The sequence below is a fragment of the Saccopteryx leptura genome, unplaced genomic scaffold, assembly GCF_036850995.1.
Source record: "Saccopteryx leptura isolate mSacLep1 unplaced genomic scaffold, mSacLep1_pri_phased_curated manual_scaffold_45, whole genome shotgun sequence".
In the NCBI taxonomy this organism is placed as follows: domain Eukaryota; kingdom Metazoa; phylum Chordata; class Mammalia; order Chiroptera; family Emballonuridae; genus Saccopteryx; species Saccopteryx leptura.
In genome coordinates this window covers 306,332-378,420 of record NW_027095727.1, presented here as the reverse complement: position 1 = coordinate 378,420, position 72,089 = coordinate 306,332, and the positions used below count along the sequence as shown (strand labels likewise).

Here is a 72,089-nt window from a genome sequence, read left to right as displayed (position 1 = left end):
GCTTTACCATCTATTGTTAACAGATACTTCATTTCAGGTTGTCGCTTAAAAAATCACTAAGAGTATCAAACAGTTCCATAAATCTTTTCAAACAGTTTCCTTTAGATAGCCATCTTACTTCAGTATGAAGTAAAAGTCTCACATGGTCTTCATTTTGTTCTTCACAAAATAGCTTGAAAAGATGCTCTCATTTGGCACTAGCTTTAATAGCATTAACACACTTTATTACTGTATGTAATACTTCATTCAGAACAGGCGAGATGTTTTTAGCTACCAAGTTTTCCCTATGAATAACACAATGCACAAGAATTATTTCTGGATTCGCATCTTTGATCAATTTTAAGCAGCCATTTTTCTTGCCCATCATATTGGGAGCACCATCTGCAGCACAAGATATTATATTTTTCATTGGTATATCATTGACATCTAAGTAGTTTTTTAGCTTATTATATATATCTTTGGAGGTAGTGGTGCTTTCTAATCTTTTACAAAATAACATTTCTTCAGCAAAATGTCCTTTATCAATATCTCTTACGTAAGTTATCAATACTGCCTCACTGTCTCTCAAAGTTGATTCATCCATTTGCAAGGAGAATTTTCTTGTTTTCAGCTTTTCAATAAGTTGTTTTTCAATATCCTCACTCATTTTGACTATTCTTCTGCTAACAGAATTGTTACTGAGTGGCATAGCTTTTACATCTTTGTCATCTTTTTCAAGAACCGTTTTAAGAAATGCTGATATTGATGGTTTTATTAAATTCTCTCCTATAGTGTGATTTTCTCCAGTTTTAGCGATGAATAAAGAAATTTGGTAACTAGCCTCAAGAACACGATTATCAGTTGAAGTAGGAGCAGCAAATCGAGACTTAAATGTTGTTCTTTTTTCAAAAATTTTCTTTAAAGTTTTAAAGTAACTCAAATCTGAATTAATATGAGCACTATGTTGCGCCTTCAAATGTGCCTCAAGATGACCTCGTTTCATTGATTCCTTGGTGAAGCATTGCTGGCATAAAAGACAAAAAGGAATCCGCTCATCGTGAACAGCGGGTATGAACCGAAATTTTAAATATTCCACCGAATATTGACGAGTTTTTTTCTTGCTTGCACCACTCAATTTACTATGGGCTATAATAAAAATAAGATCAATTAAAAACTAATATTAAAATATGTGTTAAAATATATTCAATGTGACATAGAGTAAACGTATACTAAAAATTCATATTTATTTAAATGTATATAACACATTTACTACACTACCACCGCAAATCAAAAGGTATCTATATTTTTTCCACTTGACAAAATTTTCTGGAAAGTTATGCTTCTAAAATTAAAATTGTCATGCATGCACTATTATAGCCCCAATAATATTTATAAAATATTAGTGCTTTCTAGCCCCGATGCAAGAAGTACTTAATAAAGAGTTTAATATTGATAAAAATAAAATCAAATACTTACCAATTATATCTATACAATATACATATGTATATTTATTAAAACAACGAGCTTTTACAACAGTTTTGACTGACACTTATTTCAAATTAACACCAACTGAATGATGTGAAACACTACAGAAGTTGCGATGGGCCAATTAGGTGAGAATAACTGCGTTGTTTAGCGAGTTTTTAAAACGGCCGGGGTTCCCCGCGGCAGATGGCACGCTCCGTGGTGAACCCAGGACGAAGTTTACTTGACGACGCCAATCACACAGTTGATATTTTGGTTTCGTCAAATGAAATTATACTTAATAATTATTTATCGCAATTATTTAAGAATTGCCTTTTTTGTTAAATTTGGCACCGATATCTAGCATTGCATTTAAATGGCCCGGGGCGAAAGAGTTAGAGTCGTGTCGAGTCCATTTTCAAATTGCCCCCCTTAACTATGAAATTGCCCCCCTGTGGGGCATGGGCCCCACATTGGGAAACACTGCTCTATGGCCTCTGCCTCAGGTGCTAGAATGGCTCTGGTTGCAACAGAGCAACACCTGGCATGGGCAGAGCATCGCACCCCGGTGGGCATGCCTGGTGGATCCCAATCAGGCGCATGCAGGAGTCTGTCTGACTGCCTCCCCGTTTCCAACTTCAGAAAAATACAAAAAAAACCCACAACAAATAAAACAAACAGCAGAGATGAAGTGACTTCGATAGCTTTTGGCTAGAGTCACTGCTGTGCCTTACTGGAGAATCTTTTGATGACTACAGTGATGATGATGTATGTGGAGCTGTTGTTAATGTTACAGCTAAAGGTGATAAGATAGCAATATGGACTACTGAATGTGAAAACAGAGAAGCTGTTGAACATATAGGAGGGTATACAAGGAAAGGTAAGGACTTCCTCCAAAGACAGTGATTGGTTATCAGTCCCACACTGTCCCCATCAGATTCAGAACACACCTTGCTCACTTCATAGTAGCCACCTGAGGCAGAAAATTATTGTGCAGATAAATAGAGTAATATAAAAAGAATATGATAATAAAGTATAAAGAGTTACATATTGATACTTACTAGCTATTTTTAAGTAATAGCATTTATAAAAGAAAATGTATGTGGATTTGACTCTCCACATTAAGAAAATGAAACTAAATGTAGTTTACCTGACTTCCCTCTGCTCCCCTGCCCATCTTTCCATGGTCGGTGTGCTCAGACTCCTGACCTCATCAGTGTCGGTTGCTATAAGTGGCTGCATTTACAGTGTGTGTCACTGGAAGCTCCATCCATCCTACTTGAGATTCCATCTGCACATGGGGCTGGAACTCCCAAACTGCACCCAAAAAGGATGCCGGCTCTCGGTTCTGCCCCCTTGTCTTCACATCCCCTGCCTAGTACTTGCTCAGGACCCCATCTTCCTGCTCTGGGTCCCGCACAGCCTTCTTCAATCTGTCCTTCGCTGTTTCTCCCTTTTCCACAACTGTCCTCATGAGAAATCCAAACACCCTTCCGCAGTTGGTTGGTGGCTCCTGGTTTAGAGGCTGCGGCCATCACTCCAGCCTCCACTCTTGCTGCTCCCTGCTGAGATCGGACCTGGGGCTGGAAAAGGGCCCAGGGCATGCTCTCTCAGCTACAGGACCCTGCCAGGGTGGCTGCCCCTCCTGGCGCCACCACCTGCTCCAACTGAACTCTGCTTCTCCCTCCCGCAGAAATAACCAGGTCATTGTGTACTCGCCTGTTATATTCCCACCTCCCTGGGAAGCTCAATATATATGTGTGGGCACTGAGTCTTGTGCCTAATTCCAGTTTCTGGTACACGGTACTCAGCAAATAGCTGCTGAGAAAACTCACCGTGTGGCTTTGGGTATGGTCAAAAGAAGGTCCTAGATTGACTGCAGGCTTTGCAGCAAGTGGTGTCTTGGCTGTGAAGTTTGAAAAACATGTTCCTTTTTGTTTTTGATAGTTCGGATGTAAGTTTATAGATTAAGGTGAAAGTATGTGTGTCACTAGACTAGAAAAGATTTGAGTATCAGCTCTTTTATAACCTAAAATTTTCAAAACAAATATTTTCAATTTCAAATAAGACCCTGATTAAGTTGGTTTATATGTTGTAAAAGGTAACATCACAGTACATTTCGCTTCTGGCACACATTAATAGTTGAAGTAATATACATATATAGATATTTAGGCATTATCCAATGTTGATTGATCAAATGATTTACTGTTTCCTTTATTGTTTCTGTAAATCATTACAGGTTTATTGTAAGAAAACAATGCAGATAATTCAAATAAACAAAACTTAGTGATATACCGCCATTCAGAGATAATTTTCACATCTCTCTATGTATAGACGACTTTACATAAATATTTTTGTTTAATAAGTTGTTGAAATTCACTTATTTATATAGAAAAAAATACACTCAGTTTACTCTGTATATTAAGAAATACGTGGCCCTGACTGGTTTGCTCAGTGGTAGAGCGTCGGCCTTGCGTGCCGAATTCCCGTGTTCGATTTCCGGCCAGGTAACACCGGAGAAACGCCCATCTGCTTTTCCACCCCTACCCGTCTCCTTCCTCTCTGTTTCTCTCTTTCCCTCTCGCAGCTGAGGGTCCATTGGAGCAAAGATGGCCTGGGCGTTTGGGATGGCACCTTGGCCTCTGCCTCAGTCACTAGAGTGGCTCTGGTCGCAACAGAGCGACGCCCCGGATGGGCAGAGCTTCGCCCACTGGTGGGCGTGCCGGGTGGATCCTGGTCGAGCGCATTCAGGAGTCGGTCTGTGTCTCCCCATTTCCAACTTCAGAAAAAAAAATAAAAAAAAATAGACAAAATAAAAAAGAAATATGTCTCCTGGTGTGAAAGAAGAAATGGTCTCCTACTCTCTTCTGCCCTTAAATTCATTACCATCAGGATCAGGTTTTACCAGTAAATTGAAATTGTCCAATCAAAAGTTATTTCATGAGCATTTAGTGGAGATAGAAAGAGGGAAGTAAAGCATGCCCTCCAAGTGAGTGCGAGGATTGCTGTGATATTTGGAAAGACGGGCACCCACAGAGAATTGGTGAAGACGTGTATGTATCAGACTGTGTTCGTCCTGTGCCCAGTGGGTCAGGAGTCTCCCCTCGGAGAAGGATAACTGGAACCACGGCCAGGTGCAGGCACCTTGGTCCTGTCCGCCCCTTAGGGTTGCATGTGGCTTTGACCATTTCTCCCTTTATTCGAATCCCTACAATATCTTCTCTTTCGATACGACCTGGTCAAAGGGCACCAAAATGCAAGAGAACTAGCAGGACCAGTATTATTTAAACTGAAGTAATAAGATACGTTAATACTTACAAGGAATTTCTTGATAGCCATTTTCTAATGCACGAAAATAGTTCACGAATTGTAGAGTGGGAATTTTACATATTTCCGATAAACCAGTATTTTAAAATAAGGTATACATAACCTAACAAAAGTAAAAATTTCTTACTCAAGCATTTCCTGTGTTTCTCTGTGTTACATTTCTTATACTTGGCATTCAGAAACAAAAACGCACCATGACTGCACATTAATTGAAGTGTGCACACTGTGCACAGGGCTTTCCACGTTTGTGCCATTTTGTTTGGAGGACCTGGTCAGAGGGTAGCACATTCAACCTCACATTCCACATCTCTCTATTCCCTAGGGCAGTGGTCCCCAACCACCGGCCGCGGAACTATACCGGTCCATGGACCATTTGGTAGCGGTCTGCAGAGAAAGAATACCTTACATTATTTCTATTTTATGTATATTTAAGTCTGAACGATGTTTTATTTTTTTTAAATGACCAGATTCCCTCTGTTACATCCGCTTAAGACTCACTCTTGACGCTGGTCTCAGTCACGTAATATATTTATCCATCCCACCCTAAACGCCTGTCTGTGAAAATATTTTCGGACATAAAAACTGTCCGTGGTCCAAAAAAGCCTGGGGACCACTGCCCTAGGGGACAGAGCAACAGCACCACAGAGTTATGTTGTTTTGTCATTAGTGTTCTGTTTCATTTTATCCTCCCCAGATCATAGCAACTTTCTACAAGCAAGTGTGTGACTATTTAAGCCAGGAGGTCAAGGTTCGAGGTGAGCATAATTCCTGCCTGATCCCTCCATATTTGGGTCAAATGCATTTACTGAATCTAATCAGTGGGGAGCGTTTATTATGGGGAAAATCTTAAAGCTTCAGTTGCAGGGGTTTGCAGTTTAAAAAGTTAAATCAAACCCTTGGTAAATTCTGGAGAGAGAACTCATGTGCAATGAGGCTCACCCTGCTGAGCTGTGTCCCTGGTGTGAGCTCCAGTGCTGATGCACTGTTACTTACTCTCTGTCTCAGCGGGTGGCACCTACCGTGCCCAGGGATCCTCTCTGATGTCAGCCTTGGTTCCCTCTCTCTCCCATTCAAATCCAATCACCTGTGACTGCGTCTCCTAAATTCTTCCTGGCTCATTTTCCTTTTCCTTCTTCCTGCAACCACTGGCTCAGCTAAATTGTACTTGGTGTTGTTGGTTTCCCGGTGACCCATGCGTCTCCCATGCTCAGTGTTCGAAAGGCTTCTGTCCTATGGAACAATATACCTAGAGGTCACTGCATTCTGAGTTCTATGCAGCTAGGATACTAGGATGCAAACACTCATCTGAAACTGGCTTCTTCAGTGGATGATGTGACTCTCTCTGGCTCGACTTAGTAACAGGGACTTCCTTAACTGGAACCAGGATTCCCACTTCCTACACTTGGGGGCATGAAGGTCAATCTTTCTCTTGCTGGAGTGGATCGCAAGCCTCATTATAAAATTTTTCTTCAATGTACTTCTATAGGGAGTGCCAAGAACTTACCCCGTTGTTTTTCTCCTGTGTCTAATTTGAATATCTCTGTCCCAGGTATCTGCTCATCCCTGGCCAGGCACAAAATTGAAAGGAGCCTCTTAGTTTCTCCCCAAAATCCAGTCTCACAAATATATTCATAAAAACTTTAGAAGTTTTTCTTTACAAAAAAGTTAGGGGTTCTTATACATCAATGTCACTCCATTAAATTTAATCCCAAAAAAAAAAAGGAGCAGCAAAAGAAGGACATGGGAGAAAGGTCTGAGGACTGCAGCTTCTTTCCTGCAGGGCAAAGCTGACTCCTTACTGTCATCCCCCCATGTGCTTTGAGGGGCCCAGAGTGCCACCGGGTCCATCCCTATGTGTCACAGAGTCTGACGTCCATATCAGACTTATTTCCTATTATTTTCTCTCTTGCTATAGATCTATTCAGATTTTGTATTCTTTCTTAAATCAATTTCCTTAGATCATTTTTCTCTATGTAGAATTTGTCCATTTTATCTAGGTTATTAAAGTTGTTGAATAGCATGCAACTGTTCATGAAATTCCCTTATATTCCTTTTTGCTTCTATAAGGTCAATAATAATGTTCTCACTTTCATTTCTTTTCTGTTTCTTTTTGAAGATTTTATGTATTGATTTTATATAGAGAGGAGGATGGTGGAGCAAGAGGTATTAACTCATAGTTGCTTCACTTTACTTGTTCATTGATTGCTTGTCTACGTGCATTTCCTGGGCAAGCCCCGGGTTTCGAACCAGTGACCTTAGCATTCCAAGTCTATGCGTTATCCACTGCACCACCACAGGCTAGGCCCCCTCTTTCATTTCTGATATTATTTGTATCTCTCCTTTTTTCTTAATCTTGCTAAAAGTTTGTCAATGTCCATTTTTTCAAAGAACCAGCTTTCATGTTCACTGATTCTTCCTACTGTTTTTATTTTTATTTATTTATTTTTGAGAGAGAGAGAGGCAAGGAGACAGAGACAGGAACATGGAGCTGCTCTTGTATGTGCCCTGACTATGGATCAAACCTGCATCCTTCTTGTTTTGTGGTGATGCTCTTTCCATTTTTTTCAACTTTATTGAAGAATAATCGATAAATACATATAATTGTTTATATTTAAAGTGCACAATGTGATGTTGATATACATGGGATGATTACCAAGAACAAGATAACTAAGGTACTAATTTAAAATGAGCTGACTAATTACTGGAGAGGGAACTTGGAACTGAGAGGCAAAGTTTGATTTTAGAATTCCAATTACAAGACCTGGCCGGTTGGCTAAATTGTAGAGCGTCGGCCTGGCATGCAGGAGTCCCGGGTTTGATTCCCGGCTAGGGCACACAGGAGAAGCACCCATCTGCTTCTCCACCTCTCCCCCTCTCCTTCCTGTCTGTCCGTCTCTTACCTTCCCGCAGTCAAGGCTCCATTGGAGCAATGTTGGCCCGAGCCTTGAGGATGGCTCTGCCTCAGGTGCTAGAATGGCTCTGGTTGTAACAGAGCAACGTTCCAGATGGGCAGAGCATCGCCCCCTTGTGAGCATGCCTGGTGGATCCCATTCAGGCGCAAGCAGGAGTCTGTCTAACTGCCTCCCCGTTTGCAACTTCAGAAAAATAGAAAAAACAACAACAAATAAAAACAAACAGCAAAGATGAAGTGACCTCGATAGATTTTGTCTAGAGACACTGCTGTGCCTTACTGGAGAATCTTTTGATGACTACAGTGATGATGATGTATTTGGAACTGTTGTTAATGTTAAAGCTAAAGGTGATAAGATAGCAATATGGACTACTGACTGTGAAAACAGAGAAGCTGATGAACATATAGGGAGGGTATACAAGGAAAGGTTAGGACTTCCTCCAAAGACAGTGATTGGTTATCAGTCCCACACAGTGTCCATAAGCTTCAGAACACACCTTGCTCACTTCATAGTATCCTCCTAGGCAGTAAGTATTGTGTAGATAGAGTAATATCAAAAGAATAAGATAATAAAGTATAAAGAGTTAAATATTAATACTTACTAGCTATTTTTAAGTAATAAGCATTTATAAAAGAAAATCTATGTGGATTTGACTCTCCACATTAAGAAAATGAAACTAAATGGAGTTTACCTGACTTCCCTCTGCTCCCCTGTCCATCTTTCCATGGTAGGTGTGCTCAGACTCCTGAGCTCATCAGTGTGGGTTGCTATAAGTGGCTGCATTTACAGTGTGTGTCACTAGCCGCTCCAGCCCTCCCTCTTGAGCCTCCAGCTGCACGTGAGGCTGGGACTCCCACTCTGCACCCAACAAGGATGCCGGCTATCGGTCCTGCCGCCTTGTCTTCACACCCCCTGGCCTGGCACTTGCTCAGGACCCCATCTTCCCGCTCTGGGTCCTGCACAGCCTTCTTCCATCTGTCCTGTGCTGTTTCTCCCTTTTCCACAACTGTCCTCATGAGAAATCCAAACACCATTCCGCAGTTGGCCGGTGGCTCCTGGTTTAGCGGCTGCGGCCATCACTCCAGCCTCCACTCTTGCTGCTCCTCGCTGAGATGGACCTGGGCCTGGAAAAGGGCCCAGCGCATGCTCTCTCAGCTCCAGGATCCTGAGTGTGGCTGCCCCTCCTGGGGCCACCACCTGCCCCAATTTCTGCGTCTCCCTTCCACAGAAATAACCAGGTCATTGTGTACTCGCCTGTTATATTCCCATCTCCCTGGGAAGCTCAATATATATGTGTGGGCACTGAGTCTTGTGCCTAATTCCAGTTTCTGGTACACGGTACTCAGCAAATAGCTGCTGAGAAAACTCACCGTGTGGTTTTTGGTATGGGTAAAAGAAGGTCATAGACTGACTGCAGGCTTTGCAGCAAGGGGTGTCTTGGCTGTGAATTTTGAAAAACATGTTTCTTTTTGTTTTAGGTAGTTCTGATGTGAGTGTATAGAGTAAGGTAAAAGTATGTATGTCACTAGTATAGAAAAGATTTGAGTATCAACTCTTTTATAACCAAAAATTTTCAAAACAAATATCTTCAATTTTAAATAAGATCCTGATTAAGTGGGTTTATATGTTGTAAAATGTAACTTCACAGTATATTTTGCTTCTGGCACACATTAATAGTTGAAGTAATATACACATATAGATATATAGGTTTTATCCAATGTTGATTGATTAAATGATTTACTGTTTCCTTTATTGTTTCTGTAAATCATTACAGGTTTATTGTAAGAAAACAATGCAGAAAATTCAAATAAACAAAACTTAGTGATATACCGCCATTCAGAGATAATTTTCAAAACATCTCTCTATGCATAGATGATTTTACATGAATACTTTTGTCTCAAAAATGTTGAAATCAACTTATCAGTATAGAAAAACATACCCTCAGTTTACTCTATATATCAAGAAATATGTCACCTGGTGTGAAAGAAGAAATGGTCTCCTACTCTCTTCTTTCCTTAAATTCCTTACCGTCAGGACCAGCTTTTACCAATAAATTGAAATTTTCCAATCAAAAGGTATTTCATGAACATTTAGTGGGGATAGAAAGAGGGAAGTAAAGCATGCCCTCCACGCGAGTGCGAGGATTTACTGTGACTCTTGGAAATACGGGCACCCACAGAGAGTTGGTGAAGAAGTGTATGTATCCGACTGTGTTCGTCCTCTGCCCAGTTGGTCAGGAGGCTCCCCTCCGAGAAGGAGAACTGGAACCATGGCCAGGTTCAGGCAGCTTTGTCCTTTCTGTCCCTTGGTGTTGCATGTGGTTTTGACCCTCTCTCCCTTTATTCAAATCCCTACAATATCTTTTTTTTCGATACGACCTGGTCAAAGTGCACCAAAATGCAAGTCAACTAGCAAAACAAGTATTATTTGTACAGAAATAATAAGATATGTTAATACTTACAAGGAATTTCTTGATAGCCATTTTCTAATGCACGAAAATAGTTCACGAATTGTACAGTGGGAAATGTACATATTTCCGATACACCTGTATTTGAAAATAACCTATACATAACCTAACAAAAGTTACAATTTCTTACTCAAGCATTTCCTGTGTTTCTCTGTGTTACATTTCTTATACTTGGCATTCAGAAACAAGAATGCACCATGACTTCACATTAATTGAGGTGTGCACACTATGCACAGGGCTTTCCCCGTTTGTGCCATTTTGTTTGAAGACCTGGTCAGACGGTAGCACATTCAACCTCACATTCCCACATCTCTCTATTCCCTAGGGCAGTGGTCCCCAACCCCCGGCCACGGACTGGTACCAGTCCTGGGGCCTTTTGGTACCGTTCCACAGAGAGAGAATAAATAACTTAAATTATTTCCGTTTTATTTATACCTAAGTCTGAACGATGTTTTATTCTTAAAAAATGACCAGATTCCCTCTGTTACATCCGTCTAAGACTCACTCTTGATGCTTGTCTCGGTCACGTGATCCATTTATCCGTCCCTCCATAAAGGCCGGTCCATGAAAATGTTGTCTGACATTTAACCGGTCAGTGGTGACCACTGCCCTAGGGGACAGAGCAACATCACCTCAGAGCTATGTTGTTTTTTCATTAGTGTCCTGTTTCATTTTATCCTCCTCAGATCATAGCAACATTGTACAAGCAAGTGTGTCTATTTAAGCCAGGAGGTCACTTCAAGGTTGCCATGTGAGCATAATTCCTGCCTGATCTCACCGTCTTTGGGTCAAGTGCATGTACTGAATCTAAGTCAGAAGGGTGTGTTTATTATGGGGAAAATCGTAAAGCCTCAGTTGCAGGGGTTTGCAGTTTAAAAAGTTAAATCAAACCTTTGAGAGCCCTTGGTAAATTCTGGAGAGAGAACTCATGTACAGTGAGGCTCACCCTGCTGAGCTGTGTCCCTGGTGTGAGCTCCAGTGCTGAGGCACTGTTACTTACTCTCTGTCTCAGCGGATGGCACCTACCGTGCCCAGGGATCCTCTCTGATGTCAGCCTTGGTTCCCTCTCTCTCCCATTCAAATCCAATCACCTGTGACTGCGTCTCCTAAATTCTTTCTTCTCATTTTCCTTTTCCTTCTTCCTGCAACCACTTGCTCTGCTAAATTTTACTTGCTGTGGTTGGTTTCCCGGTGACCCATGAGTCTCCCGTGCTCAGTGTTCCAAAGGCTTCTGTCCTATGGAACAACAAACCTAGAGGTCACTGCATTCTGAGTTCTATGCAGCTAGGATACTAGGATGCAAACACTCATCTGAAACTGGCTTCTTCAGTGGATGGTGGGACTCTCTCTGGCTCGACCTAGTAACAGGGACTTCCTTAACTGGTACCAGGATCCCCGCTTCCTACACTTGGGGGCATGAAGGTAAGTCTTTCTCTTGCTGGAGTGGATCCCAAGCCTCATTTTAAAATTTTTCTTCAATGTACTTCTATAGGAAATGCGAAGAACTTACCCCATTGTTTTTCTCCTGTGTCTAATTTGAATATCTCAGTCCCAGGTGTCTGCTCATCCATGGCCAGCTCCAAAATTGAAAAGAGCCTCTTAGTTTCTCCCCAAAATCCAGTCCCACAAGTATATTCATAAAAACTTTAGAAGTTTTCTTCACATAAAAGACAGGGGTTCTTATGCATCAGTGTCACTTCATTAAATTTAATTCCTAAAAAAAAAATAAGAAGGAGATACTTGAGTGTGCGGGGAGGTCAACAAATGAGTCGATGATTTTAAATAGTGGGTGGGATTTATGGATGTTGGTCATTATTCTTATAGTTGAAATACAACAGTGATTTTTCATGTCATAAGTCATGGGTAGAGGCCATGTAGGAATTATGATGACATATATTGCGTTTATTTTAAGCATTATTTTTGTAGTTAGGTTTTTGGGTTTTTTTTTCTAAACCTTCACCAATTTACAGAGAATTGCGGCTGATTGTGATTGGAGGGGTGGGTTGTGGTACTGTGATTAGTTTTGATGGGCCATTTTTAGGTCTCATGGTGTTTTTGATTTATTTAGGGGGAATGTTGGTGGTTTTTGGTTATACTATGGCTACAGCAACTGAGCAGTATCTGGAGGAATTGGTATCTAATAAAATGGTCTTAGGTTCTCTTATTGCAGGTTTACTTATAGAGGCGGGGTTAGTTGTTAGTGTAATTGAGAATGAGGGTGTTGAGTTGGAGGTAAGTTTAATGACATAGGGGATTGGGTGATTTATGATACGGGCAATGCTGGGTTTTTTCGTAAAGAGATTATAGGTGTTGTGGGGTTGTATAGCTATGGGACTTGGTTAGTAGTAGTTACAGGGTGATCCTTGCTTATTGGGGTTGTAGTAATTATGGAGATTACTCATGGAAATTAAATATGAGTATAGTAAGGGCTAGGGTGATGAGGAAAGAGAGGAAATATAGTTTGACTAGGCCTTTTTGGTTAGATACCGTAGTAGAAGATTTTATATGTATATTTGAGATTGATTTTGGTAGGAGTATTTCTAGTCAGATTTGGTCTAATAGAAGGGAGGCGGATTTCTGGCTTGTTGTAAGGCTTATTAGTGGTTGGAGGCGGTGTATGATGGTGGGAAAATAGCCTAAGAGGTTTGAGAATTTAATCATGCTTGAGGGCTTTTTGAACTTTAGGTTGTAGGTGACTTGGTTTAGTTCTAGGGCTATTATAAATCCTGTTAGGGTTACTCCTAGGGCTATAAGTTTTAGGTAGTGAGGTATTGTTATTTGTGGGGTAGTGGTTGGGGGGATGCTGTTCGATAGTAGGAATCCTGCGAAAATGCTTCCAATTAACAGGCGCTTGATAGAATTAATTAGGAGTGGGTTGTTCTCGTTAATTAGGATAAGGGTGGGAAATCGTGGTTGTCCTAGAAGTGCAAAGAAAATAATTTGCGTGCTGTAAACAGCTGTGAGGGAAGTGGCTAGGAGGGTTAGTAGTAGGGCTCAGGCGTTGGTATATGAGATACTGGCTGCTTCGATAATAAAGTCTTTAGAATAAAAGCCCGTTAGGAAGGGGGTGCCTGTTAGGGCAAGGCTTCTGATGACTAAGGCGGTGGTGGTGAAGGGTAGGGTCTTGAATAGGCCCCCAATTTTTTGGATGTCTTATTCATCTGCAAGGCCATATCATCATCCGATGAGTAAAAAAGATATAATTCCTACCCCTTCCCAGCCGACGAAAAGCTGAAACAGGTTGTTGGCTGTTACTAGAATTATTATTGTAATTATAAATATTAGTAGATACTTAAAGAAGCGGTTGATATTTGGGTCTGAGTGTATATATCATATTGAGAATTCTATAATAGACCAGGTGACAAATAGTCCTACTGGTATAAATAATATAGAGAAGTAGTCGAATTTGAAGCTGAGGGTTAGTTTGATTGTTTGGATTGTAATTCAGTGTCAGTTCGAGATTACTATTTCTTGGTGGGAGCTGATAAATAATAGGGGTCGGGATTAGGCTGGCCGTGAAGGAATATGAGACTATAGTCTTGATGTAGTTTGGGTAATTTGGCTTTTTATCTAGATTGAGGGCTGTTGCTATAATAGGTATAGTTAGTAGAAGTAGTGCTAGTACAATAGATATATTAAATAGGTTTATTACTTTTATTTGGAGTTGCACCAATTTTTTGGCTCCTAAAACCAACGGATAACTACTATCCTTTAAATGTTTGAGAAAGCCGCGGTTTTAGGTGCGGTAGCATGAGTTAGCAGTTCTTGCATTCTTCTTCGGTAAATAAGGGGGTTTAGACCCTATTACTAGATTCACAATCTAGGGTTTTTTTAAACTATATTTACAGTATAATGTACCCAGAATGATTTTTGGATTAATTGATAGGAGGAGGGGTATTAGGTGTATTGCTATTAGTGTATTTTCTCGTGTGTAGTTGGGCTTGATAATATTAATGTGATGAGTATGTTTACCTCGTTGAGTTATGATTAGTATATACAAGGAGTAAAGAGCGGTGATAATAATGTTTAGTCCTATAAGGATAATAGACATATTTGATCAGGAGAATGTTGCTATGACTACAAATAGTTCTCCAATTAAATTAATAGTAGGGGGAAGGGCTAGGTTGGTGAGGCTTGCTAAAAGTCATCAGGAGGCTATAAGGGGTAAAATAGTTGTAGGCCGCGTGCTAGGATTATAGTTTGACTATGGATTCGCCTGTAATTGGAATTGGCCAGGCAGAATAGTATAGAGGAGGTTAGTAGCTCCTATATAGCTTCATGGGGACTGGATGAGAATGGCTACAATCACCAGGGCCATATGACTTACCGATGAGTAGGCAATTAGTGATTTTAGGTCTGTTTGATGTAAGCAGATTGAGCTTGTTATGATTATGCCCCATAGTGAAAGCATTATAAATGGGTATGCCATATTGCTTGTGAGTGGGTTGAGAAGGGTTGTAATTCGTAGCATTCCGTAGCCCCCTAGTTTTTGTAGTACTGCGGCAAGAACTATAGATCCTGCAATAGGGGCTTCTACGTGTGCTTTGGGGAGTCAGAGGTGGAGTCCGTAGAGGGGTATTTTTACTATAAATGCCAGCATGCAGGCCAGTCATAAAAGAGACTTGCCTCAGGAGTTTTGTAGGGGGTTGGCCCAATATTATAGTAATAAGAAATTTAATGATCCTGTGGTGTTTTGGATGAATGTGAGTGCTACTAACAGGGGGAGGGAGCCTACTAGAGTATAAAACAAAAAATAGAGTCCAGCATTGAGACGCTCTGCCTGTCTGCCTCAGCGGGTGATAATGATGAGGGTTGGTACTAGGGTAGCCTCAAATAGAATATAAAATAGAATTAGTTCTGTGGCAGTGAAAGTTATGATTAAGAATGTTTGTAATAGGATGAGTATAGTAATATATAATTTTTTCCGTGTTGCAGACTCTTTTGTCAAGTGAAACTGGCTGGCAATAATTATCAGGGGTAGAAGTCATGTTGTTAGGAGGAGGAGGGGTATTGACAGGGAGTCAGAGAAGAATATTAGGGATAGGTTTAGGGTATTATCGCTGAATTGATTAATCAGAGGTAGGCACAATAGGCTAATTAACAGGCTGTGTATTGTAGTATTAATTCATACTCTATTAGTTTTGGACAACCATGTGAGGGGGATGAGTATAACTGTTGGTATAATAATTTTTAGCATTGTAATAAGTTTAGGTTCTGTACGTGATCAACGCCATAGGTGTTGGATACTATAACTAGTAGAGATAGTCCCAGGGCTGCTTCGCAGGCAGCAAATACCAGAAGAATAATAGGTAGTATGCTGGCGAGGGTTAGGTGGGAGTTTAGAATTGTTATAGCGATTATTGCAAATAGTGATAATATTATACCTTCTAGACATAATAGTGAAGATATTATGTGGGAGCGTTATATTAACAGGCCAACTAGGGAAATTGTAAAGGCTAATATTGTGTTTACATAGGTCAAGGACATTTAATATTTATGGGTAAGGCCATAGTTTAGTGAGTTGAAATCACTTGTTTTGCTTTAAACTAACTATCATTATTTGGCTCATTCTAATCCTTCTTGTGATCACTCATAGGCTAGGCTAATGGCTAAGAGGGAAATGAGAAATAGAGACATAATGAGTATGGTGGGGAGATAGTTGGTTTGAGTGGCTCAGGGGAGGGGTAAGAGAAGGGCAATTTCTAGGTCAAATAGTAAGAAGGTGATGGCCACTAGGAAAATTTTATAGAGAAAGGAAGCCGTACGGACCCCATGGGGTCAAACCCGCATTCATAGGGGCTAGATTTTTCTGCATATGTATTAATCTGGGGAAGTCAGAATGCAATAACTACTAGGAGGGTTGCTAGCAGGGTGTTAATGGAGATAGAAATTACTACGTTTATTACTCTTTTTCGGACTTATTACCGAATCTAACTGATTGGAAGTCAGTTGTACTAATTAATACTAAAAGAGTATGAACCTCATCAGTAGATAGAGATGTACAGGAATAGTCAAACTACGTCAACAAAATGTCAATATCAAGCTGCGGCTTCGAATCCGAAATGATGAGTTGATGTGAAGTGGAATTTTAGTTGTCGTAATAAGCATACGATTAAGAATGTAGAGCCAATAATTACGTGCAGTCCGTGGAATCCGGTGGCTATAAAGAATGTAGAACCATAAACACCATCGGAGATGGTGAAAGAAGTTTCGTAGTATTCAGTGGCTTGAAGTAGTGTGAAATACAGGCCTAGGCAGATTGTGATAAATAGGCTTTGGATTATATGTTTGCGATTGCCTTCTATTAGACTATGGTGGGCTCAGGTGATTGACACGCCAGAGGCCAGTAGAACAGATGTATTTAGTAGGGGGACGTCTAAGGGGTTTAGAGGGGTGATGCCTGCGGGAGGTCAATATCCACCCAATTCTGGGGTGGGGGCTAGGCTTGAGTGATAAAAGGCTCAAAAGAAACCTGCGAAGAAAAATACTTCTGAGACAATAAACAGGATTATTCCATAGCGAAGTCCTTTTTGAACAACGGGCGTATGGTGGCCTTGGAACGTTCCTTCTCGGACAATGTTGCACCATCATTGGTATATTGTTAGGAGATTAGTTGTTAGGCCCAATAGTAGAAGGGACATTGAGTTAAAATGGAATCATATAATTAGTCCTGAGGTAAGTAGTAATGCAGACAGGGCTCCTGTAAGAGGTCAGGGGCTGGGGTTTCCTATGTGATATGCATGGGTTTGGTGGGTCATTAGGCATTATCATGTAAGTACAGGCTAACTAGGAGTGTGAAGACATAGGCCTGGATAAGGGCTACAGCAAACTCCAGGATAGTTAATAAAATAAGAGTGATGAATGTGATTAATGCAGTTGCAGTGCTAATGCTTATGAGCGCTAGAGTTGCACCTCCAATGAGGTGAATTAAAAGGTGTCCTGCGGTAATATTCACTGTTAGCCGAACGGCTAAGGCTATGGGTTGAATAAATAGGCTGATTGTTTCGATAATAACTAGTATGGGGATAAGGGGGATGGGGATACCTTGTGGGAGGAAATGCGCAAGGGAGGCTTTGGTTTTGTGCCGAAAACCATGAATTACTGTACCTGCTCATAATGGGATAGCCATTCCGAGGTTTATTGATAATTGGGTAGTGGGTGTGAAAGAATGGGGTAGAAAGCCGAGGAGGTTTGTAGACCCGATGAATAGAATTAGTGATATTAGCATAAGGGTTCAGGTTTGTCCTTTTTGACTGTGGATTATTATCATTTGTTTTGATGTTAAGTGAAGGAGTCATCGCTGTATTACAATTAATCAATTTGCAATTAGTCGACTGGAGGAAGGAAATAGGACGGTGGGGAATATAATGATTAAAACAACAACAGGCAGTCCTATTATTGTAGGGGTAATGGAAGAGGCGAATAGATTTTTGTTCATTTTGTTTCTCAGGGGGTTGTATGCTTTAGTGATTTGGCTAAGGAAGGCTCAGGGGCTGAATAGTCTGAGTGTTTGGAGACCTTTAATTGTATAATAATAAACAGTGTGATAATTATTGATAAAGTTGTGATAAATCATGTGGAAGTGTCTAGCTGGGGCATGTCATCAAGGAGAGGGTGAGGCTCTCAATCTTCAACTTAAAAGGTTGATGCTGCAGTAGCTTCTTGATGATACTATAGTATGGATGATGATCATTTTTCAAAATGTTTTAATGGGACTATTTCAAGTACAATTGGTATGAAGCTATGGTTGGATCCGCAGATTTTGGAACATTGTCCATAATATAAGCCGGGTCTGGTGGATAGTAGGGTTGTTTGATTTAGGCATCCTGGAATAGCGTCTGTTTTTAAGCCCAAAGATGGGACGGCTCAAGAGTGTAGGACATCTTCTGATGAGATTAATATACAAACGGTGAGTTCTATGGGTAGAACCACTCGGTTGTCTACTTCCAGCTGGCAGATTTGGCCGGGTGCAAGATCGGATGTGGGGATTATATAGGAGTCAAAATTCAAATCTTCGTAATCTGTATATTCATAACTTCAGTACTATTGATGGCCCATGGTTTTAATGGTAATAGAGGGGTTATTAATTTCATCTATTATGTAAAGAATTCGGAGGGATGGGAGTGCAATTTTAATAAGGATAATAGCTGGTAGGATCGTTCAGATGGTTTCCACCTCTTGGGCATCTATGGTGCTCGTGTGGGCTAATTTAGTGGTTAACATAATTGAGATAATATAGAGGACTAGGGAGCTGATAAGGAATACGATCATTAAAGTGTGGTCGTGAAAGTGTAGCAGCTCTTCTATAATAGGAGAAGTTGCGTCTTGGAAGCCTGTTTGGAATGGGTATGCCATAGAGGTATATAGGGGTTTCACCTATAATTTAACCCTGACAAAGTTACGTAAATTTTATTAATACCTCTACCGTGGAGAAAGACATAGTGGTTATGGTGTTGGCTTGAAACCAATTTAAGGGGGTTCGAATCCTTCCCTTCTTATTTATTTAATATTAATATAAGTAGGCTCTTCGAATGTATGATAAGGGGGAGGGCAGCCGTGGAGTCACTCAAAGTTTGTGGTTGTTAGTTCTACTAGTGAGACTTCTTGTTTGGAGCTGAATGCTTCCCATACGATGAAAACCATTAGCATTACAGCTGTTAATGAGATGAAGGAGCCTATAGATGATACAGTGTTTCAGGTAGTGTATGCATCAGGGTAATCAGAGTATTGTCGTGGCATTCTGGACAAGCCTAAGAAGTGTTGGGGGAAGAAGGTTATATTAACACCTACAAATATTACTAAAAAGTGAGCTTTAGTTCAGGCGGGGTATAGGGTATAGCCGGAGAAAAGGGGGAATCAGTGGACAAATCCACCCATAATGGCAAATACTGTTCCTATGGATAAAACGTAGTGAAAATGGGCTACTACATAATAAGTGTCATGAAGTACAATGTCTAGGGATGAATTAGCTAGTACAATACCAGTTAAACCCCCCACAGTAAAAAGGAAAATAAATGCAAGGGCCCATAGTATGGCTGGGGATCATTTGATATTACCTTCATGAAGAGTTGCTAATCAGCTAAATACTTTAACACCAGTAGGAATAGCAATAATCATAGTAGCAGATGTGAAGTAGGTGCGTGTATCGACGTCTATTCCAACAGTAAATATATGATGGGCTCATACAATAAATCCTAGGAACCCAATAGATATCATGGCTCAGACTATTCCTATGTAACCAAATGGTTCTTTTTTTCCTGAGTAATATGTAACAATATGGGAGATAATTCCAAACCCGGGTAGGATGAGAATGTATACCTCGGGGTGGCCGAAGAATCAAAATAAGTGTTGATATAAAATGGGATCGCCCCCTCCGGCAGGATCCAAAAAGGTTGTGTTTAAGTTTCGGTCCGTTAGAAGTATAGTGATTCCAGCAGCTAGTACAGGGAGTGATAGAAGGAGTAAGACCGCGGTAATCAGGACAGATCAGACAAAGAGAGGTGTTTGGTATTGGGATAGGGCAGGGGGTTTCATATTAATAATGGTGGTAATAAAGTTAATTGCTCCGAGAATAGAGGAGACACCTGCCAAATGAGAAGATAGCTAGGTCGACTGAGGCACCGGCGTGGGCCAGATTACCTGCCAGTGGGGGGTAGACTGTTCATCCAGTTCCCCCACCAGCTTCAACTATGGAGGATGCTAATAGGAGTAGAAAAGAGGGGGGTAATAGTCAGAAGCTTATATTATTCATACGAGGGAAGGCCATATCTGGGGCGCCAATTATCAGGGGCACAGGTCAGTTTCCGAAGCCGCCAATTATAATAGGTATTACTATAAAGAAAATTATTACAAATGCATGAGCAGTGACCAATCTACATTGTAGATTTGGTCATCGCCTAATAAGGCTCCTGGTTGGCCGAGTTCTGCGCGGATTAAAAGGCTCAGGGCTGTGCCTACTATTCCGGCTCAAGCACCAAATAGAAGATAGAGTGTACCGATATCTTTGTGGTTTGTTGAGTAAAGTCAACGAGTTACGAACATAGGTAAGATGGCTGAGTAAGCATTAGACTGTAAATCTAAAGACAGAGGTGCGAGTCCTCTTTTTACCAAGCCCTGTGGTGTATTACACATTGAATTGCAAATTTAAAGACGCAGTTTCAATCCTGCTGGGGCTTCTCCCACCTTTTTTCCCCTACACGGCGGGAGAAGTAGATTGAAGCCAGTTGTTTAGGGTGTTTAGCTGTTAACTACAGTTTCGTGGGTTGGAAGCCCATCAATCTAGTAAGGGCTTAGCTTAATTAAAGTAGTTGATTTGCATTCAGCTGATGTAAGATAGAGTCTTGCAGTCCTTAGGAGGAGTACAGAAGTTAAATATATATTCTATTTACTTAGAGCTTTGAAAGCTCTTGGTCTAGTTAACCTAAACTTCTAGTTGAGCTCGCTGGGGCGAGCGGGAGGGTAATTGTTGACAAAATAATAAGTACTGGAAGGCATTTTATTTGTTTTTTATTATTAAATTGTCATTTGATTTTTATGTTATTTGTGGTAGGGAATATAGTTAGGGAAGTGGCGTACGTTAGTCGTATGTAAAAGAAAAGGTTGAGTAGTGCAGTGACGGCTATTAATGTAGCTAAAGTGATGTTGTTGTTTTTAGTTAGTTCTTGAATGATTATTCATTTAGGTAAGAAGCCAGCTAGGGGAGGGAGGCCTCCTAGTGAGAGTATAATGGTTAGGGTGCTAGTAGTGATTAGGGGTATTTTATTTCACATGTGGGAGAGGGATAGGGTTGTTGTTGCTGAAGTTATTATAAAGAGTATAAATGTTGTGGTTGTTATTAGGATATATAGGAGGAGGTTTAGTAGTGTTATAGTTGGGTTAAATGCTAGAATAGAGGCTATTCATCCCATGTGGGCGATTGAGGAGTATGCTAGAATCTTACGAAGCTGGGTTTGGTTTAATCCTCCCCAACCTCCAATTGCAATAGATAGTATAGATATAAGCAGGATTAGATCTAAATTAATAACAGGACTAATTACATAGAGGACTGATAGTGGGGCTAATTTTTGTCATGTTTGTAAAATTAGGCCAGATGAGAGTGAGATGCCTTGTGGAACCTCTGGAACTCAGAAGTGGAGAGGGGTGAGGCCTATTTTTATGGCTAGGGCCAGGGTTATAATGACTGATGCTGTTGGGTTTATAAGTTTTGTGAATGTTCATTGGCCTGAGTATAACAGGTTAATAATGACAGCTAACATAAGGAGTATGGAAGCGGTGGCTGTGTTAGAAAATATTTAGTGGCAGCTTCTATCGATCGGGGGTTATATTGTTTTATTAGCAAGGGGATAACGGCTAATATATTTATTTCGAATCCTATTCAGTTTATTAATCAGTGGGAGCTTATTATTACGATTGTTGTGCCTAAGATAACTGTTAGTATAATTATAGTGAGGATGAGGGGATTTATTAGTACAGGAAGGATATAAACCAACATTTTTGGGGTATGGGCCCAATAGCTTATTTAGCTGACCTTACTTAGAATTTGGTGTAGTGTGGTAGCACGGAGATTTTTGAAGTTAGGGGTAGGTTCAAGTCCTATAGTTCTAGAAATAAGGGGGCTTGCACCCCTATTATTTACTTTATCAAAGTAACTCTTTTATCAGACATATTTCTTATGTTTGGGAGGGCATACCCGCTGTAAGGATTGGTATAGCGACATGTCATATACATAGGGCTAGTGTGAGGGGTAGGAAGTTTTTTCATAATAGGTGTATTAGTTGGTCGTATCGGAATCGAGGGTATGATGCGCGTACTCATAAGAATGTGATGGTGAGGAGTAGGGTCTTAAGGGTAAAGTTGATTGTGTAAAGTTCTGGCATTAGAGGGCTATGGTATGCTCCTAGGAAGAGAGTAGTTGTAAGGATATTTATTATGATGATGTTGGCATATTCTGCCAGGAAAAATAATGCGAAGGGGCCTGCTGCGTACTCAATGTTGAAGCCAGATACTAGTTCTGATTCCCCTTCTGTTAGATCAAAGGGTGCCCGATTGGTTTCGGCTAGGGTTGAGTTGAATCATATTATAGCTAGGGGTCATGCGGGGATAATTAATCATTGGTGTTCTTGGGTTGTAATAAGGGTAGATAGTGTGAAGGAGCCGCTTATTAGTAGTACAGACAGGAGAATAATAGCCAGGGTTACTTCATAGGAAATGGTCTGTGCCACGGCTCATAGGGCTCCGATTAGAGAATATTTTGAGTTTGAGGCTCAGCCTGATCATAGGATGGCATATACAGCTAGGCTAGATATAGCTAGTATAAATAGGATGCCTAAGTTTATGTTGATAAGGGGGTAGGGCATGGGGAGGGGAATTCACATGGTTAGGGCTAGTGTTAGGGCCAGGATGGGGGCGATAATGAATATTGAGATGGATGATGTTAGGGGTCGGAGGGGTTCTTTAATAAGTAATTTTACTGCATCTGCGATTGGTTGGAGTAGGCCGTAGGGTCCAACGTCGTTTGGGCCTTTTCGTAGTTGTATATATCCTAACACTTTACATTCTAATAGGGTTAGGAATGCTATGGCTAATAAAATAGGTACAATTATTAATAGTAGGTTAATCAAGAACATTTTGTTAGGAAGAGGAATTGAACCTCTGGTTATAAAGGTTTAAGTTTTTTTTTTTTAATATTAATCACTCAGAAGTTGTGTTTTATTCCGAGGTCACCCCATCCCAAATTGCTAATCTAAGTAGAGTTACATTAGATCATGTTGATTAGTGTTAATTCTCTTTAGACTAGTTAATTAAAGCTCCATACGGTCTTCTCGTCTTATTACATTATCCCCGCCTCTTCACGGGGAGGTCAATTTCACTGATTGGGGGCAAGAGACAGTTGAACCCTCATGTGGCCATTCATACGAGTTTCTATTTAGGGAACAAGTGATTATGCTACCTTTGCATGGTCAGGATACCGCGGCCGTTAAACTTATGTCACTGGGCAGGCAGTGCCTCTAATACTGGTAAGGCTAGAGGTGATGTTTTTGGTAAACAGGCGGGGTTCGTGTTTGCCGAGTTCCTTTTGCTCCTTTTAATCTTTCCCTTGACTGCACACCTGTGTTGGGCTAACAGATCATGGTATAAGGGGTTTATTTTTTGTATAGGCTTAGTAATTTGTTAACTATCAGTGAAGTATTCGTTCTGATATACACTTGTGCTGGGAGAAATTATTCTTGTTACTCATATTAACAGTATTGCTTCTATTTAATAATAGAACAGTCCAGTTTAGTATTAGGAGTTGTTAAGTATGTTTGTAATTAAGATAGGCAGGTTGTTGAGCTTGAACGCTTTCTTAATGGGTGGCTGCTTTTAGGCCAACTATGGTATACTAAATAATTACTCTCTAATAAAGGTTGTACCCTGAGTCCAATGGGCTGTACCCCCTTGGGCTATAATATAAGTCTACATTAAACTTATGGGTGTTTTCGGTAGATTTATACTTGAACTAAAATTCATTAACTACACAACCAGCTATCACCAGGCTCGGTTGGTTTGTCGCCTCTATCTAAGGATCTTCTCACTATTTTGCCACATAGACGAGTTTGCCCCTTTGGGCTGTCCTTAGATAGCTCGTCTGGTTTCGGGGTATTTAGCTTCAGTTCTTTTTGCTAAAATTTTTCTAGTTAAATCATTATGCAAAAGGTAAAAGGGGTAAGCTTTGCTTTTTTTTACTTTTAAATTGTGGTTCCCTTGCGGTACTTTTTCTATAGCATCGAATATAATTTCTATCTTCTATACTTTTATTTATGTAAATGTTTTGTTTTAGTTGTAGGTGTTAGTTGAGTCTTGCAGGTTCGAGCTAGAATTAGTTCAAAGCAACTCAGTAGTTGTAGTATCTCCCGGGTGTAAGCCGGGTGCTTTATGCTTAAGCTATGCTTTGAGTTATCCAAGTGCACTTTCCAGTACACTTACCTTGTTACAACTTATCTCCTCTTGCAAGTGGAGTCTTTTAAATATGATTATTTTAGACTAGTATTGTTTGAGGAGGGTGACGGGCAGTGTGTGCCTGCTTCATGGCCTATATTCAATTAAGCGCTCTATTCTTAATTTACTGCTAAATCCACCTTCAACTATATATTTCATTATAGCATCCGTGTATATTGATTATGACCTTTTATAGGGAATGTAGCCCATTTCTTCCTAACCCATAAGTTACACCTTGACCTAACGTTTTTATGTGTAATATTTGTGCTTACTTAAAATCCTTTTTAGGGTTTGCTGAAGATGGCGGTATATAGACTGATTTGGCAAAGGTTGGTAAGGCTTATCGGGGTGTATCGATTACAGAACAGGCTCCTCTAGATGGATATAAAGCACCGCCAAGTCCTTTGAGTTTTAAGCTGTGGCTAGTAGTACTCTGGCGAGCAGTTTTGTTAGTTTAACTTCTTAGGTTTGGGGCTAAGCATAGTGGGCTATCTAATCCCATTTGGATCTTAGCTGCCGTGTGTTCAGGCTTTTAAAGTCACTTTCGTGGGTTATTTTACAGAGACTAGGGTTTTTTATGGCTTAGTCAGGGTTTAACTTTATTTTGGGTATTACCTTAAACACGCCTTACGCCGATAGCTATTAATTTGGGTTAATCGTATGACCGAGTGGCTGCCACAAAATTTACCAACCCTATATTAGCATGGTTTAATCGAACTTTCGTTCATGGCTTAACTTTTATCACTGCTGTTTCCCATGGGGGTGTGGCTGAGCAAAGAGTCATGGGCTGCGTTGAGCATGCCTGATACTTGCTCCTTTATTTCAGAATATTGACCTAGAGGGCATCCTCACTGGGCAGCTGATACTTGCATGTGTAAGTCTGCTAATAATTAATAGGAAGGCCAGGACCAAACCTGTGTATTAATGGGGCTAGTGAGCCCATCTAGGCATTTTCAGTGCCTTGCTTTTTTTTTTAAGCTACATTAACTGGGTGAGTGAAAAAAAAAAGAAAAAAGGCAGAGCTAGGGAGATGGCTGTTTAAGGAAAATAAATTCCTTAAAGTACCGCGATGCTATCGGGTGATGGGTGGGTTGATATAGTGAACCAGTTAAGTCCACAATAAGCCAGTGTAGCTTGATCTTGTTTTTGATAAGAAAACAATGCACAAAATTCAAATAAAACTCAGTGATATACTGCCATTCAGAGATAATTTTCAAAATATTTCTCTATGCATAGACGACTTTACATAAATATATTTCCTTAAAAAGAAATTGAAATTGACTTATTTATATAGAAAAAAATACCCTCAGTTTACTCTATATATTAAGAAATACATCACCTGGTGTGAAAAAAGAAATGGTCTCCTACTCTCTTCTTCCCTTAAATTCCTTACCGTCAGGACCAGCTTTTACAAGTAAATTGAATTTGTCCAATCAAAAGGTACTTCATGAGCATTTAGTAGGGACAGAAAGAGGGAAATAAAGTATGCCCTTCACGCAAGTGCGACGATTTGCTGTGACATTTGGAAAGACGGGCACCCACAGAGAATTGGCGAACATGTGTATGTATCAGACTGTGTTCGTCCTGTGCCCAGTGGGTCAGGAGGCTTCCCTCGGAGAAGGATAACTGGAACCACGGCCAGGTTCAGGCAGCTTTGTCCTGTCCGCCCCTTAGGGATGCATGTGGCTTTGACCATCTCTCCCTTTATTCGAATCCCTACAATATCTTCTCTTTCAATAGGAACTGGTCAAAGTGCACCAAAATGCAAGACAACTAGCAGGACCAGTATTATTTAAACTGAAATAATAATATCTCTTAATACTTACAAGGAATTTCTTGATAGCCATTTTCTAATGCACGAAAATAGTTCACGATTTATAGAGTGGGAATTTTACATATTTCTGATAAACCAGTATTTCAAAATAAGGTATACATAACCTAACAAAAGTTACAATTTCTTACTCAAGCATTTCCTGTGTTTCTCTGTGTTACATTTCTTATACTTGGCATTCAGAAACAAGAACGCACCATGACTTCACATGAATTGAAGTGTGCACACTATGCACAAGGCTTTTCCCGTTTGTGCCATTTTGTTTGGAGGACCTGGTCAGATGGTAGCACATTCAACCTCACATTCCCACATCTCTCTATTCCCTAGGGCAGTGGTCCCCAAGCCCCAGGCCGCGGACCGGTACCAGTCCGTGGGCCATTTGGTACCGGTCCGCAGAGAGAGAATAAATGACTTACATAATTTTCGTTTTATTTATACTTAAGTCTGAACAATGTTTTAGTTTTAAAAAATGACCAGATTCCCTCTGTTACATCCGTCTAAGACTCACTCTTGACGCTTGTCTCGGTCACGTGATTCATTTAACCATCCCACACTAAAGGCCAGTCCATGAAAATATTTTATAACACTAAACCGGTCCCTGGGGACCACTGCCCTATGGGACAGAGCAACAGCACCACAGAGTTATGTTGTTTTGTCATTAGTGTTCTGTTTCATTTTATCCTCCCCAGATCATAGCAACTTTGTACAAGCAAATGTATGACTTTTTAAGCCAGGAGGTCGCTTATAGGTCACAAGGTGAGCATAATTCCTGCCTGATCCCACTGTCTTTGGGTCAAGTGCTTGTACTGAATCTAAGTCAGTGCGGTGCGTTTATTATGGGGAAAATCCTAAAGCATCAGTTGCAGGGGTTTGCATTTTAAAAAGTGAAATCAAACCTTGAGAGCCCTTGGTAAATTCTGGAGAGAGAACTCATGTACAGTGAGGCTCACCCTGCTGAGCTGTGTCCTTGGTGTGAGCTCCAGTGCTGAGGCACTGTTACTTACTCTCTGTCTCAGCAGGTGGCACCTACCGTGCCCAGGGATCCTCTCTGATGTCAGCCTTGGTTCCTTCTCTCTCCCATTCAAATCCAATCACCTGTGACTGCGTCTCCTAAATTCTTCCTGGCTCATTTTCCTTTTCCTTCTTCCTGCAACCACTGGCTCCGCTAAATTGTACTTGCTGTGGTTGGTTTCCCGGTGACACATGAGTCTCCCATGCTCAGTGTTCCAAAGGCTTCTGTCCTATGGAACAATATTCCTAGAGGTCACTGCATTCTGAGTTCTATGCAGCTAGGATACTAGGATGCAAACACTCATCTGAAACTGACTTCTTCAGTGGATGGTGTGACTCTCTCTGGCTCGACCTAGTAACAGGGACTTCCTTAACTGGTACGAGGATCCCCACTTGCTACACTTGGGGGCATGAAGGTATTTCTTTCTCTTGCTGGAATGGATTCCAAGCCTCATTTTAAAATGTTTCTTCAATGTACTTCTATAGAGAATGACAAGAACTCACCCTGTTGTTTTTCTCCTGTGACTAATTTGAATATCTCAGACCCAGGTGTCTGCTCATCCCTGGCCAGCCCCAAAGTTGAAAAGAACCTCTTAGTTTCTCCCCAAAATCCAGTCCCACAAATATATTCATAAAAACTTTAGAAGTTTTTCTTTACATAAAAGACAGGGGTTCTTATGCATCAATGTCACTCCATTATATTTAATTTCTAAAAATAAAAAATAAAAATAAAGCAGCAGCAGAAGAAGGACATGGGAGAAAGGGCTGAGGACTGCAGCTTATTTCCTGCAGGGCAAAGCTGACTCCTTACTATCATCCCCCCCATGTGCTGGGAGGGGCCCAAAGTGCCACCGGGTCCATCTCTATGTGTCAGAGAGCCTGATGTCCATATCAGACTCATTTCCTATTATTTTATCTCTTGGTATAAATCTATTCAGATTTTATATTCTTTCTTAAATCAATTTCTTTAGATCATCTTTCTCTATGTAGAATTTGTCCATTTTAACTAGGTTACCTAAGTTGAAGAATAGCATGCAACTGTTCATGATATTCCTTTATATTCCTTTTTGTTTCTGTAAGGTCAATAATAATGTTCTCAATTTCATTTCTTTTCTGTTTCTTTTTGAAGATTTTATGAATTGATTTTATATAGAGAGGAGGAAGGTGGAGCAAGAGGTATTAACTCACAGTTGCTTCACTTTAGTTGTTCATTGATTGCTTGTCTACTTGCCTTTACTGGGCAAGCCCCGGGTTTCGAACCAGCGACCATAGCATTCCAAGTCAATGCGTTATCCACGCACTACCACAGGCTTGGCCCCACTTTCATTTCTGATATTATTTGTATCTCTCCTTTTTTCTTAATCTTGCTAAAGTTTTGTCATGTTCATTTTTTCAAAGAACCAGCTTTGAGGTTCACTGATTGTTCCTACTGTTTTTATTTTTATTTATTTATTTTTGAGAGAGAGAGAGAGGCAAGGAGACAGAGACAGGAACATGGAGCTGCTCTTGTATGTGCCCTGACCAGGGAATTGACCAGGCAACCTCCACGCTCCAGGACAAGGCTCCAACCGAGCTATCTGGCCAAGACTTCATTTCCTTTTATTTTCAGAGATACAGAGAGAGGTAGGGAAGAGAGAGGGGAGGGAGAAGGCAGGCATTCATTTATTGTTCCACACGGTCGTGTACTCATCGCCTGCTTCCCATGTGTGCCCTGACTGTGGATCGAACCTGCAACCTTGTTGTTTCGGGGCGATGCTCTTTCTATTTTGTTCAACTTTATTTAAGAATAATTGATAAATACATATAACTGCGTATACAATATTTAAAGTGCACAATGTGATGTTGATATACATGTGATGACTACCACGAACAAGATATCTAAGTTACTGATTTAAAATGAGAAGCCTAATTACTGGAGACGGAACTTGGAACTGAGATGCAAAGTTTGATTTTAGAATTCCAATTATAGGACCTGGCCGGCTGGCTCAGTGGTAGAGCGTCGGCCTGGCATGCAGGAGTCCCGGGTTCGATTCCTGGCTAGGACACACAGGAGAAGTGCCCATCTACTTCTCCACCCCTCCCCATCTCCTTCCTCTCTGTCTGTCTCTTCCCCTCCCGCAGCCAAGGCTCCATTGGTGCAATGTTGGCGCAGGCACTGAGGATGGCTATATGGCCTCTGCCTCAGGCGCTAGAATGGCTGTGGTTGCAACAGAGCAATGCCCCAGATGGGCAGAGCATTGCCCCCTGGTGGGCGTGCCTGGTAGATCCCTGCCGGGAGCATGCGAGAGTCTGTCTTACTGCCTCCCTCTTTCCAACTCCAGAAAAATACAAAAAAAACCCACAAAAACCCAACAACAAATAAAACAAACAGCAGAGATGAAATGACCTCGATAGCTTTTGGCTAGAGACACTGCTGTGCCTTACTGGAAAATCTTTGGATGACTACAGTGATGATGACGTATTTGGAGCTGTTGTTAATGTTACAGCTAAAGGTGATAAGATAGCAATATGGACTACTGACTGTGAAAACAGAGAAGCTGTTGAACATATAGGGAGGGTATACAAGGAAAGGGTAGGACTTCCTCCAAGGACAGTGATTGATTATCAGTCCCACACAGTGTCCAGCAGCTTCAGAACACACCTTGCTCACTTCATAGTAGCCACCTGAGGCAGAAAATTATTCTGTAGATAAATAGAGTAATATAAAAAGAATATGATAATAAAGTATAAAGAGTTACATATTGATACTTACTAGCTATTTTTAAGTAATAGCATTTATAAAAGAAAATCTATGTGAATTTGACTCTCCTCATTAAGAAAATCAAACTAAATGGAGTTTACCTGACTTCCTCTGCTCCCCTGTCCATCTTTCCATGGTCGGTGTGCTCAGACTCCTGAGCTCATCAGTGTGGGTTGCTATAAGTGGCTGCATTTACAGTGTGTGTCACTGGTGGATCCAGCCCTTTCTCTTGAGCCTCCAGCTGCACGTGGGGCTGGGACTCCCACTCTGCACCCAACAAGGATGCCGGCTCTCGGTCCCGCCGCCTTGTCTTCACACCCCCTGGCCTGGCACTTGCTCAGGACCCCATTTTCCTGCTCTGGGTCCCTCACAGCCTTCTTCCATCAGTCTTGCATTTTTTCTCCCTTTTCCACAACTGTCCTCATGAGAAATCCAAACAAGCTTCCGCAGTTGGTTGGAGGCTCCTGGTTTAGCGGCTGCGGCCATCACTCCAGCCACCACTCTTGCTGCCCCTGACTGAGATAGGACCTGGACCTGGAGAAGGGCCCAGCGCATGCTCTCTCAGCTCCAGGACCCTGCCTGTGTGGCTGCCCCTCCTGGCGCCACCACCAGCCCCAACTGAACTCTGCTTCTCCCTTCCACAGAAATAACCAGGTCATTGTGTACTCGCCTGTTATATTCCCACCTCCCTGGGAAGCTCAATATATATGTGTGGGCACTGAGCCTTGTGCCTAATTCCAGTTTCTGGTACACGGTACTCAGCAAATAGCTGCTGAGAAAACTCACCGTGTGGCTTTGGGTATGGGCAAAAGAAGGTCCTAGACCGACTGCTGGCTTTGCAGCAAGGGGTGTCTTGGCTGTGAAGTTTGAAAAACATGTTCCTCTTTGTTTTTGATAGTTTGGATGTAAGTTTATAGATTAAGGTAAAAGTATGTGTGTCACTAGACTAGAAAAGATTTGAGTATGAACTCTTTAATAACCTAAAATTTTCAAAACAAATATCTTCAATTTTAAATAAGATCCTGATTAAGTGGGTTTATATGTTGTAAAATGTAACATCACTGTATATTTTGCTTCTGGCACACATTAATAGTTGAAGTAATATACATATATAGATATTTAGGCTTTATCCAATGTTGATTGATGAAATGATTTACTGTTTCCTTTATTGTTTCTGTAAATCATTACAGGTTTATTTTTTTATTATTATTTTTTTTGTTTCTTTTTCTTTTTTTAATTAATAATTTTATTTTTTTAATGGGGTGACATCAATAAATCAGGATACATATATTTAAAGATAACAAGTCCAGGTTATCTTGACGTTCAATTATGTTGCATACCCATCACCCAAAGTCAGATTGGCCTCTGTCACCTTCTATCTTGTTTTCTTTGTGCCCCTCCCCACCCCCTTTCCCTCTCCCATTCCCCCCTCCCCCCCGTAACCACCACACTCTTATCAATATCTCTTAGTTTCACTTTAATGTCCCACCTACGTATGGAATAATGCAGTTCCTGGTTTTTTCTGATTTACTTATTTCGCTTCGTATCATGTTATCAAGATCCCACCATTTTGCTGTAAATGTTCTGATGTCATCATTTCTTATGGCTGAGTAGTATTCCATACTGTATATGTGCCACATCTTCTTTATCCAGTCATCTATTGACAGGATTTTGGGTTGTTTCCATGTCCTGGCCACTGTGAACAATGCTGCAATAAACATGGGGCTGCATGTGTCTTTACGTATCAATGTTTCTGAGGTTTTGGGGTATATACCCGGTAGAGGGATTGCTGGGTAATAAGGTAGTTCTATTTTCAGTTTTTTGAGGAACCACCATACTTTCTTCCATAATGGTTGTACTACTTTATATTCCCACCAACAGTGTATGAGGGTTCCTTTTTCTCCACAGCCTCTCCAACATTTGCTATTACCTGTCTTGCTAATAATAGCTAATGGAACAGGTGTGAGGTGGTATCTCATTACCGTTTTGATTTGCATTTCTCTAATAGCTAAAGAAGATGAACATCTTTTCATATATCTGTTGGCCATTTGTATTTCTCCTTGGGAGAAGTGTCTGTTCATATCCTCTTCCCATTTTTTTATTGGTTTATTTGTTTGTTTGTTGTTGAGTTTTATGAGTTCTTGGTATATTTTGGATATTAGGCACTTATCTGAGCTGTTGTTTTGAAAATATCATTTCCCATTTAGTTAGCTTTCTGTTTATTTTGTTATCAGTTTCTCTTGCTGAGCAAAAACTTCTTAGTCTGATGTAGTCCCATTCATTCATTTTTGCCTTCACTTTTCTTGCCTGTGGAGTCAAATTCATAAAATGCTCTTTAAAACCCAGGTCCATGAGTTGAGTACCTATGTCTTCTTCTATGTACTTAATTGTTTCAGGTCTTATGTTTAGATCTTTGATCCATTTTGAGTTAATTTTTGTACAGGGGGAGAGACTGTAGTCCAGTTTCATTCTTTTGCATGTGGCTTTCCAGTTTTCATAGCACCATATATTGAAGAGGCTTTCTTTTCTCCATTGTGTGTTTTTGGCCCCTTTATCAAAAATAATTTGACTATATATATGTGGTTTTATTTCTGGACTTTCTATTCTGTTCCATTGGTCTGAGTGTTTATTTTTCTGCCAATACCATGCTGTTTTGATTGTCGTGGCCCTATAATAGAGTTTGAAGTCAGGTATTTTAATGCCCCCAGCTTCATTATTTTTCTTTAGGATTGCTTTGGCTATTCGGGGTTTTTTATACTTCCGTATAAATCTGATGATTTTTTGCTCTATTTCTTTAAAAAACGTCATTGGAAGTTTGATGGGAATTGCATTAAATTTGTATATTGCTTTGGGTAATATAGCCATCTTGATTATATTTATTCTTCCTAGCCAAGAACAAGGTATATTCTTCCATCTCATTATATCTTTTTCGATTTCCCTTAACAATGGTTTATAGTTTTCATTATATAAGTCCTTTACATTTTTTTGTTATGTTTATTTCTAAGTATTTTATTTTTTTTGTTGCAATCGTGAAGGGGATTATTTTTTTGAGTTCTTTCTCAATTGTTTCATTGTTGGCATATAGAAAGGCTATTGACTTCTGTATGTTAATTTTGTATCCTGCGACCTTACTGTATTGGCTTATTGTTTCTAGTAGTCTTTTTGTGGATTCTTTGGGGTTTTCGATGTATAGTATCATATCATCTGCAAAAAGTGATACCTTTACTTCTTCTTTTCCGATATGGATGCCTTTTATTTCTTTGTCTTGTCTGATTGCTCTGGCTAGAACCTCTAGTACCACATGAAATTAGAGTGGAGAGAGTGGACAACCCTGTCTTGTTCCTGATTTAAGGGGGAAAGCCTTCAGTTTAGTGCCATTTAATATGATATTAGCTGATGGTTTATCATATATGGCCTTTATCATGTTGAGATATTTTTCTTCTATACCCATTTTGTTGAGAGTCTTTAACATAAAATTGTGTTGTATTTTATCGAAAGCCTTTTCTGCGTCTATTGATAAGACCATGTGGTTTTTGTTCTTTGTTTTCTTGATACGGTGTATTACGTTAACCGTTTTATGTATGTTGAACCATCCTTGAGATTCTGGGATGAATCCCACTTGATCATGATGTATTATTTTTTTAATATGTTGTTGTATTCGATTTGCTAGTATTTTGTTTAGTATTTTAGCATCTACATTCATTAGAGATATTGGTCTGTAGTTTTCTTTTTTTGTGCCATCCTTGCCTGGTTTTCGTATGAGGGTTATGTTGGCATCATAAAATGTGTTTGGAAGTATTGCTTCTACTTCAATTTTTTGGAAGACTTTGAGTAAAATAGGAACCAAGTCTTCTTTGAATGTTTGATAAAATTCGCTTGTATAGCCGTCAGGGCCTGGAATTTTATTTTTGGTGAGGTTTTTAATGGTTTTTTCTATTTCTTCTCTACTGATAGGTATGTTTAGGCTTTCTGCTTCTTCTGGGCTCAGTCTAGGAAGGTTGTATTGTTATAGGAATTTATCCATTTCTTCTAGGTTGTTGAATTTAGTGGCATAAAGTTTTTCATAGTATTCTACCACAATTCTTTGTTTATCTACGGTGTCCGTGGTGATTTCTCCTCTTTCATTTTGGATTTTGTTTATATGAGTTCTTTCTCTTTTTTCCTTGGTAAGTCTTGCCAAGGGTTTGTCAATTTTGTTGATCTTTTCAAAGAAGCAGCTCCTTGTTCTATTAATTTTTTCTATAGTTTTTCTCTTCTCTAATTCATTTATTTCTGCTCTGATTTTTATTATCTCCTTTCTTCGGCTGGTTTTGGGTTGTCTTTGTTCTTCTTTTTCTAGTTCCTTAAGGTGGCAAGTTAAGTGGTTCACTTGGGCTCTCTCTTGTTTGTTCATATATGCCTGAAGTGATATGAACTTCCCTCTTATCACTGCTTTTGCTGCATCCCATAGATTCTGATATGTCGTATTGTCATTTTCATTAGTCTGTATATATCTTTTGATCTCTGCACTTATTTCTTCTTTGACCCATTCATTTTTTAAAAGTATGTTGTTTAGTTTCCACATTTTTGTGGGATTTTTTTTCTCTTTTGCAGTTGAATTCTAGTTTCAACTCTTTATGATCAGAAAATATGCTTGGTACAACTTTGATTTTTGTGAATTTGCTGATGTTGTTTTTGTGGCCCAAGATATGGTCAATTCTTGAGAATGATCCATGTACACTGGAGAAAAATGTATACTCAATCACTTTGGGATGAAATGTCCTGTAGATGTCTATCATATCGAGGTGCTCTAGTGTTTTGTTTAAGGCTACTATGTCTTTGTTGATTCTCTGTTTGGATGACCGATCTAGAGCCGTCAGCGGTGTATTGAGGTCTCCAAGTATGATTGTATTTTTGTCAGTTTTTGTTTTAAGATCAATAAGTAGCTGTCTTATATATTTTGGTGCTCCTTAGTTTTGTGCATATATATTAAGAATTGTTATGTCTTCTTGATTCAGTGTCCCCTTAGCCATTATGAAATGGCCATTTTTGTCTCTGAGTACTATTCCTGTCTTGTAGTCAGCATTATCCGATATGAGTATTGCTACACCTGCTTTTTTTTGGATGTTATTTGCTTGGATTATTGTTTTCCAGCCTTTCTCTTTGAATTTGTTTTTATCCTTGTTACTTAGATGAGTTTCCTGTAGGCAGCATACAGTTGGATTTTCTTTTTTAATCCATTTTGCTACTCTGTGCCTTTTTATTGGTGAGTTTAATCCTTTACATTTAGTGTAATTATTAACACTTGTGAGTTCCCTATTGCCATTTTATATCTTGCTTTCTGTTAGTTTTGTGTCTTGTTTGATTCTTCTCCTTCATTTTTCTATCTTTTGTTTTTATTTGGTTGTATTCCATACATCTTTCCTCTGTTGCTATCTTTTTTATCTCATGTGCTTCTGTGGTGGTTTTTTCAATGGTGGTTTCCTTTGAGTAATGATAAGGGCCCCTACCCTGTTCATTGTAGTGAACTATTTTGTCAATACTTTTGCACTCCATCGTCCTTTTCTACTGTTAATCTCCATCTTCTCCCCCTCTTTCTTTTTGTTGTTGTCACAGTTTAAATTTGGTTTTATTGTGTTCTTCTTGGAGCTTTTACTTGTGGCTCTGTTTTTTTTTTTCTTTGTATCTGATTGGAGAACCCCCTTTAGTAATTCCTGGAGTGGGAGTTTTCTGATGATAAATTCCCTTATCTTTTCTGTATCTGTGAATGTTTTTATTTCTCCTTCATATTTGAAGGATAGCTTTGATGGGTATAGTATTCGTGGCTGAAAGTTCCTCTCTTTTAGGACTTTAAATATTGGGGTCCACTTTCTTCTACCTTGTAGAGTTTCTGTTGAGAAATATGATGATAATCTAATGGACCTTCCTTTATATGTTGTATTCTTCTTTTCCCTGGCTTCCTTGAGAATTTTTTTTTGCTGTTGGTTTGTGTCAGTTTCATTATGATATGCCTTGGAGTAGGTTTGTTGGGGTTAAGAAAACTCGGAGTTCTGTTTGCTTCTTGAACTTGAGGCTTTAGTTCTTTCCACAGGCTTGGGAAGTTCTCATCTATTATTTGTTTGAGTATGTTCTCCATTCCATTTTTTCTCTCTTCTTTCTCTGATATACCTATTATTATTATGTTATTCTTTCTGATGGAGTCAGATAATTCTTGTAGGGCTATCTCATTTTTTTTTATTTTTGAGTCTCTTTTTTCTTCTCTCAGTTGTGCCTCAAGTTGCTTGTCTTCTATTTCACTAATCCTCTCTTCTATCTGACCTGTTCTATTAGCTAAGCTTGTTACTTTGTTTTTCAGCTCGTGAATTTAGTTTTTCATCTCTGTTTGATTTGTTTTTATAGTTTCAATTTCCTTGGACATATATTCTTTGTGTTCAGTGAGTTGTTTTCTGAGCTCCCTAAATTGTCTTTCTGTGTTTTCTTGTATATCTCCAAGGATTTTTAGGATTTCTATCTTGAATTCTCTGTCATTTAGCTCCAAGGTTTCCAATATATTAAATTTTTTCTCCATAGATTTTTCCTCATCTAACTGTGTTACCTCTCTTTCTTTTGTATCCATGATATTTGATTTTCTCTTCCTTAATGGCATCTGAGGGTGGTTTTGTTGATAGTATTAATGAGATTTAATAAAGAATAAAAAGTTAAAAAAAATAAAAAAATAAAAAATCGAAGAGTTGTTTTATTTTTAAAATAAATTAATAATGAAATAAAGAAAAATAAAATAAAATAAAAATTTTAAAAAAAGGAAATTATTCCCCCTCCTTTTTTCCTCTCCTCTCCTCTCCCCTCTTTCTTGAAAAAATCTTGTGGTAAACTGTGAATTATAATAAACAATGCCTGTGATGTAACACCTGAATTGAGGAAAAGTAATCAAGGGGCAAAAAAAAGAAAAAAAAGAAAAAAAAAACAAAACAACAAAAAAGGGGGGTATGGACCCACAAAAAGCAAATAAGGAAAAAGTTTGGATCAAGAATAAAATGATTTGCTTTTAGGTGTTGGTTGTCTAAGAGTTATGATGAGAGGAATAAGAGGAAAACAGAAATATGGGGGGACAAATTAAAAAATTACTATTGTATTTAGTGGAACAAGAACTAGATAAAATGGAGAGCCAGGAATGGGAGCACTGCTAGTGAGTTAAAAAGGTGAAGTAGAAACCCCAAAATGCCACAAACATAAGTTTGAGTCCCAGATAAAATAATTTGTTTGTTATTGAGGTTTGAATGAGAAGAGATGTAAAGGAGAAAGGAAGAAACTAATATAGAGGGAGAAAAGAAAGAGAGAGAGAGAAAAAAAGAGGGAACCCCTAAAAGAAGAAAAAAGAAAGGAGAGAGAGAGAGAGAGAGAGAGAGAGAGAGTTAAGGGTTTTGGAGTGCAACCCTCATAGAGAGAAAGGAAGAGGAGAGAAAAGATAATGGGAGATGTAACACTTATGGGTAGTGTAGTTCAAGGAGAGGAGAGAGTAAGACCGGCAGAGAATTAATCGGCCAAATTGGAGGAGGAAAAAAAGTATCAAGAATGAAGATAAGAGAAACAAACGAACAAATATAATAAAATGGGATAGGTTATAAAGTCTACAGATTATTCTTGATTTTGAGAGGTTATCTTCTTGCTTTTTTCTTTTCTCTCCCTCTTCCTGGTCGGTGACTCTGTATCCCAAGTTCTGCCCCTTTGGCACGCTCAGGTAGAGGTTTGCAGTTGATAAGTCTCTATGGCAATGTCATGTATTGTGCTTTAGTCTCGTTGGCAGTCGAGGCTCATTAGCATTTATAGGGTCCGACAGTGAGAGAGTCCGTGTTCCTGGAGCCTTTCTCCTAGTCTTTCCTTCCTCAATTAGTAGCCTGATAATCCAGCTATGGGGTTGCTGCTGCCTCTGCCTGGATAGTAAGAGGCTCAAAGAGCTGGCAACTCCCCACTCTATTTCCACTCAGCACAGGGCTCTGGGTCAGGCTCAATTAGTCAGAGCTGCTAGCATAATCAGGCGGGGCTTCCGCCACTCAAAGACCTCTGGCTCTGCCACTCTGTCCGGTAACACAGGCGGGCGCCCACTTCCAGGGCACTTGGAGGAAACTCTCGCTCACTATCTGCGTGTGCAGAGCAGGATATCCGGCCAGCAGTCTCACGCTCTGAGTGAAACCCCCAACCTCATGGAAAAGTTGCAGCGTTGGAATTGGCTCGCGCTCCGTCCCCATGCACGGCTTTTGCACGGCGCTGGGGCGGCCCTAGATTCCGCTTTGGCCCACACAAAGACCCCTGACTCTTCCCCTCTCTGTGATAACATGGGCGCGCACTGCCGAGGTACTCAGAGGAATCTCTCACTCACTATCTGCGCGCGCAGACCAGGATATGAGGCTGGCCGCGTTTCCCTCTGAGTGCAACCCCCACCAGCACGGAAAATTTCCACCGTTGGAATTAGTTCTCGCCCCCTCCCGTGCGTGGCTTTCCCAGGGCACTGGTGCTGCCCAGAGATTCTGCTTTCGGCCCACAGAAAGGCCTCTGACTCTGCCTCTCTGTGGGTTAACACGGGCACCCACTCCCGGGGCTTAGGAAGAAATCTCTCACCCACTAACTGCGCACCGACCAGGAGATCGGGTAAAATGGCTGCCCCGCTTGTCTTTCTTTGGTTGGGATTGGCGCGAGTGGTAGCTTGTATTGCCCGGGTTGCCACAGGATCAGTTTTTCCTCAGCTTGGATCTCCGTGCCACAGCCTGGTTCGGCCGTTTGTGCCGCGGCCTGGATCTATTCACCCCCTTTGCCCGCCTCAGTTTCTATATTCACAGTTACCAGAGAAAGCTGCCATGTTTAGGTTAGTGAGGAAGGCAGAGCATTTCTTACTCCCTAATTCCTTCGGGGTTTGGTTATATATTTAGCCAATTTTTCACTCGACCATACTTTGGGGTGTATTGCGAAGCATCTGGAGGCTCCAAGTATAGGTTTTTCTGTTTCTGGATGAAGATCTTGTTGAGTTTTGGGGGAGATTTATCGGTATCGCTTCCAACCCCGCCATTACTCTGTCGTCATCCTAAATCAATTTTTTAGATCATCTTTCTCTATGTAGAATTTGTCCATTTTATCTAGGTTATCAAAGTTGTTGAATAACATGCAACTGTTCATGATATTCCCTTATATTCCTTTTTGTTTCTGTAAGGTCAATAACAATGTTCTCACTTTTATTTCTTTTCTTTTTTAAGATTTTATGTATTGATTTTATATAAAGAGGAGGAAGGTGGAGCTAGAGGTATTAACTCATAAAAGCTTCAATTTAGTTGTTTATTGATTGCTTGTCTAGGTGCATTTACTGGGCAAGCCCTGGGTTTCGAACCAGCGACCTTAGCATTCCAAGTCAATGCATTATCCACTGAACCACCACAGGCTAGGCCCCACTTTCATTTCTGATATTATTTGTATCTCTCCTTTTTTCTTAATCTTGCTAAAGATGTGTCAATGTTAAATTTTTTAAAGAACCAGCTTTCAGGTTCACTGATTCTTCCTACTGTTTCATTTTTATTTATTTATTTTTGAGAGAGAGAGGCAAGGAGACAGAGACAGGAACATGGAGCTGCTCTTTTATGCGCCCTGGCCAGGGAATTGACCAGGCAACCTCCACGCTCCAGGACAAGGCTCCAACCGAGCTATCTGACCAAGACTTCATTTCTTTTTATTTTCAGAGATGCAGAGAGAGGTATTGAAGAGAGAGGGGAGGGAGATGGGAGGCATCACTTATTGTTCCACTCGGTCGTGTACTCATCGCCTGCTTCCCGTGTGTGCCCTGACCGTGGATCAAACCTGCCACCTTGTCGTTTCGGGGCAATGCTCTTTCTATTTTGTTCAACTTTATTGAAGAATAACTGATAAATACATATAATTGTTTATATTTAAAGTACACAGTGTGATATTGATATACATGGGATGATTACCAAGAAGAAGATAACTATGTTACTGATTTAAAATGAGCTGCCTAATTACTGGAGAGGGAATTTGGAACTGAGATGCAAAGGTTGATTTTAGAATTCCAATTACATGACCTGGCCTGTTAGCTCAGTGGTAGAGCGTCGGTCTGGCACGCAGGAGTCCCGGGTTCGATTCCCGGCTAGGACACACAGGAGAAGCGCCCATCTGCGTCTCCACCCCTCCCCCTCTCCTTCCTGTCTGTCTGTCTCTTCCTCTCCGAAGCCAAGGCTCCATTGGAGCAATGTTGGCCCGGGCACTGAGGATGCCTCTATGGGCTCTGCCTCAGGCCGTACAATGGTTCTGGTTGCAACAGAGCAATGCCCCAAATGGGCAGTGCATCGCCTCTGGTGGGCGTGCCTGGTGGATCCCAGTCGGGTGCATGCGGGAGTCTGTCTGACTGCCTCCCCGTTTCTAGCTTCAGAAAAATACAAAAACACCCCACAAAACCCCAACAACACATAAAAACAAACAGCAGAGATGATGACCTCGATAGCTTTTGGCTAGAGACACTGCTGTGCCTTACTGGAGAGTCTTTTGATGACTACAGTGATGATGATGTATGTGGAGCTGTTGTTTGTGTTAAAGCTAAAAGTGATAAGATAGCAGTATGGACTACTGAATGTGAAAACAGAGAAGCTACTGAACATATAGGGAGGGTGTACAAGGAAAGGTTAGGACTTCCTCCAAAGACAGTGATTGGTTATCAGTCTCACACAGTCCCCATCAGCTTCAGAACACACTTTGCTCAATTCATAGTATCCACTTGAGGCAGAAAATTAGTCTTTAGATAAATAGAGTAATATCAGAAGAATATGATAATAAAGTATAAAGTGTTAAATATTGGTACTTACTAGCTATTTTTAAGTAATAAGCATTTATAAAAGAAATTCTATGTGGATTTGACTCTCCACATTAAGAAAATGAAACTAAATGTAGTTTACCTGACTTCCCTCTGGTCCCCTGTCCATCTTTCACGGTCGGTGTGCTCAGACTCCTGAGCTCATCAGTGTGGGTTGCTATAAGTGGCTGCATTTACAGTGTGTGTCACTGGCCGCTCCAGCCCTCCCTCTTGAGCCTCAAGCTGCACGTGTGGCTGGGACTCCCACTCTGCACCCAACAAGGATGCCGGATCTCGTTCCCGCTGCCTTGTCTTCACATCCCCTGGACTTGACCTTGCTCAGGACCCCATCTTCCTGCTCTGGGTCCCGCACAGCCTTCTTCCATCTGTCCTGCGCTGTTTCTCCCTTTTCCACAACTGTCTTCATGAGAAATCCAAACACCCTTTCGCATTGGTTGGTGGCTCCTGGTTTAGCGGTTGAAGCCATCACTCCAGCCTCCACTACTGCTGCTCCCTGCTGAGATCTGACCTGGGCCTGGAAAAGGGTCCAGGGCATGCTCTCTCAGCTCCAGGAACCTGCCAGTGTTGCTGCCCCACCTGGCACCACCACCTGCCCCAACTGAACTCTGCTTCTCTCTCCCACAGAAATAACCAAGTTAATGTATACTCGCCTGTTATATTCTCACCTCCCTGGGAAGCTCAATATATATATATGTGTGGGCACTGAGCCTTGTACCTAATTGCAGTTTCTGGTACACAGTACTCAGCAAATAGCTGCTGAGAAAACTCACCGTGTGGCTTTGGGTATGGGCAAAAGAAGGTCCTAGACCGACTGCAGGTTTTGCAGCAAGGGGTGTCTTGGCTGTGAAGTTTGAAAAACATGTTTCGTTTTGTTTTTGATAGTTCTGATGTAAGGGTATAGATTAAGGTAAAAGTACTTGTGTCACAAGACTAGAAAAGGTTTGAGTATCAACTCTTTTATAACCTAAAATTTTCAAAACAAATATCTTCAATTTTTTTTTTTAAATATCTTCAATTTCAAATAAGATCCTGATTATGTGGGTTTATATGTTGTAAAATGTAACATCACAGTATATTTTGCTTCTGGCACACATTAAAAGTTGAAGTAATATACATATATAGATATTTGGGCTTTATCCTATGTTGACTGATTAAATGATTTACTGTTTTCTTTATTGTTTCTGTAAATCATTACAGGTTTATTGTAAGAAAATAATGCAGAAAATTCAAATAAACAAAACTTAGTGATATACTGCCATTCAGAGATAATTTTCAAAACATCTCTCTATGCATAGACGACTGTACATAAATATTTTTGTTTTAAAAGATGTTGAAATCCACTTATTTATATAAAAAAAAACCCTCAGTTTATTTTATATATTAAGAATTACGTTACCTGGTGTGAAAGAAGAAATGGTCTCCTACTCTCTTCCTCCTTTACATTCCTTACCGTCAGGACCAGCTTTTACAAGTAAATTGAAATTGTCCAATCAAAAGGTATTTCATGAGCATTTAGTGGAGATAGAAAGAGGGAAGTAAAGCATGCCCTCCCCGTGAGTGCGAGGATTTGCTGTGACATTTGGAAAGACAGACACCCACAGAGAATTGGTGAACACGTGTATGTATCAGACTGTGTTCGTCCTCTGCCCAGTGGGTCATGAGGCTCCCCTCGGAGAAGGAGAACTGGAACCACGGCCAGGTTCAGGCAGCTTTGTCCTGTCTGCCCCTTAGGGTTGCGTGTGGCTTTGACCATCTCTCCCTTTATTCGAATCCCTACAATATCTTCTCTTTCGATATGACCAGGTCAAAGTGCACCAAAATGCAAGACAACTAGCAGGACCAGTATTATTTGAACTGAAATAATAAGATATGTTAATACTTACAGGAAATTTCTTGATAGCCATTTTCTAATGCACGAAAATAGTTTACGAATTGTAGAGTGGGAATTTTACATATTTCCAATAAACCAGTATTTTAAAATAAGTTATACATAACCTAACAAAAGTAAAAATTTCTTACTCAAGCATTTCCTGTGTTTCCCTGTGTTACATTTCTTATACTTGGCATTCAGAAACAAAAACGCACCGTGACTTCACATTAATTGAAGTGTGCACACTGTGCACAGGGCTTTCCACGTTTGTGCCAATTTGTTAGGAGGACCTGGTCAGAGGGTAGCACATTCAACCTCACATTCCCACATCTCTCTGTTCCCTAGGGCAGTTGTCCCCAACTCCCGGGCCGCGGACTGGTACTAGTCCTTGGGCCATGTGGTACGGGTCCGCAGAGAGAGAATAAATAACTTACATTATTTCCGTTTTATTTATACCTAAGTCTGAACAATCTTTTATTTTTAATAAATGACCAGATTCCCTCTGTTACATTTGTCTAAGGCTCTCTCTTGACGTTGGTCTCAGTCATGTAATATATTTATCTGTCCCACCCTAAACGCCTGTCTGTGAAAATATTTTCTGACATTAAAACTGTCCATTGTCCAAAAAAGGCTGGGAACCACTGCCCTAGGGGACAGAGCAACATACTACAGAGTTATGTTGTTTTGTCATTAGTGTTCTGTTTCATTTTATCCTCCCCAGTCATAGCATCATTGTACAAGCAAGTGTGTGACTATTTAAGCCAGGAGGTCACTTCAAGGTTGCCAGGTGAGCATAATTCCTGCCTGATCCCACCGTCTTTTGGTCAAGTGCATGTACTGAATATAAGTCAGTGGGGTATGTTTATTATGGGGAAAATCCTAAAGCTTCAGTTGCAGGGGTTTGCAGTTTAAAAAGTTAAACCAAACCTTTGAGAGTCCTTTGTAATTCTGGAGAGAGAACTCATGTACAGTGAGGCTCACCCTGCTGAGCTGTGTCCCTGGTGTGAGCTCCAGTGCTGAGGCACTGTTACTTACACTCTGTCTCAGCGGGTGGCACCTACCTTGCCCAGGGATCCTCTCTGATGTCAACCTTGGTTCCCTCTCTCTCCTATTCACATCCAATCACCTGTGACTGCCTCTGCTAAATTCTTCCTGGCTCATTTTCCTTTTTCTTCTTCCTGCAACCACTGGCTCCGCTAAATTGTACTTGCTGTGGTTGGTTTCCTGGTCACCCATGAGTCTCCCGTGCTCAGTGTTCCAAAGGCTTCTGTCCTATGGAACAATATACCTAGAGGTCACTGCATTCTGAGTTCTATGCAGCTAGGATACTAGGATGCAAACACTCATCTGAAACTGGCTTCTTTAGTGGATGGTGGGACTCTCTCTGGCTCGACCTATTAATAGTAACAGGGATTTCTTTAACTCGTACCAGGATCCCCACTTTCTACACTTGGGGGCATGAAGGTAAATCTTTCTCTTGCTGAAATGGATCCCAAGCCTCATTTTAAAAGTTTTCTTCAATGTACTTCTATAGGGAGTGACAAGAATTTACCCTGTTGTTTCTCTCCTGTGTCTAATTTGAATATCTCAGACCCAGGTGTCTGCTCATCCCTGGCCTGCCCCAAAATTGAAAGAAGTTTCTCCCCAAAATCCAGTCCCACAAGTATATTCATAAAAATTTAGAAGTTTGTCTTTACATAAAAGGCAGGGGTTCTTATGCATCAATGTCACTCCATTACATTTCATTCCTAAAAAAAAAAAAAAAAAGCAGCAGCAGAAGAAGGACATGGTAGAAAGGACTAAGGACTGCAGCTTATTTCCTGAAGGGCAAAGCTGACTCCTTACTATCATCCCACCCATGTGCTTTGAGGGGGCCCAGAGTGCCACCGGGTCCATCCCTATGCGTTAGAGAGCCTGACGTCCATATCAGACTTTTTTCCTATTATTTTATCTCTTGCTATAGATCTATTCAGATTATCTGTTCTTTCTTAAGTCAGTTTCTTTGGATTATCTTTCTCTTTGTAGAATTTGTCCATTTTATCTAGGTTACCTATGTTGTTGAATAGCATGCAACTGTTCATGATATTCCCTTATATTCCTTTTTGTTTTTGTAGGGTCAATAATAATGTTCTCACTTTCATTTCTTCCTTGTTCTTTTTTAAGATTTTTTTAAATTTTATTTTATTATTATTTTTTTATAATTTTATTTTTTTAATGGGGTTACATCTATAAATCTGAGTACATATATTCAAAGAAAACATATTCCAGTTATCTTGTCATTCAATTATGTTGCATACCCATCACCCAAAATCAGATTTTCCTCTGTCACCTTCTATCTAGTTTCTTTGTGCCCCTCCCCCTCCCCCTTTTCGTCACCCTCTTCCCCCACCCCCCTTAACTACCACACTCTTATCAATGTCTCTTAGTCTCACTTTTATATCCCACCTACGTATGGAATAATGCGGTTCCTGGTTTTTCCTGATTTACTTATTTCACTTCGTATAATGTTATCAAGATCCCACCATTTTGCTGTAAATGATCTGATGTCATCATTTCTTATGGCTGAGTAGTATTCCATAGTGTATATGTGCCACATCTTCTTTATCCAGTCTATTGACGGGCTTTTTGGTTGTGTCCATGTCCTCGCCACTGTGAACAATGCTGCAATGAACATGGGGCTGCATGTGTCTTTACGTATCAATGTTTCTGAGTTTTGGGGGTATATACCCATTATAGGGATTGCTGGGTCATAAGGTAGTTCTATTTTCAGTTTTTTGAGGAACCACCATACTTTCTTCCATAATGTTTGCACTACTTTACATTCCCACCAACAGTGGATGAGGGTTCCTTTTTCTCCACAGCCTCTCCAACAGTTGCTATTACCTGTCTTGTTAATAATAGCTAATCTAACAGGTGTGAGGTGATATCTCATTCCAGTTTTGATTTGCATTTCTCTAATAACTAAAGAAGATGAGCATCCTTTTATATATCTGTTGGCCATTTGTATTTATTTCTGGGAGAAGTGTCTGTTCATGTCCTCTTCCCATATTTTTATTGTTTTGTTTGTTGAGTTTTATGAGTTCTTTGTAAATTTTGGATATTAGTCCCTTATCTGAGCAGTTGTTTGAGAATATCATCTCCCTTTTAGTTGGCTGTCTGTTTATTTTGTTATCAGTTTCTCTTGCTGAGCAAAAACTTCATAGTCTGATGTAGTCCCACTCATTAATTTTTGCCTTCACTTCTCTTGTCTTTGGAGTCAAATTCATAAAATGCTCTTTAGAACCCAGGTCCATGAGTTTAGTACCTATGTCTTCTTCTATGTACTTTATTGTTTCAGGTCTTATGTTTAGATTTTTTATCTATTTTGAGTTAATTTTAGTACAAAGGGACAAACTGTAGTCCAGTTTCATTCTTTTGCATGTGGCTTTCCAGTTTTCCCAGCATCATTTGTTAAAGAGGTTTTCTTTTCTCCATTGTGTGTTGTTGGCCCCTTTATCAAAAATTATTTGACTATATATATGTGGTTTTATTTCTGGGCTTTCTATTCTGTTCCATTGGTCTGAGTGTCTATTTTTCTGCCAATACTACGCTGTGTTTTTTTGTTTTTTTTTTCTTTTTTTATTTTGTATTTTTTTTTTCTGAAGCTTGAAACGGGGAGAGACAGTCAGGCAGACTCCCGCATGCGCCCGACCGGGATCCACCCAGCACGCCCACCAGGGGCAACGCTCTGCCCATCACGGGGCGATGCTCTGCCCCTCTGGGGCATCACTCTGCAGCGAACAGAGCCACTCTAGCGCCTGGGGCAGAGGCCAAGGGGCCATCCCCAGCGCCCGGGCCATCTTTGCTCCAATGAAGCCTTGGCTGCGGTGGCGCAGGGGGAGAGACAGAAAGGAAGAAGGGGGGGTGGAGAAGCAAATGGGCACTTCTCCTATGTGCCCTGGCTGGGAATCGAACCCGGGTTCCCCGCACGCCAGGCCAACGCTCTACCGCTGAGCCAACCAGCCAGGGCCAATACCATGCTGTTTTGATTTTCTTGACCCTATAATATAGTTTGAAGTCAGGTATTGTAATGCCCAGAGCTTCATTCTTTTTCTTTAGATTTGCTTTGGCTTTGGCTTCCGCCCACATAAAGACCTCTGACTCTGCCACTCTGTCCGGTAACACGGGCGGGCATCTACTCCCGGGGCACTCGGAGGAATCACTCGCTCACTATCTGCGCACGGAGACCAGGATGTCAGGCCAGCCATCTCACACTCTGAGTGAAACCCCCGCCCACACGGAGAAGTTTCAGTGTTGGAATTGGCTCTCACTCTCTCCACGTGCATGGCTTTTTCAGGGCGCTGGGGCAGCCCGAGATTCCACTTTTGGGCCACACAAAGGCCCCTGACTCTGCCTCTCTGTGGGGTAACACAAGTGTCCACTCCTGAGGCACTCAGAAGAAACTCCTGCCCACTCTCCAGGTGCGCCGACCAGGATATCAGGCCGGCAGATTCACACTCTAAGTGAAACCCACTCGCGCATGGAAAAGATCCAGCGTTGGAATTAGCTTTCTCTCCCTCCCAGTGTGTGGCTTTTTCAGGGTGCTTGGGGCGGTCCCGAGATTCTGCTTTCAGCCCACACAAAGGCCTCTGACTCTGAATCTCTGTGGGATAACATGGGCACCCACTCCCAAGGTGATCAGAAGAATCTCTTACCCACTAGCTGCACGCGCCTACCAGGATATCAGGCCGGCCGTCTCTCACTCCGAGAAAGCCCTCCGCCCGCACAAAGAAGTTCCAGCGTTGGTATTAGCTCTCGCTCCCTCCCCATGCACCGCTTTTCCAGGGCGCTGGGGCAGTCCTGAGATTCCACTTTCGGCCCACACAAAGGCCTCTGACTCTGACTCTCTGTAGGATAACACGGGTGCCCACTCCCGGGGCCTTCGGAGAAATCTCTCACCCACTATCTGCGCGCGCCGCCCAGGAGATCGGAGCGAATGGCTGCCCCGCTTATCTTTCTTTATCTGGGTTTGGCGCGAGTCTTAGCTTGTATTGCCTGGGTTGCCCCAAGCACAGTTTTTCCTTGGCTTGGATCTCTGTGCCACAGCCTGGTTTGGCCGTTTGTGCTGCAGCCTGGATCTATTTGCCCCCTTTGCCTGCCTTAGTTTCTATACTCTCAGTTCCAAGTGAAAGAAGCCCTATTTAGGTTAGTGAAGAAGGCAGAGTATTTCTTACTCCCTATATTCTTCGGGGTTTGATTATATATGTAGCAAATTTTTCGCTTGTCCATACCTTCGGGTATATTGCGGAACATCTAGCGGCTCCAAGGATAGATTTTTCTGTTTCTGCTTGAAGATCATGTTGAGCATTGGGGGAGATTTATCGGTATTGCTTCCTACTGTGCCAGTACTCTGACGTCATCTCTTTTTTTAAGATTTTATGTATTGATTTTATATAGAGAGGAGGAAGGTGGAGCAAGAAGTATTAACTCATAGTTGCTTCACTTTACTTGTTCATTGATTGCTTGTCTACGTGCCTTTACTGGGCAAGCCCTGGGTTTCGAACCTGTGACCTTAGCATTCCAAGTCAATGTGTTATCCACTGCACCACCAAAGGCTAGGCCTTTCATTTCTGATATTATTTGTATCTCTCTTTTTTACTTAATCTTGCTAAAGGTTTGTTAATGTTCATTTTTTCAAAGAATCAACTTTCAGGTTCATTGATTCTTCCTATTTTTTTTGTAATTTTTATTTATTTATTTTTGAGAGTGAGAGAGGCAAGGAGACAGAGACAGGAACATGGAGCTGCTCTTGTATGTGCCCTGACCAGGGAATTGACCAGGCAACCTCCACGCTCCAGGACAAGGCTCCAACCGAGCTATCTGGCCAAGACTTCATTTCTTTTTATTTTCAGAGATACAGAGACAGGTAGTGAAAAGAGAGGGGAGGGAGAAGGGAGGCATTCATTTATTGTTCCACTCAGTTGTGTACTCATCGCCTGCTTCCCGTGTGTGCCCTGACGGTGGATCGAACCTGCAACTTTGTTGTTTCGGGGTGATGCTCTTTCTATTTTCTTCAACTTTATTCAAGAATAATTGATAAATACATATAATTGCTTATATTTAAAGTGCACAATGTGATGTTGATATACATGGAATGATTACCAAGAACAAGATAACTAAGTTACTGATTTAAAATGAGCTGCCTAATTACTGGAGACTAAACTTGGAATTTACAGGCAAAGTTTGATTTTAGAATTCCAGTTACATGACTTGGCCGGTTCACTGAGTTGTAGAGTGTCTGCATGGCATGCAGGAGTCCCGGGTTTGATTCCCGGCCAGGGAACACAGGAGAAGCGCCCATCTGCTTCTCCACCCCTCCCCCTCTCCTTCCTGTCTATCTGTCTCTTCCCCTCTCTCAGCCAAGGCTCCATTGGAGCAATGTTGGCCCGGACACTGAGGATGGCTCTATGGCCTCTGCCTCAGGTGCTAGAATGGCTCTGGTTGCAACAGAGCAACGCCCCCGATGGGCAGAGCATCGCCCCCTGGTGGGCATGCCTGGTAGATCCCAGTCGGGTGCATGCGGGAGTCGGTCTGATTGCCTCCCCGTTTCCAACTTCAGAAAAATACAAAAAAAACCCCAAAAACAAAAACACACACACACAGAAACCCAACAGGAAATGAAAACAAACAGGAGAGATGCAGTGACTTCGATAGCTTTTGGCTAGAGACACTGCTGTGCCTTACTGGAGAATCTTTTGATGACTACAGTGATGATGATGTATGTGGAGCTGTTGTTAATGTTAAAGCTAAAGATGATAAGATAGCAATATGGACTACTGACTGTGAAAACAGAGAAGCTGTTGAACATATAGGGAGGGTATACCAGGAAAGGTTAGGACTTCCTCCAAAGACAGTGATTGGTTATCAGTCCCACACAGTGTCCATCAGCTTCAGAACACACCTTGCTCACTTCATAGTAGCCACCTGAGGCAGAAAATTATTGTGTAGATAAAATAGAGTAATATCAAAAGAATATGATAATAAAGTATAAAGAGTTCCATATTGATACCAACTAGCTATTTTTAAGTAATAAGCATTTATAAAAGAAAATCTATGTGGACTTGACTCTCCATATTAAGAAAATCAAACTAAATGGAGTTTACCTGACTTCCCTCTGCTCCCCTGTCCATCTTTCCACGGTCGGTGTGCTCAGACTCCTGAGCTCATCAGTGTGGGTTGCTATAAGTGGCTGCATTTACAGTGTGTGTCACTGGGCGCCCCAGCCCTCCCTCTTGAGCCTCCAGCTGCACGTGTGGCTGGGACTCCCACTCTGCACCCAACAAGGATGCCGGCTCTTGGTCCCAATGCCTTGTCTTCACACCCCCTGGCCTGGCACTTGCTCAGGACCCCATCTTTCCGCTCTGGGTTCCGCACAGCCTTCTTCCATCTGTCCTGTGCTGTTTCTCCCTTTTCCACAACTGTCATCATGAGAAATCCAAACACCTTTCCGCATTTGGCCTGTGGCTCCTGGTTTAGCGGCTGCGGCCATCACTCCAGCCTCCACTCTTGCTGCTCCTCGCTGAGATCGGACCTGGGACTGGAAAAGGGCCCAGGGCATGCTCTCTCAGCGCCAGGACCCTGCCAGTGTGGCTGCCCCACCTACCGCCACCACCTGCCCCAACTGAACTCTGCTTCTCCCTCCCACAGAAATAACCAGGTTATTGTATACTAGCCTGTTATATTCCCAACTCCCTGGGAAGGTCAATATATGTGTGTGGGCACTGAGCCTTGTGCCTAATTCCAGTTTCTGGTACACGGTACTCAGCAAATAGCTCCTGATGAAACTAACCTTGTGGCTTTGGGTATCCAGTGTTTCCAACCTTTTTTGTGCCATGCCCCACCTTAACCTTTCTAAAATTTTTATGTCCCCCCCATAACAGACATAATTTTTAACATTAAAAATTGATTTGTTCACTTAATAAACATAAATGATAGGTTCTAGGAAGAAATCACTATGAAATTGTTAACAAAACACAATAAGTAAAATTTCAAAACATATAATGAAAAACAGAAATTTAAATTCCAAATAATTTTAATACAGATTTTTCTATATTAATTTATTATTTTAATTTAGTGTGATCCTTGTGCTTGATGCTTGCTGCACAGAGATTTTATATTAGGTTCCAATTTGGTTAGCTTTAGTCTCAAGTCTCCATGTTGTGTTATATCCAGCCGATTTCTTTTTTTTACCAGTAAATCATTTACAGCACTAAATCCACATTCAGCTAAAAATGAAGATGGAAATGGTAGCAATAGTTTTCTTGCAGATTTGGTTGAATTTGGGTATTTGATTTCTGTTTCCTCACTAAGCCATGCCATCGCTCCTTTGATATTAAATAAAGCTTTAACTGACTCATCATTTTGCAATTCTGCGAGTTCTTCTTGATACTGCATATTTGATATATCAGACAAATCCACTAACATTGGCTGCATCATCCATGTAGGGAAATCAATTTGTTTTAAATCAGAAAATCTTTCTTTTAAATCAGCTGATTGTATATTCAAATGATTGACTATAACAAGTAAAGCGGTATCAGTTACTTCACATTTTTGGAGCCAATGAAACTGTTTAAAGTTTTTGTTGTTAATATGTTTCTGACATAACTCAATATTGGTAATGAAACCAAATATCTTTGCTTTTGCATCGACAAGAGTTTTATTTGTTCCTTGAAGTTGCTTATTTAATATATTTAGTTTTTCAAAGATATCAGCTAAATAACTCACAAATGCTTTACCATCTATTGTTAACAGATACTTCGTTTCAGGTTTGTCGCTTAAAAAATCACTAAGAGTATCAAACAGTTCCATAAATCTTTTCAAACAGTTTCCTTTAGATAGCCATCTTACTTCAGTATGAAGAAAATCTCTCACATGGTCTTCATTTTGTTCTTCACAAAATATCAATAGCTTGAAAAGACGCTCACATTTGGCACTAGCTTTAATAGAATTAACACACTTTATTACTGTATGTAATACTTCATTCAGAACAGGCGAGATGTTTTTAGCTACCAAGTTTTCCCTATGAATAACACAATGCACAAGAATCATTTCTGGATTCGCATCTTTCATCAATTTTAAGCAGCCATTTTTCTGGCCCATCATATTGGGAGCACCATCTGCAGTACAAGATGTTATATTTTTCATTGGTATATCGTTGACATCTTAGTAGTTTGTAGCTTATTATATATATCTTTGGAGGTAGTGGTGCTTTCTAATCTTTTACAGAACAACATTTTTCAGCAAAATGTCCTTTATCAATATCTCTTACGTAAGTTATCAATACTGCCTCACTGTCTCTCAAAGTTGATTCATCCATTTGCAAGGAGAATTTTCTTGTTTTCAGCTTTTCAATAAGTTGTTTTTCAATATCCTCACTCATTTTGTCTATTCTTCTGCTAACAGAATTGTTACTGAGTGGCATAACTTTTACATCTTTGTCATCTTTTTCAAGAACCATTTTAAGAAATGCTGATATTGATGGTTTTATTAAATTCTCTCCTATAGTGTGATTTTCTCCAGTTTTAGCGATGAATAAAGAAATTTGATAACTAGCCTCAAGAACACGATTATTATTTGAAGTATGAGCAGTAAATAGAGACTTTAATGTTGTTCTTTTTTCAAAATTTTTCTTTAAAGTTTTAAAGTAACTCAAATCTGAATTAATATGAGCACTATGTTTTGCTTTCAAATGTGCCTCAAGACGACCTCATTTCATTGATTCGTTGGTCAAGCATTGCTGGCATAAAAGACAAAATGGAATCCGCTCATCGTGAACAGTGGGTATGAACCCAAATTTTAAATATTCCTCTGAATATTGACGAATTCTTTTCTTGCTTCCACCACTCATTTTACTATGGGCTATAAGAAATAAAAATAAAATCAATTAAAAATTAATATGAAAGCCCTGGCCAGATGGCTCAGTGGTAGAGTGTCGGCCTAGCGTGTGGAGGACCCAGGTTTGATTCCCAGCCAGGGCACACAGGACAAGCACCCATTTGCTTCTCCACCCCTCCACCAAGCCTTCCTCTCTGTCTCTCTCTTCCCCTCCCGCAGCCAAGGCTCCATTGGAGCAAAGATGGCCCGGGCGCTGGGGATGGCTCTGTGGCATCTGCCTCAGGCGCTAGAGTGGCTCTGGTCGCAACATGGCGATGCCCAGGATGGGCAGAGCATCGCCCCCTGGTGGGCAGAGCATCACCCCATGGTGGGCGTGCCAGGTGGATCCCAGTCGGGTGCATGCTGGAGTCTATCTGACTGTCTCTCGCTGTTTCCAGCTTCAGAAAAATGCAAAAAAAAAAAAAAACTAATATTAAAATATATGTTAAAATATATTCAATGTGAGATAGAGTAAACGTATACTAAAAATTCATATTTATTTAAATGTATATAACATATTTACTACACTACCACTGCAAATCAAAAGGTATCTATATTTTTTCCACCTGACAAAATTTTCTGGAAAGTTATGCTTCTAAAATTAAAATTGTCATGCATACACTATTATAGCCCCAATAATATTTATAAAATATTAGTGCTTTCTAGCCCCGATGCAAGAAGTACTTAATAAAGAGTTTAATATTGATAAAAATAAAATCAAATACTTACCAATTATATCTATACAATATATATATGTATATTTATTAAATCAATGAGCTTTTACAACAGTTTTGACTGACACTTATTCTAAATTAACACCAACTGAATGATGTGAAACACTACAGAAGTTGCGATGGGCCAATTAGGTGAGAATAACTGCGTTGTTTAGCGAGTTTTTAAAACGTCCGGGGTACCCCGCGGCAGACGGCACGCTCCGCGGTGAACCCAGGACGAAGTTTACTTGACGACGCCAATCACCCAGTTGCTATTTTGGTCTCGTCAAACAAAATTATACTTAATAATTATTTACCGCAATTATTTAAGAATTGCATTTTTTGTTAAATTTGGCACCTATATCTATCATTGCATTTAAATGGCCCCGGGCGAAAGAGTTAAAGTCATGTCGAGTCCATTTTCAAATTGCCCCCCTGTGGGGCGTGGGCCCTACGTTGGGAAACACCATCGTAGACCGTCTGCAGGCTTTGCAGCAAAGGGTGTCTTTGCTGTGAAGTTTGAAAAACATGTTTCTTTTTGTTTGTGATAGTTCTGATGTAAGGGTATAGATTAAAGTATGTGTGTCACTAGACTGGAAAAGATTTGAGTATCAACTCTTTTATAACCTAAAATTTTCAAAACAAATATCTTCAATTTCAAATAAGATCCTGATTAAGTGGGTTTATATGTTGTAAAATGTAACATCACAGTATATTTTGCTTCTGGCACACATTAATAATTGAAGTAATATACATATATAGATATTTAGGCTTTATCCAATGTTGATTGATTAAATGATTTACTGTTTCCTTTATTGTTTCTGTAAATCATTACAGGTTTATTGTAAGAAAACAATGCAGAAAATTCAAATAAACAAAACTTAGTGATATACCGCCATTCAGAGATAATTTTCAAAACATCTCTATATACATAGACGACTTACATAAATATTTTTGTATAATAAGATATTGAAATCGACTTATTTATATAGAAAAACATACTCTCAGTTTAATCTATATATTAAGAAATATGTCACCTGGTGTGAAAGAAGAAATGGTCTCCTCTTCTCTTCTTCCCGTAAATTCCTTACCGTCAAGACCAGCTTTTACAAGTAAATTGAAATTGTCCAATCAAAAGGTATTTCATGAACATTTAGTGGGGATAGAAAGAGGGAAGTAAAGCATGCCCTCCTCGCGAGTGCGAGGATTTGCTGTGACATTTGGAAAGACGGACACCCACAGAGAGTTGGTGAACACATGTATGTATCAGACTGTGCTCGTCCTCTTCCCAGTGGGTCAGGAGGCTCCCCTCCGAGAAGGAGAACTGGAACCACGGCCAGGTTCAGGCAGCTTTGTCCTGTCCGCGCCTTAGGGTTGCGTGTGGATTTGACCATCTCTCCCTTTATTTGAATCTCTGCAATATCTTCTCTTTGTATACAACCTGGTCAAAGTGCACCAAAATGCAAGACAACTAGCAGGACCAGTATTATTTGAACTGAAATAATAAGATATGTTAATACTTACAAGTAATTTCTTGATAGCCATTTTCTAATTCACGAAAATAGTTCACGAATTGTACACTAGGAATTTTACATATTTCTGATAACCAGTATTTCAAAAATAAGGTATACATAACTTAACAAAAGTTACAATTTCTTACTCAAGCATTTCCTGAGTTTCTCTGTGTTACATGTCTTATACTTGGCATTCAGAAACAAGAACGCACCGTGACTTCCCATTAATTGAAATGTGCACACTGTGCACAGGGCTTTCCACATTTGCACATTTTTGTTTGGAGGATCTGGTCAGATGGTAGCATATTCAACCTCACATTCCCACATCTCTCTATTCCCTAGGACAATGGTCCCGAACCCCCGGGCCACGGACTGGTACCAGTCCTTGGGCCATTTGGTACCGGTCCGCAGAGAGGGAATAAATAACTTACATTATTTCCGTTTTATTTATACCTAAGTGTGAACGATGTTTTATTTTTAAAAAATGACCAGATTCCCTTTGTTACATCTGTCTAAGACTCACTCTTTTTTTTTCAATTTATTAAATTTAATGCCGTGACATTGATAAATCAGGGTACATATGTTGAGAGAAAACATCTCTAGATTATTTTGACATTTGATTGTGCTGTATACCCCTCCCCCAAAGTTAAATTGTCTTCTGTCACCTTCTATCTGGTTTTCTTTGTGCCTCTCCCCTCTCCCAACCCCTCTCTCCTTCTTCACGCCATCCCCCCTCCCCCCTCCCCCCACCCTTGTTGCCATCACATTCTTGTTCATGTCTCTGAGTCTCATTTTTATGTCCCTTCTATGTATGAAATCATATACTTCTTAGTTTTTTTCTGATTTACATATTTCACTCCATATAATGTTATCAAGGTCCATCCATGTTATTGTAAATGATCCGATGTCATCATTTCTTATGGCTGAGTAGTATTCCATAGTATATATGTACCAAAGCTTTTTAATCCACTCGTAAGACTCACTGTTGACGCTTGTCTCAGTCACGTGATCCATTTATCCATCCCACCCTAAAGGCCGGTCCATGAAAATATTGTCTGACATTAAACTGGTCTGTGGTGACCACTGCCCTAGGGGTTAGAGCAACAGCACCACAGTGTTATGTTGTTTTGTCATTAGTGTTCTGTTTCATTTTATCCTCCCCAGTTCATAGCAACATTGTACAAGAAAGTGTGTGACTATTTAAGCCAGGAGGTCACTTCAAGGTAACCATGTGAGCTTAATTCCTGCCTGATCCCACCATCTTTGGGTCAAGTGCATGTACTGAATCTAAGTCAGAGGGGTCTGTTTATTATGGGGAAAATCCTAAAGCTTCCGTTGCAGGGGTTTGCAGTTTAAAAAGTTAAACCAAACCTTTGAGAGCCCTTGGTAAATTCTGGAGAGAGAACTCATGTACAGTGAGGCTCACCCTGCTGAGCTGTGTCCCTGGTGTGAGCTCCAGTGCTGAGGCACTGTTACTTACTCTCTGTCTCAGCGGGTGGCACCTACCTTGCCCAGGGATCCTCTCTGATGTCAGCCTTGGCTCCCTCTCTCTCCCATTCAAATCCAATCACCTGTGACTGCATCTCCTAACTTCTTTCTTGCTCATTTTCTTTTTCTTTCTTCCTGCAACCACTGGCTCCGCTGAATTGTACTTGCTGTGGTTGGTTTCCCGGTGACCCATGAGTCTCCCGTGCACAGTGTTCGAAAGGCTTCTGTCCTATGGAACAGTATAGCTAGAGGTCACTGCATTCTGAGTTCTATGCAGCTAGGATACTAGGATGCAAACACTCATCTGAATCTGGCTTCTTCAGTGGATGTTGTGACTCTCTCAGGCTGGACCTAGTAACAGGGACTTCCTTAACTGGTACCAGGATCTCCGCTTTCTACACTTGAGGGCATGAAGGTAAGTCTTTCTCTTGATGGAGTGGATCCCACACCTCATTTTAAAATTTTTCTTCAATGTACTTCTATAGGAAATGCGAAGAACTTACCCCATTGTTTTTCTCCTGTGTCTAATTTGAATATCTCAGTCCCAGTTGTCTGCTCATCCCTGGCCAGCCCCAAAATTGAAAAGAGCCTCTTAGTTTCTCCCCAAAATCCAGTCCCACAAGTATATTCATAAAAACTTTAGAAGTTTTTCTTTACATAAAAGACAGGGGTTCTTATGCATCAATGTCACTTCATTAAATTTAATTCCTAAAAAAAAAGGAGGAGATACTTGAGGGTGCGGGGAGGTCAACGAACGAGTCGTTAATGATTTTAAATAGTGGGTGGGACTTGCGGATGTTGGTCATTATTCTTATAGTTGAAGTACAACGGTGATTTTTCATGTCATAGGTCATGGATAGAGACCATGTAGGAATTATGATGACATATATTGCGTTTATTTTAAGCATTATTTTTGTGGTTGGGTTTGTAGGGTTTTCTTCTAAACCTTCACCAATTTACGGAGAATTGGGCTGATTGTGATTGGAGGGGTGGGTTGTGGTATTGTGATTAGTTTTGATGGGCCATTTTTAGGTCTCATGGTGTTTTTGATTTATTTAGGGGGAATGTTGGTGGGTTTTGGTTATACTATGGCTATAGCAACTGAGCAGTATCCGGAGGTATTGGTATCTTATAAAACGGTCTTAGGTTTTCTTATTGTAGGTTTACTTATAGAGGCGGGGTTAGTTGTTAGTGTAACTGAGAATGAAGGTGTTGAGTTGGAGGTAATTTTAAAGTTTAATGACATAGGGGATTGGGTGATTTATGATACAGGCGATGCTGGGTTTTTTAGTAGAGAGATTATAGGCGTTGCGGGGTTGTATAGCTATGGGACTTGGTTAGTAGTAGTTACAGGATGATCCTCGCATATTGGGGTTGTAGTAATTATGGAGATTACTCGTGGAAATTAAATATGAGTATAGTAAGGGCTAGGGTGATGAGGAAAGAGAGGAAATATAGTTTGACTAGGCCTTTTTGGTTAGATACCGTAGTAGAAGATTTTTTTTTTTTCCATTTTTCTGAAGCTGGATACGGGGAGAGACAGTCAGACAGACTCCCGCATGCGCCGACCGGGATCCACCCGGCACGCCCACCAGGGGGCGATGCTCTGCCCATCCTGGGCGTCGCCATGTTGCGACCAGAGCCACTCTAGCGCCTGAGGCAGAGGCCACAGAGCCATCCCCAGCGCCCGGGCCATCTTTGCTCCAATAGAGCCTTGGCTGCGGGAGGGGAAGAGAGAGACAGAGAGGAAAGCGCAGCGGAGGGGTGGAGAAGCAAATGGGCACTTCTCCTGTGTGCCCTGGCCGGGAATCGAACCCGGGTCTATAAGGGGTAAAATAGTTTGTAGGCCGCGTGCTAGGATTAAAGTTCGACTATGGATTCTCTCGTAATTGGAATTGGCCAGGCAGAATAGTATAAAGGAGGTTAGTCTGTGGGCAATTATTAAAGCAGTAGCTCCTATATAGCTTCATGGGGACTGGATGAGAATGACTACAATCACCAGGGCCATATGACTTACCGATGAGTAGGCAGTTAGTGATTTTAGGTCTGTTTGACGTAAGCAGATTGAGCTTGTTATGATTATGCCCCATAGTGAAAGCATTATAAATGGGTATGCCATATTGCTTGTGAGTGGGTTGAGAAGGGTTGTAATTCGTAGCATTCCGTAGCCCCCTAGTTTTAGTAGTACTGCGGCAAGAACTATAGATCCTGCAATAGGGGCTTCTATGTGTGCTTTGGGGAGTCAGAGGTGGAGTCCGTAGAGGGGTATTTTTACTATAAATGCCAGCATGCAGGCCAGTCATAAAAGGGAGTTGCCTTAGGAGTTTTGTAGGGAGTTGGCCCAATATTATAGTAATAAGAAATTTAATGACCCTGTGGTGTTTTGGATGTATATGAGTGCTACTAACAGGGGGAGGGAGCCTACTAGAGTATAAAACAAAAAATAGAGTCCAGCATTGAGACACTCTGCCTGTCCGCCTCAGCGGGTGATAATGTTTGCGATTGCCATCCATTAAGCTATGAAGGGCTCAGGTGATTGACACACCAGAGGCTAGTAGGACAGATGTATTTAGTAGGGGACATCTAAGGGGTTTAGGGGGGTGATGCCTTCAGGAGGCCAGTACCTGCCTAGCTCTAGGGTAGGGGCTAGGCTTGAGTGGTAGAAGGCTCAAAAGAAACCCGCGAAAAAAATACTTCTGAGATGATGAAGAGGATTATTCCATAGCGAAGTCCTTTTTGAATGACAGGTGTATGGTGACCTTGAAAAGTAGCCTCTCGGACAACGTCACACCATCATTGGTATATTGTTAGGAGATCAGTCGTAAGGCCCAATAGTAGAAGGGACATTGAGTTAAAATGGAATCATATAATTAGTCCTGAGGTTAGTAGTAATGCAGACAGGGCTCCTGTAAGAGGTCAGGGGCTGGGGTTTACTATGTGATATGCATGGGTTTGGTGGGTCATTAGGCATTATCGTGTAAGTACAGGCTAACTAGGAATGTGAAGACGTAGGCCTGGATAAGGACTACAGCAAACTCCAGGATAGTTATTAAAATAAGAATGATGAATGTGATTAATGCAGTTGCAATGCTAATGCTTATGAGTGCTAGAGTTGCACCTCCAATGAGGTGAATTAAAAGGTGTAATGCAGTAATATTTGCTGTTAGCTGAACGTCTAAGGCTATGGGTTGAATAAATAGGCTGATTGTTTTGATAATAACTAGTATGGGGATAAGGGGGATGGGGATACCTTGTGGGAGGAAATGCGCAAGGGAGGCTTTAGTTTTGTGCCAGAAACCAAGAATTACTGTACCTGCTCATAATGGGATAGCCATTCCGAGGTTTATTGATAATTGGGTAGTGGGTGTGAAAGAATGGGTAGAAGGCTGAGGAGGTTTGTAGACCCGATGAATATAATTAGTGATATTAGCATAAGGGTTCAGGTTTGTCCTTTTTGACTGTGGATTATTATCATTTGTTTTGATGTTAATTGAAGGAGTCATCGCTGTATTACAATTCATCGATTTGCAATTAGTCGACTAGAGGAAGGAAATAGGACAGTGGGGAATATAATGATTAAAACAACAACAGGCAGTCCTATTATTGTAGGGGTAATGAAAGAGGCGAATAGATTTTAGTTCATTTTGTTTCTCAGGGGGTTGTATGCTTTAGTGATTTGGCTAAGGAAGGCTCAGGGGCTGAATAGTATGAGTGTTTGGAGACCTTTAATTGTATAATAATAAACAGTGTGATAATTATTGATAAAGTTGTGATAAATCATGTGGAAGTGTCTAGCTGGGGCATGTCATCAAGGAGAGGGTGAGGCTCTCAATCTTCAACTTAAAAGGTTGATGCTGCAGTAGCTTCTTGATGATACTATAGTATGGATGATGATCATTTTTCAAAATGTTTTAGTGGGACTATTTCAAGTACAATGGGTATAAAACTGTGGTTAGATCCGCAGATTTCGGAACATTGTCCGTAATATAGGCCAGGTCGTGTAGATAGTAGGGTTGTTTGATTTAAGCGTCCTGGAATAGCGTCTGTTTTTAAGCCTAAGGAGGGGACGGCTCAAGAGTGTAATACATCTTCTGATGAAATTAACATACGGACGGTAAGTTCTATGGGTAGAACCACTCGGTTATCTACTTCTAGTAAACGGATTTGGCCTGGTGCGAGGTCGGATGTGGGGATTATATAGGAATCAAAGTTTAAATCTTCATAGTCTGTGTATTCATAGCTTCAATATCATTGATGGCCCATAGTTTTAACGGTAATGGAGGGGTTATTAATCTCATCTATTATATAAAGAATTCGGAGGGATGGGAGAGCAATTATAATAAGAATAATGGCTGGCAGGATTGTTCAGATAGTCTCTACCTCTTGGGCATTTATGGTGCTCGTGTGGGCTAATTTAGTGGTTAACATAATTGAGATAATATAGAGGACTAGGGAGCTGATAAGGAATACGATCATTAAAGTGTGGTTGTGAAAGTGTAGCAGTTCTTCTATAATAGGGGAAGTTGCGTCTTGGAAACTTGTTTGGAATAGGTATGCCATAGAGGTATATAGGGGTTTCACCTATAATTTAACCCTGACAAAGTTATATAAATTTTACTAATACCTCTACCATGGAGAAAGACATAGTGGTTATGGTGTTGGCTTGAAACCAATTTAAGGGGGTTCGAATCCTTCCTTTCTTATTTATTTAATATTAATATAAGTAGGCTCTTCGAATGTATGATAAGGGGGAGGGCAGCCGTGAAGTCACTCAAGGTTTGTGGTTGTTAGTTTCACTTCTCATTTGGAGGCGAATGCTTCCCATACGATGAAAACCATTAGCATTACAGCTGTTAATGAGATGAAGGAGCCTATAGATGATACGGTGTTTCATGTAGTGTACGCATCAGGGTAGTCGGAATATCGTCGTGGTATTCCGGATAGACCTAAGAAGTGCTGAGGGAAGAAGGTTATATTAACGCCTACAAATATTACTAAGAAATGGGCTTTAGTTCAGGCGGGGTGCAAGGTGTAACCAGAGAAGAGGGGGAATCAGTGGACAAATCCACCTATGATGGCAAACACCGCTCCTATGGATAGGACGTAGTGAAAATGGGCTACTACATAATAAGTATCATGAAGCACAATGTCTAGGGACGAGTTGGCTAATACAATGCCAGTTAGACCGCCTACGGTGAAAAGGAAAATAAAACCAAGGGCTCATAATATGGCTGGAGATCATTTAATGTTACCTCCATGGAGAGTTGCTAGTCAGCTAAAGACTTTTACACCAGTGGGAATAGCAATAATTATAGTAGCGGATGTAAAGTAGGCGCGTGTGTCAACATCCATTCCTACAGTAAACATGTGGTGGGCTCATACAATGAAACCTAGGAATCCAATAGATATTATGGCTCAAACTATACCTATATAACCAAAAGGTTCTTTTTTTCCTGAGTAGTATGTGACAATATGGGAGATAATTCCAAACCCTGGCAAGATAAGAATATATACTTCGGGGTGGCCAAAAAATCAGAATAGGTGTTGATATAAGATAGGATCTCCTCCCCCGGCAGGGTCGAAAAAGGTTGTGTTTAGGTTTCGGTCTGTTAAAAGTATAGTAATTCCGGCTGCTAGTACAGGGAGTGATAAAAGGAGTAGGACTGCAGTGATTAGGACGGATCAGACGAAAAGGGGTGTTTGATATTGAGATAGGGCGGGAGGTTTCATATTAATAATAGTGGTAATAAAGTTAATTGCCCCTAGAATAGAAGAGACCCCGGCCAAGTGTAATGAGAAAATTGCAAGATCAACCGAAGCACCGGCGTGGGCTAAGTTTCCTGCTAGTGGTGGGTAGACGGTTCATCCAGTGCCAGCACCAGCTTCAACTATAGAAGATGCTAATAGGAGTAGGAAGGAGGGGGGTAGTAGTCAGAAGCTTATATTATTTATACGAGGAAAGGCCATGTCTGGGGCGCCAATTATTAATGGCACTAGTCAGTTTCCGAAGCCGCCAATTATAATGGGTATAACTATAAAGAAAATTATTACGAATGCATGAGCGGTGACTACCACATTATAGATCTGGTCATCACCTAATAAGGCTCCTGGTTGGCCAAGTTCTGCACGAATTAATAGGCTTAGGGCTGTGCCTACTATTCCGGCTCAGGCACCAAATAGAAGATAAAGAGTACCAATATCTTTATGGTTTGTTGAATAAAGTCAACGGGTTACGAACATAGGTAAGATGGCTGAGTAAGCATTAGACTGTAAATCTAAAGACAGAGGTGTGAGTCCTCTTTTTACCAAGCCCTGTGGTGTAATACATATTGAATTGCAAATTCAAAGACGCAGCTTCAATCCTGCCGGGGCTTCTCCCGCCTTTTTTCCCCTACGCGGCGGGAGAAGTAGATTGAAGCCAGTTGTTTAGGGTTTTTAGCTGTTAACTAAAGTTTCGTGGGTTAGAAGCCCATCAATCTAGTAAGGGCTTAGCTTAATTAAAGTAGTTGATTTGCATTCAGCTGATGTAAGGTAGAGTCTTGCAGTCCTTATAAGGGTACAGAAGTTAAATACGTGTTTATTTACTTAGAGCTTTGAAGGCTCTTGGTCTAGTTAACCTAAACTTCTAGTTAAGCAAAGTAATTGCCGGGGCAAGTGGGAGGGTAATCGTTGATAAAATAATAAGTATTGGGAGATATTTTATTTGTTTTTTATTGTTAAATTGCCATTTGATTTTCATGTTATTTATGGTTGGGAATATGGTTAGGGAGGTGGCATATGTTAAGCGTATATAAAAGAAAAGATTAAGTAGTGCGGTAATGGCTATTAATGTGGCTAGGGTAATATTGTTGTTTTTGGTTAATTCTTGGATAATTATTCATTTGGGTAGGAAACCAACTAGAGGGGGGAGGCCTCCTAGTGAGAGTATAATAGTTAAGGTGCTGGAGGTGATTAGGGGTATTTTATTTCATATGTGGGAGAGGGATAAGGTCGTTGTTGCTGAGGTTGCTATAAAGAGTATAAATGTTGTGGTTGTTATTAGAATATATAGGAGGAGGTTGAGTAGTGTTATAGTTGGATTAAATGCTAGGATCGAGGCTATTCATCCTATATGGGCAATTGAGGAGTATGCTAGGATTTTACGGAGTTGAGTTTGGTTTAATCCCCCTCATCCTCCGATTGCAATTGATATTATGGATATAAGTAGAATTAGGTCTAAGTTGATAACGGGGCTGATTACGTAGAGGACTGATAGTGGGGCTAGTTTTTGTCATGTTAACAAGATTAGGCCGGATGAGAGTGAGATGCCTTGTGTAACCTCTGGAACTCAGAAGTGGAGAGGGGCGAGGCCTATTTTTATGGCCATGGCCAGGGTTATGATAATTGATGCTGTTGGGTTTATAAGTTTTGTGAATGTTCATTGGCCTGAATATAATAAATTGATGATAATGGCTAGCATGAGGAGTATAGAGGCGGTGGCTTGTGTTAGAAAATATTTAGTCGCCGCTTCTATTGACCGGGGATTGTACTGTTTTATTAACAGGGGGATAACCGCTAGTATGTTTATTTCGAATCCTATTCAGATTATTAGTCAGTGGGAGCTCATTATTACGATTGTTGTGCCTAAGATAACTGTTAATATAATTATAGTTAGGATAAGGGGATTTATTAGTACGGGAAGGGTATAAACCAACATTTTCGGGGTATGGGCCCGATAGCTTATTTAGCTGACCTTACTTAGAATTTGGTGTAGTGTGGTAGCACGAAGATTTTTGAAGTCTTAGGGGTAGGTTCAAGTCCTATAGTTCTAGAAATAAGGGGGCTTGCACCCCTATTATTTACTCTATCAAAGTAACTCTTTTATCAGACATATTTCTTATGTTTGGGGTGGAATGCCCGCTGTGAGGATTGGCATGGCAACATGTCACATACATAGGGCTAATGTAAGAGGTAGAAAATTTTTTCATAGTAGGTGTATTAGTTGGTCATATCGGAATCGAGGGTATGATGCGCGTACCCATAGGAATGTAATGGTGAGGAGTAATGTTTTGAGGGCGAAGTTGATTGTGTATAATTCTGGTATTAGGGGGCTATGGTAGGCTCCTAGGAAAAGAGTAGTTGTGAGGGTATTTATTATAATAATATTGGCGTATTCAGCTAGGAAAAATAGTGCAAAGGGGCCTGCTGCGTATTCAACGTTGAAGCCGGATACAAGCTCTGACTCTCCTTCAGTTAGATCAAAGGGTGCTCGGTTTGTTTCGGCTAGGGTTGAGATAAATCATATTATGGCTAGAGGTCATGCGGGGATAATTAATCATAGGTGTTCTTGAGTTGTAATTAGGGTAGACAGCGTGAAGGAACCACTTATTAATAATACGGATAAGAGAATGATGGCTAGGGTTACTTCGTAGGAAATGGTTTGTGCTACGGCTCGTAGGGCTCCAATTAGGGCATATTTTGAGTTTGAGGCTCAGCCTGACCATAGGATGGCATATACAGCTAGACTAGATATAGCCAGTATAAATAGGATACCTAAATTTATATTAATAAGGGGATATGGTATGGGAAGAGGGATTCATATGGTTAAAGCTAATGTTAGAGCTAAGATGGGGGCGATGATAAATATTGAGATTGATGATGTTAGGGGTCGGAGGGGTTCCTTGGTGAATAGTTTTACTGCATCTGCGATTGGTTGGAGCAGACCATAGGGTCCAACAACGTTTGGGCCTTTTCGTAGTTGTATATATCCTAATACTTTACGCTCTAGTAAAGTTAAAAATGCTACAGCTAATAGAATGGGTACAATTATTGATAGTAGATTAATTAAGAACATTATATTAGGGAGAGGAGTTGAACCTCTGATTATAAAGGTTTAAGTTTTATGCATTTACCGGACTCTGCCACCCTAATGAACCCTGGTCTTGGGTGATTAGTTATATGCGTTATCAGATTAATATTGTAGTATCTGTTGGCTTGAGGGCGCGTGAATGAAGTGGGCCCTGCCTCTCTTGTCCTTTCGTACTGGGGGAGGCCTAGAATAGATAGAAACCGACCTGGATTACTCCGGTCTGAACTCAGATCACGTAGGACTATTAATCGTTGAACAAACGAACCCTTAGTAGTGGCTGCACCACTAGGATGTTCTGATCCAACATCGAGGTCGTAACCCCTATTGTCAATATGGACTCTTGAATAGGATTGCACTGTTATCCCTAGGGTAACTTGGTCCGTTGATCAATTTTTTGGATCAATAAATGATGATATTATTTTGACTTGTAGGTCTAAATATTAATCACTCGGAAGTTGTGTTTTATTCCGAGGTCACCCCAACCCAAATTGCTAATCTAAGTAGAGTTACGTTAGATCATGTTGATTAGTGTTAATTCTTTAATTGATTAGTCTCTTTAGACTATTTAATTAAAGCTCCATAGGGTCTTCTCGTCTTATTATATTATCCCTGCCTCTTCACGGGGAGGTCAATTTCACTGATTAGAAGTAAGAGACAGTTGAACCCTCGTGTGGCCATTCATACGAGTCCCTATTTAGGGAACAAGTGATTATGCTACCTTTGCACGGTCAGGATACCGCGGCCGTTAAACTTATGTCACTGGGCAGGCAGTGCCTCTAATACTGGTAAGGCTAGAGGTGATGTTTTTGGTAAACAGGCGGGGTTCATGTTTGCCGAGTTCCTTTTACTTCTTTTAATCTTTCCCTTGGGTGCACGCCTGTGTTGGGTTAACAGATTTTTATATAAGGGTTTTATTTTTAGCATGAGCTTAATGGTTTGTTAACTATCAGTGAAGCATTCGTTCTGATATACACTTGTGCTGGGAGAAAATATTCTTGTTACTCATATTAACAGTATTGCTTCTATTTAATAATAGAATAGTCCAGTTTCGTATTAGGAGTTGTTAGATATGTTTGTTATTAAGATGAGGGAGTTGTTGAGCTTGAACGCTTTCTTAATGGATGGCTGCTTTTAGGCCAACTATGGTACACTAAATAATTACTCTCTAATAAAGGTTGTATCCTAGGCCCAATGGGCTGTACCCCCTTGGGCTATAATATAAATCTACATTAAATTTATTGGATATTTTTAGTAGATTTATACTTGAACTAAAATTCGTTAACTGGACAACCAGCTATCACCAGGCTCGGTTGGTTTGTCGCCTCTATCTAAAGATCTTCTCACTATTTTGCCACATAGATGAGTTTGCCCCATTGGGCTGTCTTTAGATAGCTCGTCTGGTTTCGGGGTATTTAACTTCAGTTCTCTTTGCTAAATTTTTTCTAGTTAAATCATTATGCAAAAGGTAAAAGGGGTAAGCTTTGCTTCTTTCTACTTTTGAGTTGTGGTTCCCTTGCGGTACTTTTTCTATAGCGTCGAATATAATTTCTATCTCCTATACTTTTATTTGTGTAAATGTTTTGTTTTAACTGTGGGTGTTAGTTGAATTTTGCGGGTTCGAGCTAGAACTAGTTCAAAGCAACTCAGTGGTTGTAGTATCTCCCGGGTGTAGGCCGGGTGCTTTATGATTAAGCTATGCTTTGAATTATCCAAGTGCACTTTCCAGTACACTTACCTTGTTACGACTTATCTCCTCTTGCAAATGGAATCTTTCAAATAGGGTTGTTTTAGATTGGAGTTGCTTGAGGAGGGTGACGGGCGGTGTGTGCGTGCTTCATGGCCTATATTCAATTAAGCTCTATTCTTAATTTACTGCTAAATCCACCTTCAGCTATATATTTCATTATAGCATCCGTTTATGTTTATTGTGACCTTTTATAGGGAATGTAGCCCATTTCTTCCCAACCCATAGGTTACACCTTGACCTAACGTTTTTATGTGTAATATTTGTGCTTACTTAGAATCCTTTTTAGGGTTTGCTGAAGATGGCGGTATATAGACTGATTTGGCAAGGGTTGGTGAGGTTTATCGGGGTGTATCGATTACAGAACAGGCTCCTCTAGATGGATATAAAGCACCGCCAAGTCCTTTGAGTTTTAAGCTGTGGCTAGTAGTACTCTGGCGAGCAGTTTTGTTAGTTTAACTTCTTAGGTTTGGGGCCAAGCATAGTGGGGTATCTAATCCCAGTTTGGATCTTAGCTGCCGTGTGGTCAGGCTATTAAAGTCACTTTCGTAGTTTATTTTACAGGGACTAGGGCTTTTTACGGCTTAGTCAGAGTTTAACTTTATTTTGAGTTGTTGCCTTAAACACGCCTTACGCCGGTAGCTATTAATTTGGGTTAATCGTATGACCGCGGTGGCTGGCACGAAATTTACCAACCCTATATTAGTATGGCTTAGTCGAACTTTCGTTCATAGCTTAATTTTTATCACTGCTGTATCCCGTGGGGGTGTGGCTGAGCAAAGTGTTATGGGCTGCATTGGGCGTGCCTGATACCTGCTCCTTTATTTCATAGTGTTGACTTAGAGGGCATCCTCACTGGAGAGCTGATACTTGCATGTGTAAGTCTACTAATAATTAATAGGAAGGCCAGGACCAAACCTGTGTGTTTATGGGGCTATAGAGCCCATCTAGGCATTTTCAGTGCCTTGCTTTTTTTTCTAAGCTACATTAACTGAGTGGGTGAAAAAAAAAAAATAAAAAGGCGGAGCTAGGGAGATGGCTGTTTAAGGAAAATAAATTCCTTAAAGTACCGCGATGCTATCAAGGTGATGGGTGGATTGATATAGTGAACCGGTTAAGTCCACAATAAACCGGTATAGCTTGATCTTGTTTTTGGTAAGAAAACAATGCACAAAATTTAAATAAACAAAACTTAGTGATATACCGCCATTCAGAGATAATTTTCAAAACATCTCTCCATGCATAGATGACGTTACATAAATAATTTTGTTTAATAAGATGTTGAAATCGACTTATTTATATAGAAAAAAATACCCTCAGTTTACTCTATATATTAAGAAATACGTCACCTGGTGTGAAAGAAGAAATGGTCTCCTACTCTCTTCTTCCCTTAAAGTCCTTACCATCAGGACCAGCTATTACAAGTAAATTGAAATTGTCCAATCAAAAGATACCTCATGAGCATTTAGTGGGGATAGAAAGAGGGAAGTAAAGCATGCCCTCCACGCAGTACGAGGATTTGCTGTGACCTTTGGAAAGACAGGTACCCACAGAAAATTGGTGAACACGTGTATGTATCAGACTGTGTTCGTCCTGTGCCAGTGGGTCAGGAGGCTCCCCTCGGAGAAGGAGAACTGGAACCACGGCCAGGTTCAGGCAGCTTTGTCCTGTCTGCCCCGTAGGGTTGCATGTGGCTTTGACCATCTCTCCCTTTATTCGAATCCCTACAATATCTTCTCTTTGGATATGACCTGGTCAAAGTGCACCAAAATGCAAGACAACTAGCAGGACCAGTATTATTTAAACTGAAATAATAAATTATGTTAATACTTACAAGGAATTTCTTAATAGCCATTTTCTAATGCACAAAAATAGTTCATGAATTGTAGAGTGGGTATTTTACATTTTTCCGATACACCAGTGTTTCAAAATAAGGTATACATAATCTAACAAAAGAAAAATTTCTATCTCAAGCATTTTCTGTGTTTCTCTGTGTTACATTTCTTCTACTTTGCATTCAGAAACAAGAACACACCATGACTTCACATGAATTGAAGTGTGCACACTGTGCACAGGGCTTTCCACGTTAGTGCCATTTTGTTTGGAGGACCTGGTCAGATGGTAGCACATTCAACCTCACATTCCCACATCTCTTTGTTTCCTAAGCAGTGGTCCACAGCCACCGGGCCAAGGACCGATACAGGTCTTTGGGCCATTTGGTACGGGTCTGCAGAGAAAGAATAAATAACTTAAATTATTTCCGTTTTATTTCTATTTAAGTCTGAACGATGTTTTATTTTTTAAAATGACCAGATTCCCTCTGTTACATCCATCTAAGATTCATTCTTGATGCTTGTGTTCGACACGTGATGCATTTATCTGTCCCACCCTAAAGGCCAGTCCATGAAAATATTTTCTGACATTAAACTGGTCCGTGGGGACCACTGCCCTAGGGGACAGAGCAACACCACCACAGAGTTATGTTGTTTTGTCATTAGTATTCTGTTTCATTTTATCCTCCCCAGATCATAGCAACTTTGTACAAGCAGGTATCTGACTTTGTAAGCCGGGAGGTCGCTTAAAGGTTGCGAGGTGAGCATAATTCCTGCCTGATCCCACCGTCCTTGGGTCAAGTGCATGTACTGAATCTAATTCAGTGGGTGCATTTATTATGAAGAAAATCCTAAAGCTTCAGTTGCAGGCGTTTGCAGTTTAAAAAGTTAAGCCAAACCTTGAGAGCCCTTAGTAAATTCTAGAGAGAGAACTCATGTGCAATGAGGCTCACCCTGCAGAGCTGTGCCCTGGTGTGAGCTCCAGTGCTGAGGCACTGTTACTTACTCTCTGTCTCAGCGGGTGGCACCTACCTTGCCCAGGGATCCTCTCTGATGTCAGCCTTGGTTCCCTCTCTCTCCCATTCAAATCCAATCACCTGTGACTGCGTCTCCTAAATTCTTTCTTCTCATTTTCCTTTTCCTTCTTCCTGCAACCACTGGCTCCGGTAAATTTTACTTACTGTGGTTGGTTTCCCGGTGACCCATGAGTCTCCCATGCTCAGTGTACCAAAGGCTTCTGTCCTATGGAACAATATACCTAGAGGTCACTGCATTCTGAGTTCTATGCAGCTAGGATACTAGGATGCAAACACTCATCTGAAACTGGCTTCTTCAGTGGATGGTGGAACTCTCTCTGGCTCGACCTAGTAACAGGGACTTCCTTAACTGGTATCAGGATCCCCGCTTCCTAAACTTGGGGGCATGCAGGTAAGTCTTTCTCTTGCTGGAGTGGATCCTATACCTCATTTTAAAATTTTTCTTCAATGTACTTCTATAGGAAGTGCCAAGAACTTACGCCGTTGTTTTCTCCTGTGTCTAATTTGAATATCTCAGTCCCAGGTGTCTGCTCATCCCTGGGCAGCCCCAAGATTGAAAAGAGCCTCTTAGTTCCTCTGCAAAATCCAGTCCCACAAGTATATTCATAAAAACTTTAGAAGTTTTTCTTTACATAAAAGACAGGGGTTCTTATGCATCAATGTCACTCCATTGAATTTAATTTCAAAAAAAAAAGAGCAGCAGCAGAAGAAGGACATGGGAGAAAGGGCTGAGGACTGCAGCTTATTTCCTGCAGGGCAAAGCTGACTCCTTACTGTCATCCCCCCATGTGCTTTGAGGGGGCCCAGAGTGCCACCGTGTCCATCCCTATGCGTCAGAGAGCCTGACGTCCATATCAGAATTTTTCCTATTATTTTATCTCTTGCTATGGATCTATTCAGATTTTCTATTCTTTCTTAAGTAAATTTCTTTAGATCATCTTTCTCTATGTAGAATTTGTCCATTTTATCTAGGTAATCTGTGTTGTTGAATAGCATGCAACTGTTCATGATATTCCCTTATATTCCTTTTTGTTTCTGTAAGGTCAATAATAATGTTCTCACTTTCATTTGTTTTCTGTTTGTTGTTTTGTTTTTTGAAGATTTTATGTAATTTTTTATATAGAGAGGAGGAAAGTGGAGCAAGAGGTATTAACTCACAGTTGCTTCACTCTAGTTGTTCACTGATTGCTTGTCTATTTGCATTTACTGGGCAAGCCCCGGGTTTCGAACCATCGAACTTAGTTTGCATTCCAAGTCAATGCGTGATCCACTGAACCACCACAGGCTAGGCCCCACTTTCATTTCTGATATTATTTGTATCTCTCCTTTTTTCTTAATCATGCTAAAGTGTTGTCAATGTTCATTTTTTCAAAGAACCAGCTTTCAGGTTCACCGATTCTTCCTACTGTTTTTATTTTTATTTATTTATTTTTGAGAGAGAGAGAGGCAAGGAGACAGAGACAGGAACATGGAGCTGCTCTTGTATGCGCCCTGACCAGGGAATTGACCAGGCATCTCCACGCTCCAGGACAGGGCTCCAACCAAGCTATCTGGCCAAGACTTCACTTCTTTTTATTTTCAGAGATACAGAGAGAGGTAGTGAAGAGAGAGGGGAGGGAGAAGGGAGGCATTCAGTTATTGTTCCACTCGGTCGTGTACTCATCGCCTGCTTCCCGTGTGTGCCCTGACCGTGTATCGAATCTGCAACCTTGTTGTTTTGGGGTGATGCTCTTTCTATTTTGTTCAACTTTATTGAAGAATAATTAATAAATACATAAAATTGTTTATATTTAAAGTGCACAATGTGATGTTGATATACATGGGATGATTTCCAAGAACAAGATAACTAAGTTACTGATTTAAAATGAGCCGCCTAATTACTGGAGAGGGAACTTGGAACTGAGATGCAAAGTTTGATTTCAGAATTCCAATTACAGGACCTGGCCGGTTGGCTCAGTGGTAGAGCATCGGCCTGGCGTGCAGGAGTCCCGGGTTGGATTCTCGGCTAGGACACACAGGAGAAGCGCCCATCTGCTTCTCCACCCCTCCCTCTCTCCTTCCTGCCTGTCTGACTCTTCCCCTCCCGCAGCCAAGGCTGCATTGGAGCAATGTTGGCGCGGGTGCTCTATGGCCTCTGCCTCAGGCACTAGAATGGCTCTGGTTGCAACAGAGTAACGCCCCAGATGGACAGAGCATCGCCCCCTGGTGGGCGTGCCTGGTGGATCCCAGTAGGGCGCATGCGGGAGTCTGTCTGACTGCCTCCCCGTTTCCAACTTCAAAAAAATACAAAACAAACCCCATATAAACCCAACAACAAATAAAAACAAACAGCAGAGATAAAGTGACCTCGATAGCTTATTGCTGTGCCTTACTGGAGAATCTTTTGATGACTACAGTGATGATGATGTATGTGGAGCTGTTGTTAATGTTAAAGCTAAAGGTGTTAAGATAGCAATATGGACTACTGACTGTGAAAACAGAGAAGCTGTTGAACATATAGGGAGGGTATACAAGGAAAGGTTAGGACTTCCTCCAAAGACAGTGATTGGTTATCAGTCCCACACAGTCCCCATCAGCTTC

General features: G+C 40.8%; 1 long non-coding RNA gene across 1 annotated transcript; it reads right to left on the bottom strand.

Moving 5' to 3' along the window:
• Window positions 1–21,814: 21,814 nt before the first annotated feature.
• LOC136387017 (uncharacterized) lies at window positions 21,815–65,429 on the bottom strand. Its single transcript, XR_010748063.1, has 2 exons — window positions 64,905–65,429; window positions 21,815–22,798 (listed from the first exon to the last, which is right to left on the bottom strand). It is a non-coding gene; the product is annotated as an uncharacterized lncRNA (long non-coding RNA).
• Between the last annotated feature and the right edge of the window lie 6,660 nt (window positions 65,430–72,089).